The sequence below is a fragment of the Bidens hawaiensis genome, unplaced genomic scaffold (genome assembly GCF_021521415.1).
Source record: "Bidens hawaiensis isolate Kalapana, Puna unplaced genomic scaffold, B.hawaiensis_p1.1 tig00022871_1, whole genome shotgun sequence".
Lineage (NCBI taxonomy): Eukaryota > Viridiplantae > Streptophyta > Magnoliopsida > Asterales > Asteraceae > Bidens > Bidens hawaiensis.
The window spans coordinates 253,460-321,848 of record NW_027493566.1 but is presented as its reverse complement, the minus strand read 5'-3'; the positions used below and the strand labels follow the sequence as shown (position 1 = coordinate 321,848).

Sequence of the window (68,389 nt, the reverse complement as noted above, 5' to 3'; positions counted from 1 at the left end):
TTTAATGTTATGATCATTTGTTAGTTTTTGTTGTTATGTTGGTTAAATGTGATATGATATGTATAGTATAGCTATAATAAGCTGGTAAAGTTTGAATCTTGATACACTTTATTGGTTTCTTGAAGTACAATCCACCTTTATGTCACATGAATTGACACAATTACATTGTGAAATAAGATGTTAAACAGAAAACAATAAGGTTATAAGGCTAAACGTAGTGGGCGAAGTTTTTGGGCGGCAACCCCCCCCCCCCCCCCGGCGATTTGTGGGGCGATAAAGGGGGGGGGTGTTTCTCGCTTGCGTAGTGTGTTTCTTTTATTATTATTATTATTATATATGTATGTGTGTGATATATATATATATATATGTATGTATGTATGTATGTATGTATATATAGGGCTACAACACCATTACACCCCAAAAACAAAAACCTCTCATTTGCTGACTGGGCGCCAGATGGCGCAAAACGCCCCATTTTGTAGCCCCTCCACTACACATAGCCTAAACAAACAAACAAACAATACATGTAATAATTGCTACGTATTAATATAGACTATTAATATTGCTATCGGATTATTTATGGTATTTTTTTGTCTGAAAATAGGTGAAATCTTTGTTTAACAATGTTAAAGCGGGCATTCCATTAAATGTATCTGGATCGGTTTCCAGCCCAAAAGCTTCTTGCGGGAGTCCAATACCTTCTATGTTTCCAGCTGGCAGTGCGCCTCCACTTTCGCCAAGAAGTTCATCATCCGGTTCTCCACGTATCACAAAACAGAGGACGGGCCCGTCTGTACTAGGTTCTCCGTTAAAAGTAATAAGTGAACCAGTCAAAGAGTTGATACCTCAGGTCAGTTCTTAAATTAGTAACTTTGTTTTACTATGCCAATAATTGAATTTTTTTTTACTGTGAGTATTAGGTGTGTAAACGAGCTCCGAGCCAAGCCAAGCCTGAGCTCAACTAGGCTCGAGCTCAGCTCGTTTGACTTATGAGAGCTTGAGCTTGAGCTCGGCTCATTTCGAGCTTTATTTCAAAATCTTAAGCTATGTTTCTATTTCTTAAGCTTGAGCGAGTTTATTATTTATCAATTAAATTGTATACATTTTTTATAGAAATTTCAATTATAAAGTTTATATATCTACCTATATACTAATAAAAGAAAATAATTCTGGACACATGTCATTCTAAGATTAATTATCACTATCAAATTCCCTCCAAAATCAATAATCTTCTATTGATGGAAAAGGAAAAAAAATATCTTTCAATATATAGTATTGATTATAAATTCAACATACCGTATTAATTGGTTAATCTCCATTGATTGAATTATTAATGTCATAAATTATATTGTAAACATACTTAATATATAAAAATATTAATATAATAATTACATGTCATAAAAGATATTTTCTTTAAAATTAAAATGTATATAAAAGAGTTTATGTTTAAATAATACACTAACATTCAATTTTTGAGACATCTAAGAAAACTATAATAAATTATTTTATTTTATTTTATTTTATTTTATAAATGCTCTATGTTTAATAAGTCTTAAAAATTAAATAATATAAAGACACTTAATTATTATTTTTATTTGTATTAAGTTATTTATTGTAATTTATACATTATCTTATCCCGTGTAATACACGGGTTTCTAAAGCTAGTAACATAATATATATATACACTATTTAGTTATTTTTATCGAAGCATGTTTATTTATTGCAGTTTTACTTTCAAAATGGTCGTCCGCCTCCTAATGAATTAAAAGAACGATGCTTGTTTAGAACTAACCAGTTTTTCTACGGTCACACGGATGGACTACAATTGCACGGTGAGATATGCATTTCATCATTTTTTGTGGAATACAAATGGTTAACGTGTAGTTTGACTTTGAACGGGCTAATTTTGACCTAATTTGTAGAATTCAAACTGCTTACAAAGGAAATTTGCAAACTGCCATCTTTCTTTTCCCCTGCCCTTTTTAAAAAGATTGACGTTGCTGACACCGGTGTTGTGACCAGGTATTTTTATATAGCTGTATGTTTTTATTAATAAAAAGCTTTTCTTTTTTACAAGTGAGGTTTTTTATTTGCAGGGATACATTTGTTGATTATTGGGTCAATGGTAACATGTTGATAAAAGATGTTGCAACTCAGATATTTACAATATTGAAGCAGCCTGATTTGAAATATTTAACTCAGGTATTTGACTATTTTGATTTGTAAGTTTCTATTTCGATCACAGAAGTCAAACATAAGATTTACCATCAAATATGTCATCTGCAATAGGAGGATTTTAAACCCGTACTCCGGGAACTATTGGCAACTCATTCAGGTTTGGAGTTCTTACAGGGGACGCCCGAATTTCAGGAGAGATATGGTATGTTTGGTTTATTATTATTATTATAATTATTATTATTATTATTATTATTATTATTATTATTATTATTATTATTGTTATTATTATTATTAATGGCTTTAGTTTTATTTAATTTACATTTGCTGTGATGGCAGCTGAAACGGTGATATACAGAATATTTTACTACATGAATAGAGCGGGTGATGCTCGTCTTACCCTACGGGAACTAAAACGAGGAAATTTAATTGCTGCAATGCTGCACGCTGATGAAGAAGAGGACATAAACAAAGTTCTAAAGTAATAATTTTTACAATTCATATACACTTGTATGGGTGTAAGCGAGTCGACCCTTGCATTGTTTCTAAAACTCGAGTTCGGATCGTGAATGGTTTTTCAAACACGAGCTCAGCTTTTTTCATAATTATTTATTTATTTAATTTATATACATTTGAAGTATATATTTTAGTTATAATTTTTATATATTGTATACATATATTTATGTAGTTATTTTTATCATAAACTTGTGCATAATAATAATTGTCATATAAATATATATTACTTTGTTAAGTATGATTTATATAAATATACACGTCTTCAGGCTTGTGAGCCAGCTCTAGCGCAATAAGTGAAGCTTGGGCTCGTTTATTTATTTTTATGCTCAAGCTCGTTAATGTTTGGGTCGATTTGAGCTTTTAGTGAGCCGATCTCAAGTAGCAAATGAGCGGCTTTGCTTGTTTACACCCCTATACACTTGCTTATAAAAAAATTCTAATAATTTTATATTATTTTTCCTTTACAGATATTTCTCGTATGAGCATTTTTATGTAATTTATTGCAAGTTTTGGGAACTGGACACGGATCATGATTTCTTGATCGATAAAGAGAACCTTATACGATATGGTAATCATGCATTGACATACAGAATCGTTGACCGAATATTTTCACAGGTTTGTAACTAATATCACTGGCTTTTGATATAAAAAGTGTGTTTTTCACTTTTTTGTCTGTTTAATGTTTGAATTCTTTGATTTTGTTTTATGTGCATCAGGTACCGAGAAAATTCACCAGTAATGTGGATGGGAAAATGGGATATGAAGATTTTGTTTATTTTATTTTGTCGGAAGAAGATAAATCATCAGAGCCTAGTTTGGTGTACTGGTATGTTTGATTTAAAACATAGCTTGATACAAGCTTGACAAAACAATCGGTTTATAATTTTAGCTAACCCAAACGAACCTATAAGCTAATTTTTTTAAAAAAGATTTACAATGTATTTTCAGGTTTAAATGTGTAGATTTGGATGGAAACGGTGTAATTACAAGAAATGAAGTGCAATTCTTTTACGAAGAACAATTACATAGGATGGAATGTATGGCCCAAGAGCCCGTCCTTTTTGAAGACATATTATGTCAGATTGTTGACATGATTGGCCCAAAGGTAATAATTTCATTTTCATTTTTTACTTTTCCGTTTTTTAGATGATTATTAATATATTTTTCACATTTTTGAATGTAGGATGAGGGATATTTTACCCTGCATGACTTGAAAGGAAGCAAACTTGCTGGCAGTGTTTTCAATATTCTTTTTAACCTTAACAAATTCATGGCCTTTGAAACTCGCGATCCGTTTCTCATACGTCAGGTACATGCATGATCACTAATTGTCGGTTTATTTATATAAATATTTGAACTAATTTCTGTTGAGAAATTATATTAATATTTTCTTTATAAAACAGGAGCGTGAGAATCCAACGTTAACAGAGTGGGACCGGTTTGCACATCGGGAGTATATTAGGCTCTCAATGGAGGAAGATGCTGAAGATGCATCTAATGGTAGTGCAGACGTGTGGGATGAATCACTCGAGGCAACGTTTTGAGGTAATTTTTCAAATAATGTATTTCCAAGTATTATAAAGAGATAAACATAAAAACATAAAGAGTGAACTGTGGTTTTCGTCCTTATGGTTTGTCCAAATTTACGTTTTTTTGCGATTTTCATCCCTATGGTTTCATTTCACTTGCAATTAAACACGAATTCATTAACCCCGTTAAGTCTGGTCATTAAACCTATCAGCGTGCCCCTCACGTGAGGGACATTTTTCTCTTTTTTCTCCCCAAATAAACCCCATTCGTAAATTGCAAGCCCCTTTCACGTGAGGGGCTGGGGTGTATTTGGGGGAAATAGGGACAAAATTGCCCATCACGTGAAGGGTACGTTGATGGGTTTAACGACCATACTTAACATGGTTAATGAATTCGGGTTTAATTGCACGTGAAATGAAACCACATGGACGAAAATCGCAAATTTGAAACTATTGGACTAAAACCGCAGTTTACTCAAACATAAACCTGGGCGATTCATTCATGCCTGGTTTCCGATGGCATGTGAAACTGAAGAATTCTTGAATTTAAGTCACGTGAGCCGAAGAATGTGAAGCGTTTTGTGGATTTAGCGACCAAGTATGCTGAACCCGACGGTAAAAGTAGATAGTAAGTTTGGTTTTGGAAACGGGCTACGAAGTTGCAGTTGCATGTCAGGTACTTTAAGCGGAAGCAATAGTGTTTTTGGCAACTTAACTTACTATTAGCATTTTTCATTTGAATAGTTGTTATGTTTCATTCAATATATGTTGTCTTTAAGAAAAAAAAAAATTTATTTTGCAATCTGTGCATCAAACTTTAATGGGAAAATGTGTGGAATTGGTAAGGTTGTAGTTCAACTCTCTTTGAAATAGTTGTTTTCTGGTGCTTATATTTGTCACATATTACTAGTATTTGCAAACCGACATTAAAAATATTGACCGAAAACGCTAGAAATCACCCAAATACTTGCTATGTCGATGATTAAACGCAACTTTTCAAACTCAAATGTCATAACTCATAACATTAAAACCAAAGGTACAATCTTGAATCAAAACTATAAATGGTTCACTTCCCTAAATCAAACATACAGAAAACATTTCTACGATCTCCCTCGACCTCTACTAAACCCACCCCCACGCCCACCACCACCACGAAAACCACCACCTCTGCCACCTCTAGGCGCTCCTCTTCCACGGAAACCACCACCACGCCCACCACCTCTACCGCCTCCTCGTCCACCCCCTCTTCCACCACTCGCTCCCCTATAAAACCAAATCAAAACACCATTAACACATACAAAAATATATACTTTGCATAGGTATATGATCAAGTTCAATTAGGGGTGAGCAGAAAACCGAACCAAAACAAAAACCGACGGTTTGGTTTTATGTTTTTGTAAAAACCGAACTTATGGTTCGGTTTTGGTTTTGCATAAAATACAAACCGAAAAAACCGAACCGATTTTCTAAATTTTATATTTTTATTTATTATTTTAAATATTAATAAGAATCTAATAAATATGTAACTTGAATATTTTTGACACAATGCATAATTATCAAATAGTTAACAACTAACAAAATTATTTATACTTACATTTATTATGTTCCTCAACTTTTGTTTTTGGCCTAAAATTTTCAAACTCAGATGAAAAAAACCGAAACCGAACCAAAACCGAAAAACCCAAAACCAAACGGTTTCAAAAATCCAAAAACCGAAGTTTTGGTTTTTGCTTTGGTTTTAGCCTAAAACCGCCCCACACACACCCCTAGGTTCAATAACCAAATCCATAACATGAACAATCAAAAAGAAACATACTTTGGCTGCGGAAGAAACCGAGACAAAGGCAACAGCTTCGCCGGGTCAATATAAAACTTATCACCCGCAGCATACGATCCCGCTATAATACCTTCCGACATCTTAACCAAAAAGAACTACAACACCACAAAACCCATCAGCAAAAAAAAACCCTAACCCTAATTACCAAAAACCCAACTCACCGATTCATTAATCGGCCCAAATATCTCATCAACTTTACCGATCTGGGTCTTGTTCTGCAGATAAATAGGTGCATTAAAGTAAGGTACTTTGTCATTAATAAGCTTTGTTACTGCATCTCCTTCACACGCATGAACAAATGAAGAAACCTCTGCATAATTAACAGTATAATCAAATTAAAGAAACTTTTAATTGAATATGCGAAGTGGGTTTTTGTGTATGATTACAATTACGTACCTACAACTTCTTCTGGTGGACCTTCGTTGAACCGGTCACCACCGAACCGGCCGCCACCACCGCCTCGTCCGCCACGGCCGCCACCGAACCGGCCTCCGCCGTCTCTGCCTCCTCTGAAACCACCGCCTCCACGGCCTCGATTGCCGAACCGCCGCCTCTTGGTGGTCGCATTTTGGTTGAAGATGAAGAAAGTAAGATTAGGGTTTGGAGGGTTTTGTGGGGGTTTAGAGTTTAGATTTGAGTCCCATTTGGGCCTTGTACATTTACCCTCTTTTAATACTTTTTTTTTGCCTAGGTGGATTTTTTGTAAAATAATCATTTAAATAAAAAAAATATGTTTTTTTATATTTATATCTCCGTTATTCAATGGACATTAAAGTGTTTTGGAAATTTCGATACATCTCAAGCACTACATGGAAAAGAAAAAAAAGATACATGTTTTCTTAAACAAGGTCGATCAAACATGACTCTTTAAAAAAAGTCAATTCAAACATGACCCGTTAAAAATGGGTCGACCTGTTAACCCATTTAAGGTAATAAGAATGTAAATATTTTGATTTGGATACGAGAAGTGCCCGATTTTAAAGTTATAATTTTGATTTTTAATCTTTTAATATAACTATTAACTTTTAAAAGTAAAATTATGTGTCTTTTTAAACTTCTTTATTTTTTATCAACTCTTTATTTGCTAATAATTTTATTTTATTAGTTCTAATTGTCCATTTTTGATTATTAACGATTAAAAGTATCACAATTTACGAAAATGTTTTATTTGAAACGAAGTAATTAATTGTTTTAATTATTATTAAGTAATTAGGTATTACTAATATTCGTAAATGAACGTATAATGGGTTGACCGGAAGTACAGCCTGAACACGACACAAATTTAAATGAGTCAAGACAACACGGATAAGTATATGGGTCGTGTTAGGGTTAAGGAATCTCAACACGCCAACCCAAAACATATCAACCCGCCAATTCAACACGATTGACACCCTTAAATTATAAAGTGGTCGACCGCTTTATCAATCCATGGTTTTTGTTTTCTAAAGAGTGTGGTTAATTAACCAAATTTGTGTAATTAAAAAAATATGTAAAAAATGGGTGTTTTCAAATAGAATAAATTATAAGAAAGGTCATTGTGGTATCTACATCTTACCCTCCTCAGACCCTACTATAGCTTTGCTATTGGTAGGATATACTGAGTACGATGATGATGATGATGATGATGGTATCTACATAGTACATACCATGGATTAGTCACCAGGTATTAGATATTATTTTTTGTATCCAATAAGTTCGATAAGTTATTCCTTTACCGTGCTCAAGTTGAATTTCACTAGCAAAACATAACAGGTAAAATAATGTACATTAAGCTTTTAAAAAGATGCGCGCTTGTTTGTCTTTGTAAATGTGAATCGCAAACTTATAAATCAACACATTTGTTTACCATGAAACTTAAAGACTCAACCTCATTGGGATGGACATATTTCTTACACATCTTGATACCATTAGACCTTAAACGCATTGATGCATTTAGTTTAGTATCTAAAACATAATAAGCTAACTTGGCAGCTCAGCCAACTGGTTCTTATCAAGAGTGGAAAAAAGTTCCATTAACACAAATCAATTCAACATCTCACCATCAAACTCTTCCTTTTTACAATCTGATTGCATATTTTTAACTTCAAAATCTGCAGCCTCAGCTTCTTGCAACAAAATATCAGCTTCTTCAACATCACATATTTTCATAGTACCTGGTTCACCTTTCGCAGGACTTGCAGCCAGAATCAAACGTTGGTATCTAACCGTTTCTAACTCCTTTTCCATTAACAACACATTTTCTTCTTTCTCTTGTAACTTCTGCATGTTTTCGTTGATTTCATTTTCAATCTTTTTAAGGGTATTCATATCTTCCTCTATTTTTACCTGTAAAGTTTCTTTTTCAGCATATAATGTCTTAGCCTCGTTGGCGATTCGGGCTGCTTCCTTAAAGTTTCTTGCGGTTGCAAAGACACGTTTTTCGGATTCTATCTCTGGGACCCGTTTTTCTATAAAAAGAAGCCTTTGTTTTGAAGATTCGATAGATTGTTGGGTTCCTGATTTTATTGAAGATAGATCCTAAACAATAAACATCGTTAAAACAAAAGTTTATAAAAATGTATTGTTTCAAAATTGTGGATTTTGAACGGGGTTTCCTTTTACGTGTTCGATTGTTAAGAAAATAAACTGGTTTGTGTATGTTCGTTTGTTAACTACATAAACGAATGATTCACGAACAACGAGCGAAGATAATTGAACATAGATGAACGAGCACAACTGAGCTAAAACTAGTTAAAAAGTAATTTAAAGCACGTGTTGGGACTAAAAAGTTACTAAACTATACTAAGCTGCAACGGGCCAAAGAATTTTATATTAATATATTAAAGAACATAAAAAAACAAACTTAAACAAGCGAGATATATGATTATGTTCGTTTATATAACTAAATAAAAAAAATGGTTATGCTGTCTATTTATCAAATAAACAAACTTCCCGCCGGACGGTTCATTTACAAGCCTACATTCCCTAATTTCATGTTATCAAACATTACCTAAGTAACGCCATTCTAGTTCACTTTCAGTTAAACCTTTCAAATCACAAGTCCATGATTAATTAGATAACTAACCTGAAGAGAAGCTCTAACAGCAGAGATATCTTGTTTGAGCATTTGCACATCATTAAACAACTTCTGCTCGGTTGTAGCTAATCTTATTTTATCTTCCCGTGATTTCAAGATAAATTTTATTACACTCTTACGCATGTTTATAACTTCTTGGTGCCCACTCGCTTCATCTGCAGAAACCCTTGCAAGTTCCCTAATTTTTAACCATTTCGCTTCTTCCCGAAGGGCAAAATCATCAATTTCCTTCTCTTTACTACACAGATCATCGTTCTCCAATTCAAATTCAGAGAGGCTAGACTGAATGTTTCTAGACTTTAAATCAAGGTCTGATAGTGCATCTTCGAAGCTAGAAACCGCACCCGCCATCTTCTTTTCAATTTCTTTGATTTGTGAAATGTTTGTTGATACCTCTGCTTCTTTTTGTTTCGCTAAAGCGAGTAATTCTCGTAGTTCGTCTACTAAAATCTTTTGTTGCTCGTGAAGTAGTTGACTTTTGTGTTTATCTTCTTTGACTATTTGGTCAACGGAATCCTCTAACCCTTTTCGTGCTCCTGATATAACATCTAATTCAATTTCAGCTTCCATTTTCTTCACCTCTAAAGCATCAGATAACGAATCCCATTTCTCCAATTCTTCTGAAGTTTTATTCTTGGCATTTGTGATGACAGAATCTGCATTTTGATCAGCATCCTGAGTAGAAAACAAAAGTCCAGATTTTTTGAGTTACTAAATACAAATAAACCCTGACATTAAAATATTGATATCTATAAATAAGATGACAAAGGCAAGAAAATTAGATACATGAGATAGCATCACCATCTGAGTTGTACATCAATTAAATTTATTGGCTTTGTTATCCGTAATTCATCTTTCTTTATACACAGTTAAGTCCCAGTTATAAAATGGGGCGATTTGCGCCATGTGGCGCCCAGTCAGCAAAGGGTAGGTTTTTGTTTTTGGGGTGTAATGGTTTTGTAGCCCTATATATATATATATATATAGGATTAGGTTCATTTCAGAAGTGATTTTATAGAGAGAAGTGCGAGAAGTGATCTCAACCATTAGATTATTAATCAATGGTTGAAAATTTATTGCATTTATTATAATTAATAAAACTTGAAAGACTTTGAAATTAATAATAATAGGGTAGTTTAGGTATAATAAAATTAATCATCATTTAATTAATCTCATCTATCCCTAAATAAAAGCTCAAGAATTTATAATTTTTAAGTTACAATTTATTTATTTTATTATATGTTAGTGTAAGATTTGATTTTGCTCTTTTTTCACCAATAAAAAGTTTTTAATTTATAGCATTAAAGAAAAATAGTATCTTCATCATTGATTGCTATTTTGAAAAAACATTAATAATCTGAAGACGTGTAAGACAGAAAAAAATGTGTACGAATAAACTGGAAATGTGTAGGAAAAGAAATAAGATGCGTATGAGAAAATAAAGATGTCTAGGAAAAAAAATTAAGTTGTGTATGGGAAAATTAGAAATGTGTAGAGAAAAAAATGATGTGTATGAGAAAATTAAAAATGTATAGGAAAAGTTTGAATATGCGTGGGAATAAATTAAATACGCGTAGAAAACTGAAGATGTGTATGACGAAAGAAAAACGTGTTCGACGAAATTGTAGATGTGTATGAAAAAAATATGATGCGTGTAAGAAAATTAAAGATGTGTAGGATAAAAAGTAAGATATGTATGAGAAAATTAAAGACGTGTAGGAAGAAATTAAATATGCGTAGGAAACATTTGAAGATGTGTAGGACGAAAAACATGCGTACGAAGAAATTGAAAATGTGTAGGAAACGTATTTAGATGTGTACGAACAATTAAAGATATGTAGGAAAAAAATTGTAGAGGTGCAGGAAAATATTATAGTTGTGTAGGGTGAATTCAAAAGATAGGGTAAAAAATTATAAAGATTAATTTATTAGTTAGAAATGTAACTTGTATTGGTTTAATTATATGTATTAATTGGAGAGAGAATATAGTTATATTACTTTAATAACCTTTTTATATATTTTAATTATTCAAGATTAAAAATTAAATGAGTGGTCCAGATTAACTTCTCGCACTTCTCGCTATAACTTTACTTCTCGCATGAACCATCCCCTATATATATGTATATATATATATATATATGTATATATATATATCACACTCACAAACATATATGATATTAATATATAAAAACACAAGCCAAGCGATGAATATTCGTCACCCCCCCCACCCTTCTCGCCCCAAAAATCGCCTGAGGGGCGGTGTTCGCGCCCCAATTCGCCCCTAATCCTAGCCCACTACACTTGGCCTAATAAACTAAGAACTACTTTCCAACATGTGATTTATCTCCAAGTTTTCATATTAAACTATTAACACCATGCAGCCAATGGATAACATACTATATTTAAAATTATCACTGAGCACAGGTTTACAGATCATAAGGTTAATGATAAACCAATAAAGATAGCAAACTTACCACCGCAAAGCTTTTCAGCAGCTCTGTACATTCCTCTGCAGCTACAATCTGCAAATCTAAAGCCTCCTGCATCTTGGAATCAATGACATCAAACTCCGTTTCCGCTTCTCTCAACGCAATCAAAAGAACCTCCTTGTTTTTCTCAGCTGATACAAGACCGTCACTGACCCGTTCAGCAGTCTCGAAATCTTCCGACTCAACCGCTTCCTGCAGCTCCTTCTCCATTTCCTTGTACTTCACAGACGCAAGATTCAACTCCCCCGCAGCCTTCCTTCTGTTTCTAAATATCTCCTTCCATTTAGCAGATACAGCAGCTACCGCTTGCTGTGCAGAATCAAGTTTACCAGCAACATGTTTCTTCACATCTTCATATCTCAACTCAATCGAATCCTCCCTGCTTTGAACTTGTGTAACCTCGTGTTCTATCGTTAAATCTGAAGAAACAGTCTCGGTTAGCTTAATCTGTTCTTCAGTTTCAGGTTCAACTTTCTCTTCAGCCTGTGAATTATCGTAATCAACAGCGGAATCATATCTGCCGTTAATCTTCTTGTGGTTCAACTTTCTCTTCTTCTTTCTGGTCGATGAAATACGCGACGTGAGCGATCTATTAGACGGAAAAACATTTCTATTATCGAAAAGAAACAGGTTGAGTGGCAAAAGCTTCGCGGGGTCAATGTAAAACTTATCGCCAGCCGCATACGAACTCGCCATAATACCTACCGACATTTTAACCGAAAAGTACTACAAAAAAACACAACACGTATCAGTAAAAACCCTCATTAACAAAACCCTAACCCTAATTAAGAAAATCAAACTCACAGATTGATTGATTGGACCAAAGATTTCATCAACTTTGCCGATCTGTGTTTTGTTCTGGAGGTAAATTGGAGCATTAAAGTAAGGTACTTTCTTATTAATAAGCTTTGTAACTGCATCTCCTTCACACGCATGAACAAATGACGAAACCTCTGCGTAATTAACAGTTAAATCAAATTAAAGAAACTTGTAATTGAATATGCGAACTGGGTATTTGTGTATGATTACAATTACATTACCTACAACTTCCTCCGGTGGACCTTGGTCAACATCCTTGGCGCCTCGACTAGCGCCTCTTGTAGGTGGCATTTTGGTTTGAAGAAAATAAGATAAGAAGATTAGGGTTTTGTGAGGGTTTAGAGATTAATAATATTAATAATAATACTTTTTTCTGGCCGGAGAGGATCATCGGGAAGTAAAATGTGTGCATGCATCGGGAGTGACGCAATCCAAAATGTTCAATTTTCCCGCCAAATGTTATTCGGACGGTCCATGATTAGCGTGTCCGTTGTGGCTAGTGAACGGATGAATTGAGGGATGAATTCAGGCGCATGGCTTGCGGTCGTCGCGAACGACAAGGGGTCCAGTTAGTGTCATGTGACATAATATGATAGGCTGAATTCATCTCCATTGAATGTCCACAGCACACGGCCTTATAAAAATATACTCAATTGCTACCCGATTCAAGATTATATACGTGAATGGCCCACTAATGCTCGTCTTTTGATGACGATGTGGGGGAGTATTGTATGAGTTTAAGAGAGTTAGCACTCTAATTGATTGAGGTCATTTAGCGATCAATAAAGACTACATCTCAATGGGTAAGTAATGTATCATGAATAGATGAGTAGGAGGAGAGATTAAAATATTAGAAAAAAAAAAGCTAGGCTATAATTGAACATGAGCTTGCCGCCTAAACCTTGATATTTTACTTTTATTAAAAGAGTTACAGATTAAATAAATTGGATCATACATCAAGTTGGTTAAGCATTAATATTGTGTTTTACGCCATAACTTAATAGACATTAGATATTTTATATCAAAATTTATAAGTTAAAATGAAAGTCAGGTTGTTTTAAGACGTTATATTTTATACACATTTGATTATTTGTTTAATAAAGCATTAATAAATTAATATGTATGAAATTAAAAATAAAATTCAATGTCAAATTAAACGAGTCATGTTTTTGTTAAAACTCGTGCCACGCATCAGACACAATGTTTGGATGTGTCATATACGAGTTTTTTTCCATGTCAACCAACAAACCCGTTTAACACCCCTAACTTACTATTTCTTCAATGTCACAAACTCACAATCAGCTTCACTACCACCCCCAGTGCTTCCCTTTCACAAAACTCCGCAATCAGATTCACAACACAACCAGAAAACTTATGACATGCTATCAAAATCAATAAAACACACTTAAATGTAAAGTTTTGATTTGTTCTGATTATTGAATTAGTGATAGTATGATCACACCCTGTCAATCTTTTCTCTATTATTGTACTACCAGCCAACATGTGCACTGGTTCTAATCTTTTACAGCAAAAAAGAACACCAATACAATGCGTATCGTGCAATAAATCATCGGAACAATAAACAAAACCTCATCAACAAAATTAATACTTTAGGCAAAACGTATATATACTTTACTGTTGCATATCATTTCACCTTAAAGATTAGGCTTTTATCCTTGAAGATTCACCAACAGCATTCTCCATTCGTGTGTACCACTCGCAAATTCTGGTGTGCTCAACCATATCTTTACCCGACCTCAGATAACGAATCGGCCTCAACACTCCAAACACAGCTAGGTCAGCAAGATTGGGTTTCGACCCACCTGATGTACTTGTAATAAATACTAAAAGTAAGAAACTTTTATAACTCTATAATGTATATACAAGGCAGCCTAAATAAAAAATCTACATAAGTTAAACCCCAAATACCCAATGAACTCTATTCCCTTAAATAACTATCTGTAACAAAGGCATTTAGCATCATCAGAGTCTAACTGGTGCAACGGATCAAGTCATCAAACTTATATTTGATTTTAAAAAATTAGTCAAATCATCAGTGTAATGGGTATAAGTTGTGGTACTCGGGGTCTGATGGAGCTAGGAATGGAGTGGGGTTTCTAGTGGCTAAGGAAATACACACTAGTGTGGTGGAGGTGATAAGACATAATGACAGGATTATGGTGTTGAAATTAGTACTAGGACAGGAAGTAGTGGCAGTAGTCTCCGCCTACGCGCCTCATGTAGGCCTAGGGGATCAGGAAAAGAGAGAATTTTGGGATTGCCTAGACGCAGTGGTAGGGGGCATACCTAGGGGGGAGAGGATTTGCATAGGAGGTGATTTTAATGGACACATTGGTAAGGCTAACGATGGTTTTCAAGCCGTACATGGGGGTTTCGGTTTTGGTGATAGGAATGAGACCGGAACAGATCTTCTAGAGTTTGCGGTGGCACATGACCTAGGTATTATAAATTCTTATTTTAGGAAACAAGATTCTCATTTAATCACTTTTAGCAGTGGCGGACGCGACACGCAAATTGACTACCTTTTGATGAGGCAAGGAGACCGACGTTGGTGGAAGGACTGCAAAGTCATACCTGGGGAGGTAGTTGTGACTCAACATCGACTACTAGTGACAGATATAGCCTTCAGAAATAAACAGACTGTTCGAGAGAAGAAAGGTACACCGAGAATTCGATGGGGAAATTTGAAGGACGAAAATCTCCTACTGTTTAAGGATAAACTCATACTGCATACGCGGGCTCGACTAAATGGGGACTCAACTCATATATGGGAAGCTATGGAGACAAAGATCATCCAAGTAGCAAAGGAGACTCTCGGGGTCACAACAGGAAAGACAAGTGGGCATAAGGAGTCTTGGTGGTGGAATGACGAAGTGCAAGACAAGATAAGGGACAAACAAGGATGTTTTAGGGAGCTAATGAGGTGCACGAATGAGGAGGAGCGAGTGAAATTGAGGGACAACTACAAAACGGCCAAGATAGAGGCGAAGAAGGCAGTGGCGGAAGCAAAGAAGGCGGCCTTTAAACGGATGTATGAAAGTCTACAAACAAAAGAGGGGGAACAAGCTATGCTTAAGATTGCCAAAGCCAGGGAGCGTAGAAGGCAAGATCTAGGACCGGTGAAGTTCATAAAGGATACAGATGGGCATGTACTGGTCAAGGAGCAGGACATCAAGCTAAGATGGCAAACCTACTTCCACAATCTTTTTAACAATGGGAGAGCTTACCAAGAAGAACATGACAACACAAACTTTCAACGACAACAATCGAATAACTGCTACTGCCGACGGATCACACGAGAAGAGGTGAAGGATGCACTGAGGAGGATGGGAAGGTCTAAGGCGGTTGGCCCAGACAACATACCCATCGAGGTGTGGAAGTGTCTGGGGGAGGAAGGAGTCATGTGGTTAACTACTCTGTTCAATAGTATTCTCAAATCAGGTAAGATGCCAGACCAGTGGAGGAGCAGCGTTGTAGTTCCTATCTATAAGAACAAAGGAGACGCCCAATGTTGTGGTAACTACCGAGGAATCAAACTACTAAGTCATACTATGAAGCTATGGGAAAGAGTGATTGAGGTTAGACTTAGACGAGAAACTCAGGTTACGGTCAACCAATTTGGCTTCATGCCGGGGCGTTCCACCACAGAGGCAATACACCTTATAAGAAGATTAATGGAAAAGTATAGGGAGAAGAAGCGTGATCTACATATGGTGTTTATTGACCTAGAAAAGGCCTACGACAGTATGCCACGACAGGTGCTCTGGGAGTGCTTGGAGGGTAGAAGAGTGCACAGGAAATACATAGAGATAATTATGGATATGTATACCAGGAGTGAAACAAGTGTCCGTGCGCCAGTGGGGGATACTGATTTCTTTCCTGTAGAGGTAGGTCTTCACCAGGGGTCAGCGTTGAGCCCGTTTCTCTTTGCAGTAGTCTTGGATGAGCTGTCAAAGTCGATTCAGGGGACTCTCCCGTGGTGCATGATGTTCGCAGACGATATTGTGTTACTTGCTGAGAAAAAACAAGATCTAAACATGAGGCTTGAGGAGTGGCGAACAACCTTAGAGACAAAAGGTTTAAAGATTAGCAGATCTAAGACGGAGTACCTCCACTGTGATTTTGGTGGGATAAACGACAATGAAGACGCACAGATCACAATTGAAGGTCAGGTGGTCCCGCAGGTAACGAAGTTCAAGTATTTAGGATCTTTTGTACAGAGCGATGGGGAATTAGACAGTGATGTGACCCACCGAGTTCAGGTAGGATGGTGTAGATGGAAAGCAGCCACAGGTATATTGTGCGACAAGAGTTTCCCGACTAAACTAAAGGGAAAATTCTATAGGGTGGCAGTTAGACCTGCAATGCTATATGGAACAGATTGTTGGGCCATCAAGAAGGCACAAGTGCGGAAGATGGAGGTAGCAGAAATGAGAATGCTACGTTGGATGTGTGGGCACACAAGGCTAGACCGAATAAGAAACGTTGTGTTTCGCGAGAGATTAGGGGTGGCGAACATAGCAGACAAGATAAGAGAGTGGAGATTGAGATGGTTTGGACATGTAAAGAGAAGACTGACGACGAATCCTGTTAGATCCGTAGACAACATTACTATAGAGGGGAGGAGGGGTAGAGGACGACCGAAATTGACTTGGGATGAGAGGATTAGGCATGATTTGATAGACCTAAACCTCTCCGAGGACATGGTTGAGGATAGGAATTCGTGGAGAAGTAGAATTAAAGTTAAGGATTTTTAGAGAGAATTGAATACCTTAGGGCTTAGACTTAACTTATTTAGGTCACATACCATAATGGTATTTCCCTTACATATATTATTATTATTATTATAATTATTATTAGCTTTTATATAGCTGTTAAACTGTGATCTTATTATTAATATTATTATAATTAGCAGTAGTTTTTATATAGCTGTTAAACTTTGATTTCCTTTATTTTGCTTCATACACATGTACTTAGAGCCGAGGGTCTCTCTGGAAGCCACCTCTTTATTCCTTTGGATAGAGGTACGGTGTGCCTACATCCCACCCTTCCCAGACCCTACTTATAGCTTTGCTGTCGGTGGGATTTTACTGGGTATGATTGATTGATTGATATATATATATAGTCAAATCATCCAAAATGCATAAAACCTCCTAAATTGTTTTTATCTCAAAAACTAGCATATATTTGTAAGAGTATAGTTTTTTTTTTCTGAAAGTTGTTTTTATTGTTCAATAACTCAAAACGATTACAATAGATTGACAGGCAAACAGGCAACAAGCTGTGCCGCAACTCCCTTTTGAATAGTTTTTTTCTAATCATATTTAGCGCAAATAATGTTTGTGCCTCGATCAACCTGACCCGCTCCTGTTTAACTCAAACCCATATGTTATCCAACTCGCCCATCTTGCCACCTCAATTGGGTGGCCAATTTAACCCATTCTACAATTAATGAGTCGATCCATGTTATGTTATACCTCTAGCGAGTTAAATGAGTAAATGCAAAACATTTAGCTAGAAAGAAAAACATGTCACTAGTCCTACAGTGCATAAATCAGATAACTACTGTAATAGTATAGTGTACAAATGTGATCGAAAAACCTGACCTAAAAAGTTCCTGCCATCAAGTGCATCAACCCAGGTTTCAGCAGCTTCATACAAGGCTTTCCTTTCATCAGTGATATTATATTTTTTCTTCAATTTCTTAGACACAAAGTACATAGCAGCAGCCCCCACGTATTTTACTGTATACTTTTCTGTATAGCTGAAATTACCTGAATTGCAACAGGAATATAAAGTTTAGGATTGTTCTCGATTCTTCACAAATTAAGAAAAAAATATATGTATATTAATTAACTTTAGTATACCATATTTGTGACTTACCGTTGCTAGTAATATAGTCAAAAGATTCCAAAGCCTCAGAAGTGTTTCGGTAAATATTCGGTGATAAAACATGCACCAAATGATCATCAACCCACTTACGCCACTTCTTTTCTTCATCGTTATTGTCAGCCAGTGAATTTGATTTAGTGGAACTGAGTTTGGTTCTCAGCTGGTCAATAATAGCTGCACAAAAATACGCTATATGATTGTTGTACATTTGATTTGAGCTTAAAACTGATTACTGAATTTAATAAAAAGAAAACCTGATGAATCTTGAAGTGGTTCACCATCCACAACTAGTATAGGCACTTTCTTGTAATCAGACCATTTGATTTCCTTCTTACTAAGTGGATTCACCTCCACAACTTTGTATGGCACATCATAGTAATCCAGAAATGCTGAAAAACAACAAAACAAACAAGAAAAGTATCATGTATCCATTTCCTTGCTTCACACTACAATGCACCTAAAACAAACGTGACATTTGCTATCATGAACCTTAGAACAAATACAAACAAACATACCCAATAATATCCCACTTATAGAAAACTATTGGTATAGTTAGGGAAGGGTAGGATGGGTACAACCTTCCTCTATCTCAAAAGATAGAAAGGTTGCTACCGTTGAGACCCCCAGCTCCAGAAAACCCCATTTCTTGGCATGTAAAGTATCGTATCCAGGTAACAAAAAGTGTGGTATAGGGAATCAAAACAAAAGGTACTACTAATAATAATAATAGCAGTAAGCTACCAATAACACAAAATGGTCAGAAAAATAAAGTAGTAGCCAATAAAAGAGCAGATAGACATGAATAAAGTAACCAAATCCCCTCAAAACTACCTATAAACTCCCTTAACAAATCTATACACTAAGACTGCGCTAAGAAAAAACTATAGCTAAGGCAACCAAAACTAGTGTAAGAAGAGCTAAGGCCCCTAGTCCCTACCTTCACGACTTCACAGCTACAGAAAAACAAAATTCTTGACTTATATACGGTCTTAGTTTGCAGAAACTAGGAGATATCAACCATTTAAAATCATCGTCAGACTTCTTATACCCTGATCACTATCTTCACAGCTACAAAAAAAATAAGCCTTTCATTTAACATGACATTCTGTATAACACAAATGTGCATCAAATAATGTGCCATTGATCTAATGCTTGTAGTTGAAAATGCCTAGATGCATTTTATTTGTACAACTATCCTTTACAAATGATAAATCAACAAAATGTTTTTGTGAATTCAACAAACAAGATATAGTCCACTGAAATATGATTTGGTGGTCTGAGAAATGGTAACTAGTAAGTAGTAACATAATTTCAAGCTAAAAGAAATTAGTCACAACTATAAACAATTAACCAGATCGTGTTCCCTTTATCATCATTCAGTTTCCAATTATTTATTTACTACTGAGAGGTGTTTGGGATTTCCAATTACAACTGCCTATATGTTTATCGTGTTTTAATACCAAAATACCGTGTCATGAGTGCGTATCGCTAATCTTAAGTGCTTTATAATGTGTTTTGAATAAGAAACAGGTAAGTACTTGCTGCATTCTAATAAGCAATCCCAAAGTAATATCATAGGCATACCAAAACATACAAAACAACCAACTGTCACATCGATCGCGTATCCAAATAAATTGCAACTAATCACCAACAATAAAGCCCTTTGTCATGCTTTCAAGTACAACCATCCCAAAACAGTGATATTAAACTCACACATCAAGTTCAACAACTTAACAAAATATTAATTCATATATTGTTATCAAACAATCTAATCCATATTAAAATATTCAAATAAAATTGATTTACTATAGCTATTGTGACATGTTAACACCAATCCCAACTTTACTATTATAGAGAAAAGACATAATACAATAATTGTTTAACGTACATTAGGTACAAGAATACTTATATTTCATGAAATCGATCCATGATATCACATCACAAAAGATCTCGAAATCATCAATACATATCCAATTAATCACTGATTCACCAAAATAAACAGTTTTGGATCGTCAATCGATCAATTTTTTACTTTTCTTCACGAAAACCGTTTTTGAGCGTTTTTGTTTTTGCCTTGGAGCATTTCGACCTATCGTAAGTTAAGCAATTATTGTACAGTAACCTCACCCTACTATTATAAGCCCTAAATCCATATGTAATATAAAACTTGCTGAACAAGTAAACTAAATAATACCTTTAACCTTATTACAAAACGGACACGATTCATACTGATACAGCACAAACTCCTTCGGAATCAGATCTAGATTCACCGGCTCCTTCGCATACGCCTCTTTCTCCTTCAACAACGACGCACCAGCCACCGCAACGCATCCCAACGACATCATAACAGCTTTAGCCGCACCGGAAGAAAACCAACCGGATGACGTGGATCCGATTGAAGAAGAAAACCAACGGCGAGAAGATCCGGCATTGGTGGCGAAAGAAGGAGCGGTTTGGAAGAGGATGTGGTGTTCGGAGGAGGCGAAGAAGGTTCGGGTTAGAGAAGTGGAAGCGGCGGCGGTGAGAGTGGAAGCTCGTCTCATGGTGGTGGATTAGGGTTTGGGTTGGACGGTTGCCGGTGGTTTAAAGGGTTTTAGAGGTGTGTGGAAATGAGATGGTGTTTGGTGTGTGTGGGTGATACATGGTGTACTTGTGACCGTGTGTATAATAATTCGTTATATTAGACCCACCTTTTTTTTACCTTTTTCGTTTTTCTGTTTATATGTTTTAATTTAATTTTGAAAATATATTATCTTAATCAAAGATACAATTAATTTTATTATTTGCCATGTGAATTTGATCTAGTGGTCACTTGTCATGTCATCCTCATTCTTGCATGTTCGATTTTCACTTGAGTAATTTTCATAGATGAAATGACGAATCATGGCTTTAATCTCGGGTTTGAACCCGACAGGGACGAGAGTTTACGGGTTCTACTCGGTTCCCACGCGTCAGGGGGTACAGTCATGGCATCGAGGAGTCGACCTTGGACATAGCCCCGAAAAGAGTGTGTTTATGCGTGAGATTCTCTGTAGTTCAAAGAAAATTGTATTGTTCTCTTTGAACTTAATTAAAATAAATAATTGTAAAGAGAAGCGATTCAGCCCTTGCATGAATCCTTTAGTTAAAACTTAAAAGTATATTCCATGAATGTTTGTGCTTCTTGGTGCCTCTAGAAGTAATGGTCATTCTCTAACTAACGCGTAATGAAACCAATGTTCCATGATCATACTTAGGTTTTGGAGGACATGTCAGGAGATCATAGGCAAGTTCGTGACATTGTGTAATCCTCGCTATGAACATATGCAAATGTGCATCTATACATGTTTATATTGAATGATTAAATCACCGTGAGTTAGGCGTCACTTAGTTAACAAAATTTGGAACAATATCTCCAGGGCGAGTATTTATGTTACAACTATGGATAATCATTTGTGTAGCTTTGAAGGGATGGCTTAGGGTGTGTTTTGTAGGTCACTATAGGCCATATAAACAAAAAGTACTTTTAACCTCGTGGAAATGATTTTTTGTACTCGACTTCAATGTAAAAGTAAATACGTGTTGACAGAGAGCAAGTAACTGCAAATGGTAAACGCGGTGTATTAATGACTAACCTAGTTAATAGTTGTATAATACAACGATATAGTCTTGTAAATAAAGTTTATATTAACAAAATCCAAATAACAAATTAATTAGTTAGTTATTCTTTTAAGGAAAATTGGTTTTTATTGGTCCCAACTATCGTCTTTTGGTTACTGCCGGTCCCAACTAACGAATTGGCTGCTGACGGTCCCAACTTTTAACGTATTTGTTCCTAACGGTCTGCGACTAACAGAATTCTAACGTGGTTAGTTTCAGGTCGCCTTTAAAACGTTTTTTTTGCCGGAAAACACACATTTTTTCCCGAAAACTCAACAATTTTGTCCCAAACATCATGCTAACTTTGTATTGTACATTTATGAACCTTTTTCTAGTAAAAGCCCCAATTATTGAGATCGCCGGAACCCCAGTTGATAGTGCTTAAGTGATGATGGTTGGCTGGCGGTGAGTCAATTGTTGGTGGTGGCGGTTCAGTTGGTGTTTTCCGGCAAAAAAAAGTTGACTTTCTCGGGCAAAAACGTTTTTCCGGCGACCTGAAACTAACGACGTTAGGATTCTGTTAGCCGCGTACCGTTAGAAACAAATACATTAAGAGTTGAGATCATTAGTGACCAATTTGTTAGTTAGGACCGACAATGACCAAAAAACAATAGTTACACCAATAAAAACCAATTTCCAATTTTCCTTTTCTTAATGATTAAATGTTACACGCTACATGCCAAGATTAAAGCCTTAACCTCAACCCATCAAAATAGGAATGGTTTGAAACACTTGACTAATAGTTTTTTAAAGTCACACTTTTGAGGTATGACTGGTACGATCAGAAGAGTGTGATGGTAGGTTTGGTATAATCAATACTTGACCAAACTTAAAAGCCAGATTTTTAGTGTGTAAACTTAAGGAGCTAGATTCTCGGAGTGTAGGGCAACCCGGCTCTCATGAAGCCGGACAGCTTATCAAAGTGTAGGCTGTGAAGGAGTCGCCTTGCCAGTTCGATGTCCACACATGTATTTCAGTATCTTATAACAAAACATCGAATCTATTCAAGTTATAAAAAACTAAACCGAAACAAGTAGAACAACGTGACACTGACATTTAAACTAGCTTGCCAACACTCTCCTTCTCATTCAAATTAGCAGCAGCCGAAATGGAAGCCGATACTCCAGCAGCGTGAGCCGTCATATCACCAGTGTTCCGCCTCTCTGCGCTCAACACACCCTCAGCATCTTCTCTCGTAACCGCCTTATCCGCAGGAAGTTTCACCGTTGCATCCTATTAACATTTTCACACACACATAAATAATTAAGTACACAAATATAAATCAAAATGCAATGAGTATATAAGTGTATTAATCAAAAAATAACTGACCGTCAGAATTTCACTAAGTTTAACTTTATCTTCTTCACATGTAGATGTGTTCAAAGTGGCAGCTGACTGAGCTTGAGCGGCGAGTCCACTGGGGATTTGTATATTACTACCGGTAGCCCTGACTTCCGCAGCTTGAATTGCCGCAGCATCACTCTGCTCGACCGTTTTGTTCCCCGCGGTCCTTGCTGTAGCTTCGAGTGCTTCTCCAATCGTTATTGCACCCTGTTGGTGAAGGTCTCCCACGCCACCGCCTTGCTGGAGTACCGGTGTAGCCTCCACGTACTGCCCCACCACCTGCCGGAAATGAACTTATGCATGGTTAAATTAACCTCTCATTTCCGAATAATTGTATGATAATATCGTTTAGGCTCGAGCCTTAACAAGTCTTGTGAGTTGTGTCTCTTTTAAGTTTTTAACTATTTTGGACTTCTATGTATTAATTTTAAACTACACAGGGCGATCTCTAACCGAGCTTTGGCTCGTTCAAGTGCACATGAGCTCCCTAGTTAAGGTATTTCTCAACATATATAAAAATAAAATAAGAATGCATATAAATTAATTAATAAATAACAAACGAGCCAACCTCTAGGTTGAAAAACGACTTAGGTGAGCTTTAAAAAGAGCTCGAAACAAGCTGAGATCGAGCTCAGGCTTAGCCCGGCTCATTTACAACCCTATCGATGACACACGCCCTTTTACTTCTTTTAATTTCCGTTCTCATTTTGATTTATTTTTTGTTTTTCTATGCAATATCTAATTTAACTTCTATGTAAAATATATGTAAAATATATTACTGTCCTTTCCAATTTGGTGCATTGATAGGATTTCCAATGTATTGATAGGATTTCCAATGTGGTGTAGCGACAGAAAGTATGAGTTCTTAAATGGAGATCCAAGTTCGATCCCCACAAAAAACACCATGGGAAGGACATGGGTGGCTCACTGATGAAGACCGAGATCTTTGTAATCTCGGTTTAGGGCGTCCGAGCTTTACCACCATTGGCCTTCAAACGGGTGGGTTTTCTTCGAAACTGGAGATTAAGGGCTCCGTACCTGACGGTGGTCTTTTGCCATTGAGTCATCTCATCCAAAATAACTAGACAATTCTTTATTTGTTGAATAATAAAAAATGTAATATCTATTACTTTTTATAATAAAAAATCTATCTATTTATTTTAATCATCAAACTTTTCACCATAAAATCTCACACGCCATTTTTTTGAACAACCAATTCTATTTCCACCTTTCAAAGATATATGAGGTAAACTAGAACCACAACTATTTAGTTGTAAGGAAAGTCACGCATTTACCATTAGACCAAGCTAGCAGTTGTCAACATTAAATCAATAGATGACGGGTTTAAAAAATCTATTAAATAATAGAGTTATTACTAAAAAAAAGCTTAATTAAAAATTATTAAATGTTAGAACTAAACCGAATACGACAAAAAAAATAGTTAGATAATGATAATCGGGTGCTAGTCCGTCGGTGATTTAAATGACCGTTAAATAAAATAATAATAGTGTGCTCAACAAGGAAGGCACCCCCAATTTTAATATTTCATGGCAAAAATTAAATATATTAATTTCCTAATTAAATTATAATATTTCATAGCAAAAATTGAAGAACCTGGCCAGCAATGGTTTCAGTAACAAGACGTGCACCGGTAAGCTCAGTAGCAGTAACAGTAACCCCTTGATCACCAGTAACACTCAAATCCTGATGACCAACTAACCCAGCTCGTTCATTAGTTGCAGCAGCTGCCTGCATGGCTGCAGCAGTGCCACCCTTCTGTGTTCGTCCAAACACCGTACTCTCCGCCGCCTGCATCATGGCAGCGTCTTGTGGGGCCACCGGTTTGTCCGCTAACTCGCCGGAAACGTCAAACACGTCTCCGAATTTGACCGGATGTTTTTGCAGTTGGTTCTGACTCATCTTTGGATTGTTGTTGTTGATTGATTTTTGTTTGGTGTTTGAGATGGTTAAATATGTTGGTTGATGTACACGTGGAGTACGATGAAGAAGGTCGGTTGTGAGTTACGTGTACGTGTGTTGTGGTCTGGACATTGGAATAGGAAGTAGGTTTGGTTTTTTAGACTTTTAGTGCAGGTGGCATGTTTTTGTGGATTTTGAATATTATGAAGTGTAAAGTTCAAGGAAGTTTGGATATTTGTTTTAGGATAAACTAAAAATTGAAAATGAAAAAAGAATATTAATTAAAAGTACAATACGTGTATGTATTTTGGATTTTGTATTTGTATAATGTCAATGTTTTTAGAATAAAGTATATTTACTAGATGCTTACTTGGACGGTGAAAGATTAAGAGAGTCTGCTGATCCTGTTGTCATAAGAATTTGTTAATACAGTTATAGGCAATGACTCAACTCAAAATAAACAATCGAGCTAAAAAACTAAGACGACATAACGTAGCTTAACTCGATTTAATCTTTCTCGACCGGTTTAAATGCGGACTTTACTTTTTTACCCACTTTGTATCGAGCTCAAGTAGTGTTCAAATGAGCTACTTGAGTTATCTGTTTAAAGCATTTTCAACAACCTATATGTTAAAAGTTTTAGTTCAATAATTGATATTAATGTAGATTAAGGGAATTTTGGGACTGAGTTTGAAAACAACTTAATAGCTTATTTGTTTTTTTTTTTGAAAATCCAATAAGTTAAAGTGTTTGACATGATAAAAGTTATTTATATTTTAGGTTTTTGGAAAGATTTAAAAGTTATTTTATGAAAGACACAAATCCTAGTTTTTTTTAAAATGACTTTTAGCTTATTGGAAAAAATACCAATCTACCCACCCATTACTCTAATAAGCTAAGGCAAACACTTTTTAAAAAAACAACTTATTAGTTAGTTGACTTTTCCCACCACAAGGTAATCCAAACATTTACAAATATTAATAAAAAAAAACCTTTATAGAAAAGTTATAAGTCAATAAACACTTTTGGAAAGCAATCCTAGTTTTAGAGGTTAAGCGAGTTAGATTTCTTAAAAACAGGATTTATAGGATATACAAATAAAACGCTTTTAACTATACAAATTATTTGACCCAAGAAACGAGGTAACATTTACTCAAGTTCGGCTTGTTCGAGTCCCCGAGTGTGGCACAAAAATTGCTTGCGACATGATGCGACAAGGCGGTACCTCCCACATGGTCGGGACTGACACACGAGTTTCCATTCAGAAGGTGATAAACAAAAGTATTAGATGAACCAATGACGCTACTGCTGATATGAATTTATTATTTTATGTTAAGAAAAGGTATCGAAAAACATGACATTTCAGGTCGTTTAGAAGGTGGGGCCTGAGCCTGACCTGATAGTCAGCAAAGTTACAAGGCAGCCTCGGTCGTATCTACGTCGCAATCATAAGCTTTCAATTCAATTTGTGGATGATGATGACTGACTATTCCAATTCCAATTGACCTAGTTCTTATTTTATTATTATTATTATTATTTTCTAACCAATTCATATTCATCTTTGTACGACTTTTGGTTTCCAATTATTCAGCATTGATATTTCCTCTCCGTACAACTTTTTTATTATTATTCACAAGATCAATCGTTAATCGGAAATCGTATATGATCGATGGTGAAGGAGACGGAGTATTACGATATCCTCGGGGTTAAGCCTTCCGCCACAGAGTCCGAGATTAAGAAAGCTTATTACGTCAAGGTTATTATTATTATTATTATATACAAACACATCTTTAATTGATGCAGTATTTATGTGAATTTTGGTTGTTTAATTTGGTCATTTATTATGTGTTATTTTGCCCTAATTGGATGAAATATAACATTACATTTAAGGAAATTGAAATTAAGGTGTAGTAATATCTATATTATTTAGGCAACCTTTTGTTTTCTCTACAATCAATGATCGGCAGTTTGATTAGGAATCAAGCTAGAACAAGTGAACCTGTAGCACATTTTGTTTATAAGAGAATATATATGAAAAATGAGAGGCTAAACTGATGAAGCTATATAACTATTTCTAATAAGCGAACCTAATAGTAATTCAAGCTTCAGTATTCATATATGATTCTTGAAAAACTGTGTGTTCATTAACTGATAGAATCAATCAAACCTTTGTTTATGGTTCGGTTTTGGCAGTTTAACTGTTATTGTCAGGGGCGGGGGTGTCCCCGGTCACCTCCGTTTTTTCGCGTCATAGTGTAAATTTTCGCGATTTTGTCCAAAATGTTTTATATGTATTGAGCCCGGTCACCCCTATGACTTAGACCAAGCTTCGCCACTGGTTATTGTAATCAGCCGTGTGAATCGGGCCAGTGATTTAATCCTTTGAACTTTGTTGGAATATGTAGTTATGAATATGCATTATATTCACAAACTATCTTTACTGTTTTAAGATCTTTGATACTAACGTTTATGAAGAAAAAAAGTTATGTGCATCAAACAAGATTTGATATAGCTATCTATGCATAGACTGCTAGACCTATAATAGACATTACATAAATTCATGAAATCAGGCAGGCTAACATGTCTGTATTGGCATCTAGTCTAGATATTTATGCATGTATAAATAAATCATCATCATCGTACTAAGTATATCCCACCAATAGCAAAGCTATGGTAGGGTCTGAGGAGGGTAAGATGTAGACAGCCTTACCTCTACCCTTTAGGAATAGAGAGGCTGCTTCCGGTGAGACCCCCGGCTCGATATGCATGTATAAATAAATGATTTATGATAATTGAGTGTGTATAGTTTAATACTTTAATTCTTGTTATCTTTAACTTGCTATGTTTGGATGATTGCAGGCACGGCAAGTCCATCCAGACAAAAATCCAAATGATCCTCTTGCAGCACACAATTTTCAGGCAACATTTTCATCTGACCCGTATTGAATTTTTTACTTATATTTTTTCTTTAATATATTCTTTTAGTTAAAGATTTTATATTTTACAACAGGTTTTAGGTGAAGCTTACCAAGTATTGAGTAATCCGGATCAACGACAAGCTTATGATGCTCACGGGAAATCAGGAATCTCAACGTTAGTTTTGTGGTCTTTAATTATAGATTATGGTATCTTGTACTGTATACATGCACGCGTTCATATGTTTATTTTCTTCTTGATATTTATTTAGTTATTTTGTCTGTTAATTATAGTGAAGCAATCATTGATCCGGCTGCAATCTTTGCAATGCTTTTTGGGAGTGAGTTATTCGAAGACTACATTGGGCAGCTTGCAATGGCATCCATGGCTTCTTTGGATCTTTTCACAGAAGGGGAGCAGGTTGATGCTAAAAAGTTGCAAGAAAAGATGAGGGTAACTACATAACCGTCTCTCTTTGTCTTTCCCACTACAATAAAACATACAAGCATTAAAACGCCGTTTTTACTTAAAATTTATACGGTGTTGATCGCGCTCTTATAATATACTGTAACATATTTTTTGTTATCTGGCAGTATACTAGAAGTAATATATTATAAAATTTATAACGTGTCTACGTAAATTTGAATCAGTTAAGTGTGTGCATCACAGACTGTGCAAACGGAAAGAGAAGAAAAATTAATTGAATTACTTAAAAATCGTCTCCATGAATACGTTCAAGGAAACAAAGATGATTTTATTCGCCATGCTGAAGCTGAAGTATCAAGGCTTTCCAATGCAGGTATTGTTAATTTAAGCAACATATCTTTCTATTATAAATCAATTTACTATAATATATTAATACCCTTTTGTAGCTTATGGCGTGGACATGTTGAACACAATTGGTTATATATATACTCACCAAGCTGCCAAGGAGCTTGGTAAAAAGGCTATTTATCTTGGTTTACCGTTTATTGCTGAGTGGTTTAGGCACAAAGGTCACTTTATTAAATCACAAGTTACAGCCGCCACAGGTACATCTGCCTTTTAATATGGAAATTACATATAAACCCTTGAAAACCGTACTATTTCTGTATTTTATGTTTACCCATTTAAAACAATACAATTTATAATATGACCATTATAATGCAAGATTTAAGGGAAAGGGCGAAAGACATAGATGTAAAATTTGAAAATGTGTGTTTGATACTATGATTTTTTGTTGAGGAAATATGCTATTTTACTAAGTTCTAAAAGGGATATATGAAATTATCCCTTTCTAGCCATGTAAACGAATTGAACGTTTAGTGAACCGTTCGCGGGATGTTCGTTTTAATATATAAATGAACGAACACGAACCAAAGTGTTTGTTCATTCAGTTACCCAAACAAACATAAATTTCTTTATGCTCGTTCGTTTGTGTTCATTTATGTTCGTTACTTTACGTTTGTTTAACTTCGTTCATTTATGTTCGTTAATATTTAATATACTCATTTTTAATTTTTTGACCCATTACAATTTAGTCTAGTTTTAATTACTTTTCACTTTCAGGCCTGATACATTGTTCACATTAACTGTTATTGGTTTTCACTCAGTTATGTTCATTCATCTACGTTCTGTTACGTTCATGAACCTTTTGTTTGTACTGTTAACAAACAACATGAACACGTTCATTTTCTTAATGAATGAACACGAAGTCATGAACAAGAAAACCCCGTTCGTTTTTGATCATTTGTTAGGTTAAAGTTCAACAATCGAACACGAACATGTTTCGTTTACAAGTCTATCCTTTTTAATCTTTTGCAACACTATCTTTTTTGTCATTGTTGTGTTATCTTTTACCTTTTTAGGGGCGATTGCTTTAATTCAGCTTCAAGAGGACATGAAACGACAATTGAGTGCAGAAGGGAAGTACACAGAAGAGCAACTTGAAGAGTACATGGAGTCACACAAGAAATTAATGATTGATTCACTTTGGAAGCTTAATGTGGCAGATATTGAAGCCACGGTTTCTCGTGTCTGTCAAATGGTTGTACTATTATTTCCTTATTTTTAGCTTATATAATATGTAGATCGGTACTTAGATTTATATTTGTTTGTTTCAGGTTCTTCATGATCATACTGTGAAAAAAGAGGAGCTTCGTAAGCGAGCCAAGGGATTGAAGACTCTTGGTCGGATCTTTCAGGTGTTGTACTTAATAATTTTATGTATAGGGGTGTGCATAGATCAATTTGGGTTCAAACTGAACAAAAAAATCATTTTTTAAAACTGTTCGGTTTTGGTTTTTGCTTTTCACAATGAGTTCGGCTTCGTTTTTTTGGTTTTGCCATTTGGGATTGAAAATTTTGGGCCGAAAAGTTTTTGGCAAAAATTAATGAATTTGGGCATGAAACTTAGGATGTAAATTTTTTTGTTAGTTAATGGTTAATTTATTATTGTACATTTGGATCTAAAGTTTTTGGGCTACCATTTATTATTTTTATATTAATTACTTAACATTCGACATTTAAAATTATAATTTATTAATTCAATAACAAAAGCTGGTTTTTTCGGTGTCAAGTGTCAACTGGTTTGATTTGGTTATAAAAGTCGGTTTGTTTGTTATTCCAGTTTTCGGTACTTGAAAAACTGAAACTGAACCAAAAATTTGGTTTTTAGAAAAAACATAAAACCAAACCGTCGGTTTTGGCTTTTTGGGGTGTGTTCAGTTATTCTGGTTTTAACTGGTTTTGGTTTGGTTATAACTTATAAAAGCCAGTTCTGTTTTTACGCCTTAAGTTCGTTTTTGTCCTTCAGTTTGCAAATATAAAGCCGGTAATGCTTTTTATTTCGGTTTTATGCACACCCCTAGTATCCGGTATGGCAAAGCAAGTTAACTAGATGGGCCAGGTGTAACAAGTTAACTAGATCCTATAAAATTGATCCACTTGACCCATTGAAGAGATATAATATCTCACCCAAATCGAACCCATTTTCAAGTAGATCAGTCGAAACCGATACATGACTGATGTATAAACAATTATATTGGTTTCAGAAAGCAAAACCAGCCAATGGGCATGAGAGTGACCCCATGTTAAACTCTGGCATGCATGATCCAAATGGTATTGATACAGATCATAAGTCAAAAGCTCCAGAATCTGGTCAAACTTCTCAAAACACCAATGCACCTCAGGTTTATTAATAATTATTATTCATTTTATTCACTGTTAAAAAACATATACTATTTTTTTTCCATTTTATATAAAAAATTCTATTTGTAGAGTCCATATGTGGAAGCTCCCCAAGGTGCAGAAAATTACAATTATCCTATGCCAACTGTACCCCCTGGGGCCCAGAGATTAAAGTGAAGTTGCATGATTGAATGGTATGTATGTATGTGTTTGTATGTATGTATGTATCATTGTGGTAATGGTGAATTTGTATTTATTTGAATGAATACTTAAGTTTTTAATTTGATTTATTATACAAATAATGTATTGTTTTTCCCTAACTATGTTACATAGTCATGTACAGTGCAAGTCAGATAAATGAATACTTCAGTTTTTTAATGTGAAATATAATACATTTTGAGTGATATTTTAAACTGTCATATTTGTTTAATCTACTGTGTTTCTAATACAAAAGCAACATTGATATATATATGCTCCAATTTAGGATTTTAAGGGGTGATACACTAGATTTAAGGTGTCAATCGTGTTATGTTGACGAACTTTGGATTAACGGGTTGAATTGCACCTAAACATGACTTATATGTTATTGTGTGTAAAACATTAATCTTAACCTGCATGCATTTTAAATCGTGTAATTGATATGTGACTCGTTTAAATTATTTTTCTTGGGTTGTAAAAAAATTGCTAAACAAGTCAGTGGGTCAATATTTTTAGTTGTAGAAGTTGGTGAGTCGATTTGTTTAACTAAATTGGTTAAACACGTCAACTTGGACATGACCTGTTTATAAACAAACTAGATATGACAACTCAAAATTTAATTATTTTGTGTTGTGTCGGAAATTGTCACTTGTGTATAAGATATTATAACCGTTTCTTTTCCTCAGTTTTACGTATTTATTATAAGTTGTTTCTTTTACATATTTACTACAAATGATTGTCTTTCATTCACTATATACAGTTCTTTTTGCTATTACCTAGTTATCTAGTTAAAATTGACAGTGTACCATACATATGCAAGCAAATAACAGTTGACATTAAAAGAAAGTTACAACATGGTCTATCATAGTTTATATATGCCATGTCGGTAGGTAAGCATGTGGCCTTGTTTGGTTTCATCCACATGAAACCGCATATTGGGCATCGAATGCGACTTTGCATCAACCATAAATTCTATCCATTTAACTATTAACAAGATATTTATTATGCGGACACGTTATATTTACTTATTAACCATATACGGTCATTTAACATGTTTAATAAGCAAGACATGTACATTTTAAAATGTTTGATTAAACGAATCATGTTAGGTTGACATGTATACCTTGTTAAGTTGAACATGTCGACATGTAACTCATTGAACCCATTATATACAACTTACAAACCAGATTTATATATTTATAATTTGATTGTCATATGTTAACCCGTTTGACACGTTTGAATAAATGAGCCTGTCACAAAAGGAAATTCACGTTGCTTGAGAATGAATAGGGATAGAAGGATGCTGGGAGACCCCAAACTAGATGCTTTGAATAGCAATCTTTCTTTCATACCCCTTTAAATAAACTTGTTGGGAAAACTTAATAGAGTGACCAAACGTCGACCTTAAACGAAAAGAGTGTCCAACCAATCACGCCAAACTGCCCCGCACTAAGCAAGTCGTAGTCCCATATTTTTTTTTCTCCTTCGATTGAGTTGGATTGGAATAGTCAACATGTCTTTTCACGTGCGCACATTATTTAAGATCATTCTTTCTTTTCCGGAGTAAGAAATCCAATCTGAGCGTCGCGTTGCTTACTTACCTTTGGTTAGCTTTAAAGCTCCACTTACTCATATGATGTGCGGGAAGAAAGAGACTGGTTCGCATTTGGCAACACATTTAAATAAACGAGTCAAAGATTCATGTTCATATCACACAACTTCAAATGTGTACAGATTACACTAATAAAAATACCCACCGTATTTACGTTGAACAACCACTCCCACCAATACAAAATCCGTCAACTTGACACAACTAACACACCTAAATCAATTAAACTTTCTTTTTAAACAGCTAAACTGCTTCTAAACCTACACATTTGATCCGTATTATACATAAAACTCTCAACCTCCATAATAGAAGAGACACACTTACCACATTCACTTTATAGTTTACACAACCATACAAATAAAACTTATCCATAAAATGTTAAAGCTCATCCTCTTCACCACCTAAAAAAAGCTAGCTAGGTAAAAGTAACAGTTGTCTTTACCTCTTTATTTAGTAAAAGTGATAAAAATAGAAGAACCACCACCATCAATATCAAAATCAAATCAAAACTTTAATAAATAAAAATTTCAAAACTTTCAATTATTTTCCCAAAATAAAACAGATCTTGTCTCCATATAATATATTATCATTCTACCCCTAGATCACCGTTCATATTCGTATCATATTATTATCACACATTTATTAATATTATTATTCTTATTAAAAGAATCTTGATTTCTTCTTGCTGTCAATCATCTTCTTCTTGTTCTTCTTCGTCTTCTTCTTCTTCTTCTTCTTATTATTATTATTATTATTATTATTATTTCAACTTCTTGAATTGGCCGTCAAATACCCAATTCAATTCCGATTAATTATGGCTACCGACAAGAAACCATCGCCGGTGTCCGACGTCGGAGCATGGGCCATGAACGTCGTAAGCTCCGTCGGAATCATCATGGCCAACAAGCAACTCATGTCAGCTAACGGCTACTCGTTCACTTTCGGTTAGTGGGTCTTTCAGATCTGTCAAATTAGGGTTTAATTGAGGTTCAGTTTCATCAATTTAGGGTTTAATTTCATTGATCTAGCTTCAATTTCACCTCTACTTTATTGGGTTTTGATCGTATTGCCCTAATTATGCATAAAGTTGTTAACTTTGACTTCATTCGTAGATCAAGAAAAGTTTTTTTTTTTGGGTTTTGATCATATTGCCCTAATTATGCATAAAGTTGTTAACTTTGACTTCATTTCATAGATCAAGAAAAGTTTTTTTTTTTTTTTTTTTTTTTTTTTTTTTTTGTGAGGGGGGGTTGATCATATTGCCCTAATTATGCATAAAGTTGTTAACTTTGACTTTCATTTCATAGAGCAAGAAATTTTTATTTATTTATTTTTTTTCTTTTTTTTTTGAATTTAAGTTGTTATATTTTCTTGATTTTGAATTGGGATTTTGGTGAGTTTGCTAACAATGGTGTTTGTTTACAGCTACAACGTTAACCGGATTCCACTTTGCGGTAACCGCGTTGGTTGGATTCGTGTCGAATTCTTCGGGGTACACTACGGCCAAACATGTTCCGTTATGGGAGCTTTTATGGTTTTCGATCGTTGCGAATATGTCCATCACCGGGATGAACCTTAGTCTCATGTTGAATTCAGTTGGATTTTACCAAGTATGTAGTTAATATAATTTATTTGCATATATGTTTTACAAATAAAATTCTAGTTTTATGGTATAAGTTGTGCATTTTTGAAACGTTCAACGGGTGGTACGGTGGTAAGCGTCTGATTCCTTTAATTAGAGGTCTCAGATTTAGGGATGAGTAAATTCGGTACCGGTACCGATTTGGTACAAAAGTTTTGAGTTTCCGTATCGGTACGGTACCTGTATTTCTCGAATTTTACCTTAAATACCGGTACTGAACCGATACCTTGCGATTTTCGAGATCAGGATTTTCGGTACCGATCTCATCCCTACTCAGATTTGAATCTAGCTTTCACTGGTTTCTGCCTTAGGGCACCCGTAGTGGGAGCAAACCTTGGGCGAAATCGGGCGAGAATTACCTCCCCCCCCCGGGCGATTTTAGGGGTAATTGGGGGGGGGGGGTTATTGTCGCCGGCATTGTGTGTGTGTGTATATATTATTATTATTATGTGTGATATATATATATGTATGTATGTATATGTATATGTATATGTATATGTATATGTATATGTATATGTATATATATATTTTAGGCTACAACACCATTACACCCCAAAAACAAAAACCTACCATATGCTGACTGGGCGCCACATGGCGCAAAACGCCTCATTTTGTAGCCCCTCCACTACACATAGCCTTAACTTCTTGAAGACCACCTGTCTGTCAGTTAGTGTACTGGTGGGCCCGTGAGTTTTTCTTTAACGGAGTCTCATGGCTACAAAAAAAGTTGTATTCTTGAGTATGTTACTTATGTTTTTTTTTCCTATGTAGATTTCCAAACTAAGCATGATTCCGGTGGTTTGTCTGATGGAGTGGATTCTTCATAGCAAGCGATATTCAAAGGAAGTTAAAGCTTCTGTCGTAGTTGTGGTTATAGGCGTTGGTGTTTGCACTGTGACTGACGTTAAAGTTAACGCCAAAGGTTTTATATGCGCGTGTGTAGCAGTGCTAGCAACATCATTGCAACAAATTGTGAGTACACGTTTCACGTGCGTTTAAAAATCTTTAATGCGCGAAAATACTTAATAACTGTAAAAGTAAATAATATAAGAATCTATATATATATATATATAGGGTAACGATCCTAAGAGAACCAAGAAAATTGAGAACTTTGAGAACCATTTTGGACCACTAAAAAAATATTTAAAAAAATTATAAAACAAAAAATTTAAAAAAGTAAAAAAACCAAAATTCTTATATTTCATTCCGGTTTCATAAAAAAAAAATCGTATTATACACATGTGTATAATTTCATTTAATCTCTAGTTACGTACTATAGCTAACAATAATGATTTTGATTCTATCACGCAGTCTATCGGATCGTTGCAGAAGAAATACTCGATTGGAGCTTTTGAATTGTTGAGTAAAACCGCACCGATTCAAGCTCTTTCGCTTCTTATACTTGGTCCTTTTATTGATTATTTTTTAAGTGGAAGACTAATTTCCGATTACATGAAAACCATATCTTCTGGCGCAATCGTAAGCAATATTCGTTCATTTTATTTCATGTCACATTTCAATTATTTCGGTGAATCATATTTTTTAACTTCATTCCGCAAATTACAGATTTTCATATTGATATCATGCTCATTGGCGGTTTTCTGCAACATTAGTCAATACCTTTGCATAGGGCGGTTTTCAGCTGTTTCGTTTCAAGTTTTGGGTCACATGAAAACAGTAGCCGTGTTGACTTTAGGGTGGCTGCTGTTTGACTCAGAGTTGACTTTCAAGAACATTGCGGGAATGCTTGTTGCGGTTGCGGGCATGGTGATTTATAGTTGGGCAGTGGAGGTCGAGAAGGCGGCTAACAAAAGCTTACCGCTTTCGAAACATAGTTTGACTGAAGAAGAGTTGACTTTGTTGAAAGAAGGGTTGGAGAAAGGTCCAATTAAGGAACCTGAGTCAAAATAGAAAGAATGATTGAATGATTCCAAATATGTCATGTTTTGCATGTTTTTTGATGTGGTTTTGTTCATTGTTGTTCCAAATTGGAATTTATAGTTTTTATTATGTAGCTTTTAAGCAAGCTCATTTGTTTATGCAGTTATAGAAAGTATTGTGTCAAATTAATAGATTCATTAATATCAGTTGGTTGATTGTGTTTTTCTCTCATTATAGTTTGAGGATGCCTTTAATTTTTTGTGTTTTATGTCATAGTTTATACTGATTAAATATTTTATTTAAAATCTTCAAAGAGAATTATATATAAAGATAAAAAATCAATGGATTGGTGTCGCAAGAACATCATTGGCTCACGTGGTAGCATCAGCTCGTGCCACGTCATCCAGTTTTTTCTTTTTTCTCTTTTTAAAGTTTGTAAAGTTTTTGTTTTTTATTGTTTTATTTCGGCACGTGACGAACGTAACCGAAACCATCCTAATTTGTGTCGACTCGCCGCAGCCGCAACAACGGTCAGGTTTGACATACCGGCTTTACCAACCAAATAAACGTTGTTTTAAGTGTGTTCTTTTTTTTCATAAGCTAGATGAGTATTATGGGTGTTTAATAATATATATTTTTGGATTTAGTGCTACTATTGTAGTGTACCAACCGAATTCGTGTAGCTTTCATCATAAGTTGTATTTGTTTTTTTAACATGTGTGATGTGTTGCTACTGTCTTCTTCGTTGATGGATTAATTTTTTAGATTCAGTTTTAGAATCGTAATGAACTTAACTCATACCAACCGAATGCACGTTAATGCACTGCCTCATTGCGACAGGTGCAAACCTAGTTTTATATAAATTTGTATTTTTGATTCCTCGGTCGTAAATTTATAATTTTAAAGTATTAATATGCAAAAATATAAAATAAAATGTCAAATTAGATGGATCGTGTTCTTATTAACCTATGAAAAATCGTTGTGTGTCTAGGTTCATATATCTGATAGACTAACACAGTTTTATAGTTTTAGATTATTAAGTTATTAACATGTAAAATTATAAAAATAAAACTTCAAGTTAAATGGGCCGTGTTTGTATTAACTACGAAAAATTGTATTGTGGCCTAGACGTGCACAAATCGGGTTCACCTTGAAAACCTGAACTGGTTCGGAACCGGTTTTTTTCACACAGGGTAGAAAATGACTCCGGTTCCAGTTAGGAACCGGTTCGGTTCCCGACCCGAACCGATGCCCAGAAATGCAAACTTTTAGGAACCGGGTAGGGTTGGAACCGAGACTGGTTATTACGTAAAAACCGGTTTCACCGGTTATTTTTGAAATTCAAACATTATAGCCGTTAGAAACCGGTTCCAACGGCTATATAGCCGTTTTTGACCGTTGGAACCGGTTTTATTACTATGTTTAGCTAATTTTCATTCTATAAATATCAATGTATGAGTGTGTACTTGTTAAACCACTTCCAAAACTATAAAACACACTCCAAAACACAATTAAGCTTAAACCGACAACTAATGACGACGTTGTTATAGTGATCGAAACAACAAGATGCCCCGATGTTTGGGTTCATTACGATTTGTGTCTGATGACCGACTCACATGAGATGGCACGTTGCAAATATTGCTCGAATCCCAATTCTTCCATATGTCTTCGTTGCGGTTATGGTTGACTACCGTAACAACCCTTGGGTCCTCCGTAGCAGGAACGGGGGCAACAAAAACACTCTTCTTAGCCTTCTTGTTAGTTTTTTTGATGGGTGCCATAATAATATTTAGTTGGATGGTCGGGTAACGGAACAGGTTTGCTAAAGGAGTAGTATTTTAGTTTGTTTTTGAGTTTGGTGGTGAAACAAGTAATGAAAAACAACTTATATATAGTTTTTGGGCTACAAGAACCGGTTCCAACGGCTATATTACCGTTGGAACCGGTTCCAACGGCTATTATTTGTCTCAAAAACCGGTTCCAACGGCTATATTACCGTTGGAACCGGTTACAACGGCTATTTTGTGTCTCAAAAACCGGTTCCACCGGCTATATTACCGTTGGAACCGGTTCCAACGGCTAGTTTGACATGTGTTTGACTTTTCAAAAAAATCCCACCGGAACCGGTTTTTTCGGGCAGGAACCGAACCGGTTACAATTAGGAACCGGGTTGGAACCGATGGGGACATACAAATATGAGAACCGGGTACGATTTTCGGGTACAAAAATACCCAAACTGGGTATTGGGCCAACCGGGTAGGAACTGGAACCGGTTCCGGTTCGGTTCCACCAGTTAGGTTCCGGAACCGGTTTATTTGTGCACGACTATTGTGGCCAGGTTCATGTGTCTGACATGATTTTCTAATTCGTGATAACTTATTGGATTCGACCTACCAACCAATGTTGTAAAATCCAGATTAATCGATAGGTCTCTACCACACCGACTTGTCACCAAGTCCTAATTAGTACAAAATCGGTCAAAATTAAAATATTAAACATTAATTTTGAAATATATAATTTGAACATTTACATATAAATTCCAATCGATTAACCCCAAGCCCAACTAGCGCCTGACGATTTCTACAACACTGCTATAGACAACACCCAATGCTACATCAAGAACACCATTGTAGATCAACCAAATCAAAATACTTAAAGCACATTAGTTGTACTCACAACTCAATATATTTTGACTTGAATGTTACTAAACCAAATGAAAGATCTTAGCTCTTTTAACAAATCCTCAAGTTCAATTGTTTATACAACATTGTATAGAAATCACAAACAAACAAAAACAGTTTCAACAAATCAAAATCCCAAAACAAAATATGGGTGTATGAAAAACAGATGAAAAAAGAATACCTCTATTCACCATTGATGTTGCTTGCCAGCTCAGCCAACTGGTTCTTATCAAGAGTGGAAATAAGTTCCATTGAAACAAATGAATTCAACATCTCACCATCAATTTCTTCATTTTTACAATCTGATTGAATCTTTTTGGCTTCAAAATCTGCAGCCTCGGCTTCTTGTAACAAAATATCGGCTTCTTCAACGTCACCTAATTTTAGAGCGGCCGATCGTTCGGCCTTGGCAGCACTCGCAACCAGAACCAAACGTTTGTATCTAACCGCTTCTAACTCCTTTTCCATTATTAAAACATTTTCTTCCTTTTCTTGTAATTTCTGCACATTTCCATTGATTTCGTCTTCAATCTTCTTAAGGGTACTTGTATCTTCATCTATTTTAAGTTGTAGAGTTTCTTTTTCAGCATATAATGTCTTTGCCTCGTTGGCAATTCGGGCAGCTTCCTTGAAGTTTCTTGCGGTTGCAAAGACTCGCTTTTCGGATTCGATCTCCGGGACCCGTTTTTCTATAAAAAGAAGCCTTTGTTTGGATGATTCTATTGACTGTTGGGTTCCTGATTTTGTTGAAGATAGATCCTAAAACATAAATAAAGAAAAGTTTATAAGATTTATATTGTTTCAAAATGACGGGTTTTTAACTAATTAAACATGAAGAATTAAACGAATAGGGTTTTCTTGTTTGTTTATGTTTGCTCATTAATAGTATAAACGAACGCTTCACGGACATAACTAAACATAGAACCAACATAACCGAGAGGCAAAACTAGTTAAAAGTAACGTAAAGAACAATATATGGGGCCTAAAAAATTAAAACTATACTATGTTGTAATGGGCCCACAATTTTAAAGGAACATAATAACTAACTAAAACTAACGAGCATAATTGAACGTAAATGAACAAACATAAACGAACTTAAATAAACGAACGTTCACGAACATAAATGAACGAACGAGGCATGTGTTCATGTTCGTTCTTTAACACTTTAACTAAATGAACAATATTTTTTCTTCATTTTCGAACTTCGCGCTGAACATTTGGCTCGTCTACTTGCCTACATTCCCCCTAATTTCATGTCACCATACGTTACCTAAGTAATGACATTCTAGTAACTTTACATTTATACACTTCAAATCACGAGTCCATGATTAATCAGATAACTAACCTGAAGAGAAGCTCTTACAGCAGAGATTTCTTGTCTGAGCATTTGCACATCATCAAACAACTTCTGTTCGGTTGTAGCTAACCTTATTTTATCTTCTCTTGATTTTGATATAAACTTTATTAAACTCTTACGCAAGTTTATAACTTCTTGATGTACACTTGCTTCATCTGAAGAAACCCGTGCAAGTTCCCTGATTTTCAACCCTCTGGCTTCTTCCTGAAGGGCAAAATCGTCAATTTCCTTCTTTTTTCTACACAAATCTTCATTCTCCAGTTCCAGTTTAGATAGGCCCGATTGAATATTTTTAGACTTCAAATCAAAGTCTGATAGTGCATCTTGGAAGTTAGACACAGCACCTGCCATCTTTTTTTCAATTTCTTCGATTTGTAAATTGTTTTCTGACATTTCTGCTTCTTTTTGTTTCACTAAAGCGAGTAATTCTTGTAGTTCGTCTGCTAAAACCTTCTGTTTCTTGTAAAGGAGTTCACTTTTTTGTTTGTCTTCTTTGACTATTTGGTCAATGGAGTCATCTAACCCTTTACGTGCTCCTGATATAACATCTGATTCAATTTCAGCTTCCATTTTCTTGGCCTCTAAAGCTTCAGATAATGAATCCCATTTCTCCGTTTCTACTGAAGTTTTAGTTTTGGCATTTGAGATGACAGAATCTGCATTTTGATCAGCATCCTGAGAAGAAAACATAAATCAGAATTACTTGAGTTATCTGAATAAAGATGCCAACTGTATAAGGACTACATATTTAACCGAATTATAGTATAACAAACGGGTCATGGAGTCTTTGTATTGTTAACTTTTCGATCATGTTGACAAAAAAGGAGTCGATCATAGTTTTGATCAAAGTCTGTTTTTCTTTTTCATCTTTTCTTTCTTGTTCTGGTCAATCAAAGTTGCTGCTGTAATATGATATTATTATAATATTAATCTAATCCAAGGCCCTCAATCTTGTAAGCTAAATATAAATAAACCCTAATATTAAACTATTAATATATATAATTAGCACTAATAAAAGCAAGAAATTTAGATACAAAAGATAGCATCATCTCCATCTGAGGTGTAAAACACTAAAATTTATCAGTTTATTCTCAGTAATTTGACTTGCTTTTAACACATTTAAGTCCACTAGTGTTACACTTAGAACGACTACTTTCCTACATGTGACCCGTTTGCTTTAGCTCCATGACTATATATATCCCAATCAAAGTGTAAATAACTTAAAACTATTGGTTTATTTGTAGTAATTTGTCTTTCTTAATATTATACTCATTAAGGTCCCAGTTGAAATCAACTTAGAACTACTTTCCTACATGTGATCAGTTTGATTTGGCTCCAAGATTTCATATGTACGTATAATCTGATAAGTGATATCTATGAAACTATTAACACTACACAACCAATGAAAATCACACTATGTTTAAAATCACTGAACACATGATTTACATATCATAAGATAGCAAACTCACCACTGCAAAGCTTTTTAGAAGTTCTGCACACTCCTCTTCCGCTACAATCTGCAGCTCCAAAGCCTCCTGCATCTTGGAATCAATTTCATCACACTCTGCTTCTGCTTCCCTCAACGCAATCAAAAGAACCTCCTTGTTTTTCTCAGCCGATGCAAGACTGTCACTGACCCGTTCAGCCGTCTCGAAATCTTCCGACTCAACCGCTTCCTCCAGCTCCTTCTCCATTTCCTTGTACTTCACAGACGCAAGATTCAACTCCTCCGCCGCCCTCCTTCTCTTTCTAATAATCTCCTTCCGTTTAACAGATACAGCAGCCACCGCTCGCTGCGCAGAATCGAGCTTATCAGTAACCTGTTTCTTAACCTGCTCATATCTCAACTCAATCGAATCCTCCCTGCTTGCAACTTGTGTAACCTCCTGTCCTAACGTTGATTCCGAATCCCGAACCGCTTCTGTTATCGAGACCTGTTCTTCGATTGCTACAGGTGCTTCTGACCGAACTTCAGCCCTAATTTCAGACTTAATTTCAGGATCATGTACAATTTGAGCAACCTGCTGTTTATCTACCTGTGCTTCTGGTTCAACTTTAACTTCAGATTCAGTCACAGGCACTGACACTTGAGACGGTGACGGTGACCGAATATGCGAATGAGCCGGTGAATGATCAAAATCACCAGCAGAATCCTGCAATTGAGCAGCAGCAGCTGGTCTACCGTATCCGATCCGTAATCCAGCTCTCTTCTTCTTCCGAGTGGACGAAACCTGCGACGTGAGCGATCGAGTAGACGGAGCAACACTTCTATTATTATTATTAGTAACAACAGTTGAAGTAATTGAAGCAAAATCAGTAGTACTACGAGACGATGTTGATGAAGAAGACGGAGACAGCGGAGGATCGAGTGACGAAACGTCGTCGTCTTGAGATTGAGACTGAGGTTGAATTAGGGTTAGATCGGAGAACAGGTTCTCATCCAGAGGCTCGAACGAAGCTCCGGCGGTGGATTGAACCGATTGCTGATCAATTTCACGGTGATTAGAGAGATTAACAGGATCATCGTGCTTATTATTGTCAGTTATTGCTGGTAATTGAGAAGATTCAGAAGAGGTAGGGTTGAAGAGGACCATGCCTTCGAATAGTGAGCCATCCATGTCGTCCATTGCAATGCTGGTGCCACTGTTGGTGTGGATTCAGTTGATTGATTGAATCAAGGCGCATAAATCTGTATGATCAAATGAATACTGCAACTGAGACAGACTGTAATAATAGTGCTAATGTGGTTTTGGATTTGGATTTGAACATGTTTTTTTAAATGAAACTTAGCGTAGTTAAGATTTTTTCATATTTTTTAAACTGAGGTGTTTAGGCTTTTGATCAAAACGAGGGTACAAGTCGATTGATGTAAAATTTGCCTTAAATCGGTGCTCCAAATAAAACTAAAGTTTGGACTCTAGACAAATGGTTAAGAGGATAACAAAAACGATGATGTAAATGAGAGAAAGCCAGTGGCGGATGTAGCTAGTAATCTGGTGTAGCATCCTCTCAACTTTTTGTCGGTAGTGCCATTTTTTTTTTGATGGTTTTCGTATTCGCTAACCCAGAAAAAATATAACGTTACCCCTCTTAGATTAAATCCCAACCAAATTAAAAGTTAAAATCAATTAAAGCCCAAAACTAAAGTTTAAAGGCTAACCAAATTTTTGTCCAAATCAAATAAAACCATTGTTCGTTGTTTCTTTATGTGTGGACGTTTGATTTAGGCCGGACATCAATATTCAATAAAACAAAGTTTCATTCATCAACCGTCCACCCCGTGATGACCCGACCCCCTGCTGCCCTCCTCCGGTCACCGGACCTCCACACTGCAGCCTAGTAGTCGACGACCCCTCAGTCCCTCATCCACAGTTCGTCTTTTACTTGTTCTTAGGTATTCTTTTACTTTTATCTAAAATTGTAATTGTTTGATTTTATTAGATAATTGTTAATTTGGAATTAATTATGGGCATGAATATTGAATGATTGATTATGATTTACTGGATATTTGAATAATGTATATCGGAATTAAATAGGGATTTAGGGTTTATTTGTAAATTATAACTGATTATGGATTTGTGGTTTAAATTTTGTTTCTGCGAAAATTAGGGAGCTTGAATGATGAAACAACAAAGTCTTACTATCAATCTTTTTAAACGAAAATTCCAATAAAATGATGATATTAATCCAACACCAAATTCAAAAAGATATATATACTATATGAAATACGGTAAAAAAAAATTTGTTTATTGTTTCGTTTACATTGTATTAAATACGGTAAAAAATATTTTTTGAATCGGTTGGTTTGTGGTCACGGGTTGTCGAGTAATGTAAGGGAGGGGAGAGGAGATGTCGGGGGTACTAGAAGATTCATATATGACATTGTAAGACAAGATTTGCCAAAATTATTTCGTTAAACACTTGTAAATTGTAATTAATTACATTAACACTTTTAAGGCAGGCTCAAGATTGAGCTCTAGGGTAATTGTATCTTGATTTGAGAGATTATGTAGCTCCAATATGATGATTAGAACTATGTTTGAAATAAAGTCTGATTTGAGAATCCTATGTTACTTTTAATCTTTTATAGTAATCAACAACGAAAGGTTGATTGAATGAGGGATGTGTTATTTATACACCATTTATAGGGTGTATATAAAGATAATATGTGTATTAAGAGGGTGTGTGAATAACCATTGCCTTGAATGATTGAGAATCCAAACATTAGATAACAAACCTAGATTGAGAATCCAAACATTAGATAACAAACCTAGGTACCAAATTAGCAATCTAGACAGTGCATAACAGTCTACATTACCATGTGTGAGCATGTGAGGCTATTTACACTTGTAAGAGCATGTGAAACTATTTAACATGTGCATTGAACTAGCAACACCTGCCTAATTTCATTTTATTAAAATATAAATATAATCGGATCAACTTGGGCCAAGGGCCGGTGATAAGTGGTGGTTTTATACTTTTCTACTACAAACACATATTTTTTTCTAAATGAATATCGGATAAAGCACGATTACTTGGGGTAACCTAATGACAAAAGACAACCTCATACGTTTGTGATTGCGGACAACGTTGGGTAGCTTATGGCCGTCATTTTATGTTTCGGAGAAAATCCACCACCCGAAAGCTCACAAAACCCGGTTGGGATAAGAGGAAATATATGATTATATAAACAAATGTTTGTTTTAAATTCTTTTATTAATATTAGAGTGTAGAAATATAGCTTTAAGCAAAAAAAAAACATAAAGAAATAAAATATGTAGTTGATAAATGATGAGAGCCTTGCCTAAAATTGTGTAAACGTATGTTCTTTTTATGGGTTTTACACTTTTACTTTTGCACATGTAGTACATGTGTAAATGTCACCTTTAAGCAATCTTTTACTTTTTTCAAACAATAATTCTAAAACTCACAATTTTAATGGTAAAAACTAAGAAATTCACGATCGGATGGCATGCTATCAAACATAACGTAAGTCGAATTAATCATATCAACCAAGCACATATTATGTGTCACTTAAATTCACAAGCTAGTGTTGATAATTAATTTTCATATAGACATATCTTACAACTAAATCATCAAGCTTTTATCCAAATTTGGGTATTGGGTGATTAGTCGTGCATGATATTCCTAATTGAATTCACAAGTCTTCATCTAGCAAACATTATTAACGATGAACAAACATATCTTATAAAAATCTTGAGTTTCTACATATTTTCTTTTGCACAATGTGCTAAAGAATCCCAAAAATCATGTGTCTCCAAACATCGTTGATGAACCTTTTTAAACTACTGTAAACCCGCGTTTAATGAATGGGCATCGCCCGAAGTTGACACACAATTCACCCAACTCATCATGCAGCCCAATAGATTAATAAAAGATTTGATAATAACACGTCAAATGATAGTACACCATTCAAGTATTCAACACATCATACAACACTCTAGAACAATTATGAATCGGATGATCAACTTGTGTCTCTTAACATAAATGGATATCAAGTATATACACATAGTATGTGTTAACATAGGATCAGTGTTGTAAAGATCGCTAGTCGCTAGTTGGGCGGTTGGGTGAGGACTAGCGATTAATCGGATCGGACTTTAATGTATAAATTTCAATTTTATATATACATGCACACATTTTTATATGTAATTTTCAGTTTTATACATACACAAACACATTTTGGCCGGAAATTGACTTGAATCTCGCCGGAAACCGTTGGTTTTTGATGTAATCTCGCCGGAAACCACTAATTTTAGTCAGAATCTCACCGGAACCCACAAATTTTGGTCGGAATCTTACCGGAAGCGTTGATTTTGGCCGGATTTGACCATTGACCGATTAGCCCAAAATTATTAGTAAAGAGGGGACTATCGATTAATCGACGCCCAGTAAGGATTTTTGCAACACCGCGTAGGATAAAATACATAATTAACTTAGTTTCATAAATAGAAATAAATTAGCATGAAATTTACACAAGTAGAATATATCAAAAAGAAGGTATAAGTTGAGAAATTGCTTTAAAATACCTAGGGATGCGCTATAAATTGAGGTGAAAAAGGAATCGATTTATTGCTTTGAGAGTGACTTTTGTCTAAGGGTTGAAGGGAGTAAGGGGCCATCGATGGAGACCGACAAATTAAAGTTGGTTTAAAACATTTTTAGGTGGTTTTGTAATTGAAACTTCAAATTCTTTTAACCAATTGTACAAAATAGTTTTATAAGAGCGTGTATAGCAGAGTAATGCCCGAGTCTACCTCATCTTGAGATGGCGTTAAACACTAAAATATGTAGGGGCAAGCCGTCAATAGAATAGTGGAAAATAGTTGTCCTCGTCTCATCTTTCCCAGGCCTTTAACTTTTGCTATGAGTGAGATTTTACTGATTATTCTTGTTTGTTTGTTTTCCGGTCAAAGTGTAGATCCAAAATATTGGAAATACAATATAAATAACAAGTTTTGTTCATAAGGTAATCTTGATGCAAGTGAGGAATGATGAATGTACTATTAGTTTTAAAACAGATAACTAAGAAATTAATTTGTTTTTTTGTTATCGATATTGTTAGAACTATTACTGATATTCATTTATAAGGTTTTCAATCAATGTGAGACACATGTCGATAATCTTTTAGTCATAGTAAACCTTAAATTTTCGGGTTTTTTCTTTCAGTTATTATACAGAGGATTAGTATCCTACCAGCACCTTCCGAATTCCCGCGCATGCGCATCTAACTCTGCTAATTAATATAAGAACGAAAAAAACTAGGTGTATTGTTTTTATAACTATTATCGTTTGGTCGCTGCCGATATAACTAATGAATTGGCTGATAACGATCATACCTTTAATCATATTTGTTCCAATGCTATGCAACCAACATAATTCTAATGCCGTAAGTTGTAGGTTGTCGGAAAAACGTTTTTAGTCAGAAAACTCGCATTTTTTTTTCTGGAAAACTTAATAATTTCGTCCAAAACATCTTTGTAACCTTATATTGAACATTTAGGAACATTTTTCTAGTAAAAACCCCTCAATAATTATTGAGGTATAAACACTGGAACCATTGTTGGAATCGGTTGGTGGTGTTGAGTTTTCTGGCAAAAAACGTGATTTTTTCGGTCAAAATCGTTTTCTGGCAAGTAACGGCGTAAGGACTATGTCAGTTGCGGACCATTGTAAACAAATACGTTAAAAGATAAACTCATCAACAACCAACTCGTTAGTTAAAAAAGACAACAACCAAACAATAATTGTCGAGATTAATAAAACTCAATCCAACAAAAAAACTAAAGATTATTAATTTACATAACCAACCCTAGAACTAATAACCATTTACCAAACACACCCTCTGTTCCCACCAAAAAACTAAAGATAAAGGATATAACTGGTCACGCGCGAACACTGTTATTGTCTTGATCTAATCTCCTTTTGAGGCAAATAAAAACAAAAGCACCTGTTTATTTATTTATTTATTTCTTTATCATCTTTCTTTCTCTTTTCTTTTTCTCTGCACAACAATGGCGTCCCATCTTTCTTTGATCACTCCTATTTTCTCTTAACCCTTCACTCCCTGGGTCCCAAAAAGTTTATAAAAGTATTCAAAACCATCTTTCATTCCCATTTCTTTATTTACACACCAAATGTATCTTTATTCTGTCACCTTCTTTAATATGTATATTCATTAATTAGTTAATTATTTCATATTGGCTGATAATGGCTACCGAGCAGCATAGATTGTTACTTCAACACCATCAACCACCTTCTTCCCGGGTAATATTTTGTTCAGATCTTGTGTTGTGTGTATATGTGTATGTATGTATGTATATGTGTGTGTGTTAGTTATAAACTTATAATTTATAAACTTATAGTAAGTTAAATTAAGTATTATCTGTTGATCACTTTCAGATCTACATTATTATATTTGGGTCTTCATTTAATTTATAAAATATTATAGTATTATAGATCTGTTCTTAGATCAACGTTGTAAAAGTTGCTAGACGGACCTTTGGCGGTCCACTGGGTAGTTGGGTGTACTCGGAGTAAGTACTCGGTCATTGTAAATATGAAGAAAATTAATTTTTGAATATTATATATATATAGGGTTTAGATCAAATACAAACGAAATTAACGTGTTAAACGTGAGAATCAAATAGAGTAATTATATATACAGATAGAATAATTATGTAATTATCCTATAAAGTAGTTATGTAATTATTCTATAATGTAATTACATAATTACTCTACTTGTATATATAATTATTCTACTTAATTTTCACGTTTAGCACGTTAATTTCATTTGTACGTTAACCTTCCCCTATATATATGTCAAATATCATAAGTTTACTAATATTTATAATAAAATAGGTAATATCAATATAAATAAGAGAAATGCATTTTTAAACAGTAAATTATTCTCTAAAAATTGCTAATCATTATTTAAGAAAATTATTTATGTTCTGTAATATTATAGAAATACGAATAACGCTTTATTTTTTTATGTCAAAATCGGCTTAAGTTCACCGACTAGATGTGATTCTAGCTGAGGTTGACTGACTTTGATCGATTCTTAGTAACTAGGCGGAGTTACATAAACTCGCCTCAGCGACACACCTTGTAGCAAGTACTAGGCCTTATAAACCTACTTTTACAAACCTATTTTTACAACATTGTCTTAGATTAGTATTAAAATCAAAACTAAAACATTTTATGTTTAATTATGTTATGCAGAGGAAAAGATATTGGGGTTGTTGTTTAACTAGCTTATCATGTTTCCGGTCACAAAAAGGCAGAAAACGGGTCGTACCCACAACCCGCTTACCCGAAACCCACCCGACACCAAACCAACAAACCGGGCCTCAACCCAACCCAACAACTTCGGTCCACCCGTCGTTACTAGCCCCGCCATCCTCACCCGCATCCTTTTCGTCCTTTTCCAACTCCGCCATTCAGTCCACGGCCCAATCCCCAAACTGTTTCATATCCGCAAACTCACCCAGCGGCCCGTCAATGTTTGCCACCGGGCCGTACGCCCACGAGACGCAGCTTGTCTCACCGCCCGTGTTCTCAACGTTTACTACCGAGCCGTCCACGGCTCCATTCACACCACCGCCCGAGCTAGCCCATTTGACTACACCTAGCTCACCTGAAGTCCCGTACGCGCAGTTCCTTTCGCCGGGTTTGAAAGTTACAAATGGGCGTAAAAAGAACGAGATGTCACCGTCTTATTCTTTGTACCCGGGCAGCCCGGCTAGTGCACTTCCGTCACCAGTTTCACTTGCTTCGAACGATGATTCAAAAGCGCCTCAAGATTCTAATTTCTTTTGTCCCGAGACGTTTGCGCAGTATTATTATGACCAGTCTTCGTTTCCTCAATCGGGTGGGCGGTTAAGTGTGTCTAAAGAGTCGGATAACGGGGTACCAAGTAGGCAGAGTAAGGTTTGTAAACAAGATATTGAGGAGTTGGAGGCTTATCGAGCGTCATTCGGGTTTAGTGCTGATGAGATTGTTTCAACTCCTCATTATGTTGAGATATCTGATGTAGCGGATGAATCGTTTTCCATTATGCCATCAGGGATTAACAAGCTGCCCGAGATCAAAACCGGGCTGACCCTTGTCACGAATGAAAAGTCAAGCCCGAAAACGCAGTCTAGTAAGAGCGGGTCAAGTTCATGTCACGCAATGAAAGGTAAATAATATCTTATGATTATTTTTATGTTCATGAACGTTTAAATTCGTTTATGTTCATTTGTTTATGGTCATTTATGTTCGTTAGTTTACGTTTGTAAAAGTACATTCATTTACGATCGTTATTATATTCATTTAAAATTTCCAGCCCGTTACAGCTTAGTATTTTTTCGAAAACTTTTAGGCCCAACACGTTTTTTTTCACATCACTTTTAACTAGTTTTTGGCTCGGCCATGTCCCTTCATGTTCATTGTTCGGTTCGTTACCCGACCCCCCCCCCCAAGAATCTTCCTTTGAGTTTGAAGAATCTTTGTCTGATGATATGTTTTCATGTTGGTGTGATTTCAGATGTGAGACAGCCTGTTGACCATTGTTTGACCGATGACGAGGACATATTCTCGAAGATGGGGGGTTCGAGAATAAATGTGAAGTATCATCAATCAAATTCGGATGCAGAAATTGATTATAGAAGAGGGAGAAGCTTGAGAGAAAGCAGAGCGAACTCGAAAAGGGCATGAAGTTAGAGAGGAGAATTGAATTGCATAGTTGTTGTTTCTTGTATGTATTAATGTATTAATGTGCTATATTTATTTCCTCCAGTAATTGATGCTTGTGTTGTTCATCATGTTGTTTTTTTGTTTTCTGTTTTTTTTTTCTGGTGTAACTATTATCTATGTGGTGAATGTCCATTTGGTAATACAAATGAGATGGGAGTGTGACCTTTTTGTGTAAAAAATAGTTATTTTGTGTGGCTAAATGATATGACTTGGTAAAATTATGTAAAATGAGGCATGTTAACATGACTTATCATTGATTTAACCATGTCTAGCTGAATTTAATTTCCCCTTTTGGATACCCCGTTATGTTGTGGCGTACCAAGTCGACCAAAACTAGTCCACCGTTCTTCGAAGCGGTGTTACTAGATATTCGTCATCTAGATCCGACTGAATGACTCTTATCTATGAGACATTGACTATATCCACGTTATCCAACCGAATGTGTTTAATGCGTCTAATCTCATTTAAACACATTGATTATTGATAGTTATTGTTGCTCATTATGTAACCTTGTTAGGATCAAATCTCATTTGCAACATCATTAATCCTTTAGGTTGACCGATTACCCATCATCATTACTCACTTTAGTTTTCAAGCCGAGTAGGGATGGCTTTCAAGCCAATGTAGGCTCGACGAATAATAATATAAGCCCACGGTAAAGTGAAAAATGATGATGGCCAATAGGTCAAGAAAAATAGGACGTTTTAATTTTGCAACTATATAAGGCATACGCTGATTCCAAACAAGCTTTTCCCTAATACTTTTAATTGAGCTTCGTGACTAGAAGCAATCTTTCGATTCCCCACGTGGCATTTGAGTTGCTCCACAACTATCCAATCCATCCTATTTATGATCATCCTATTTATGATCAACCTTTGAGGTTTTTGTAACAATAGCTCACAACCAGTGTGACACCCTTGTTGTGCAAGCACAACTAAACATCTTCACCTTCTTATCTCGCTAAGGCCATTCTCAATAAAGTTCACGGCTCCCTAATAAACCCAAATGTTCAAACACAAACAAGCAAACTAGAGGTGGGCAAACAAACCGGTTAACTTAATCGACCCGAAAATTGAACCGAAACCGAACCGGTTTGAAACTAGTTATGTAGAAACCGGTTTGGAACCGACTGAAACCGTAGGTTCGAAACCGGTTTTTAATTTTGTCCATCAAAACCGGTTAACTGAACCGAAACCAGTCAAAAACCAAACTGAAACCGATCAACACCCGAACCGAAACCGATCGTAACCTATTCAAGAAACCGGTTTGAACCCGAATTGGTGTTAAGCCGGTTTTGACTTTTGTTAACCAAACCGAACCGTTTTCAACCCAAACCGGTTTTGAATTTCAAACCTTTTTGTGCCCTTCTAAGCAAAACGATCCTCAAACTTTGAGTCCATAACATTCAAAGTCTCAATAATTAGTTACGGAGAAAGACGATCATTTAATTTCCGGGTGGTTTGACTTTTCCAACACGACAGCCCACCCGGCAACCAATCAAAACACCACCATCGTCAAACCATCAACCGCGTTGAATTTTCAAGTCATCCATCACCCTTAATATATCCAACCCCAAATTCACTCCAATCATTTTCCCACTTCATAAAATAATAATATGAAGCTCCGTTGGCTGCCGGCAGCAATATTATTATTATTATTATTATTCACCACCCACGGCTCCTTCGCCCAACAAACCTACGTCGACAACCGCCAACTCGCCTGCAACGAAGACAACATCACCACCTTCGGCTACACCTGCAACGGCCCACCCACCTGCCAGTCCTACCTAACCTTCCGATCACAATCACCACCCTACAACACCCCAACCGCCATCGCCACACTCCTCAACTCCAACGCCTCATCCATCACCGCCATCAACAACTTCTCATCCAACTCCGCCACCATTCCCGCCAACACCATCGTCGTCGTACCCATCACCAACTGCTCGTGTACGGCCGCCGGGTATTACCAGCATAACGCTAGATATGTGCTTCAGTCGACTAATGAGACTTACTTTTCTGTGGCTAATAATACCTATGGGGGCTTACCACGTGTCAGGCGATGATTAATCAAAATCCGTATAATTTCCGCCAGTTGGCTGTCGGAATGAGCTTAACGGTCCCGTTGAGATGCGCGTGTCCAACCGCGAACCAAACCGCGTCTGGAGTCAGGTATTTTTATTTATTATTTTTCTAAAAGTAAATGTTAGTGATGTGGGTCGGGTTGGGTCAGTTTTGAGCTATAGCCGAATCAAAAGACAACAATGTTGGATTTTGGGTTTTTAGAAACTTTGATTTTTCTGTTTTTGTTTCTGGATTGGTTTTGATGTTTTTTTGGTTTTGACATTGGGGCTTGAAATTTTGGGTTGACTTTTTCTCCAACAATAATTAATGAAAGCGTGAATTGTTTTGTTAGTTAACAATTAATTGATTATACAACCACTAGTTTGATCTAGTAATAAATTTGTATGACTGTTAATCAAAAGGTTACGTTATATAGTTGAGTTTGGTCTAAATTTATCTTTAAAAAAAAATTAATTATTATACATTTAGGTAATTGGGTTAATTATATATAAATTATTATATTAAACTTTAAAATAAAATTATATAGGTTTGGTAGGGTTTTAGTTACTCGTAAAATTAAAGTCGAACTCAAAGTTCGGTTTTTCGAAAGAATTGAACAAACCGTCGGATTTGTTTTGATTATGCTCTTTCAATGAAACTTTTTTTATTTTTTCGATTTCATACCCAAAGGAAAAGGCTACTTCTATCTATTTTAATTATTATAGCTTTCAACTAAAATAATTGAGTTAAACTATAAATTATAAATTAAATATTATAAATTACTTAAATTTAAATAAAACACAAATATATAAGTTCGATTTGGTTTTAGTCACTTGCAAAACTGGAACCGAACCAAAAGTTCGTTTTTTCAAAAACATAAAAACAAATCGTCAGTTTTATTTAAGTTACGTTTTTCGGTTTCACACTGTAAGAAACATTACTTCAATCAATTTCGCACCAATAAATCTAAACTGCTCATTTACTCAGGTCTTTGCTTACTTTCCTTATAACATGGGGCAACACAATACAATACGTCGCCGGACTTTTCACCGGCGTTACCGCACAAAGCATCTTTGACGCCAACGAGCTCTCACCGACCAGATTAATCTTCCCATTCACCCCATTATTAGTCCCTCTCACCACCACACCCACCCGAATCGACAATTCAGCCACCCCATCACCCCCGCCAGCTCCGCCAGTCATTCCGGTCACACCACCCAACTCCGGCGGGTCCTCCGGCAAGTGGGTCGCCGCCGGCGTCGGAATCGGCGTCGGTTTATTATTACTTGTTTTAACTTTAATGGTTCTCGTTTATTGCTTACGAAAACGTAAAATTCAACGTCGCCGGAAAACTCAAATTCCGGTAATAAACTCGCCGGCCGGTGGTTATATCCCGCCGGAGAGTAATTCATGGTCGGTTTCGTCCGAAGGAGTTCGAATTGCAGTTGGGTCTTTAACCGTTTACAAATACGAGGATTTACAGCTCGCTACCGGAGACTTTAGCGACGAGAATAAGATAAAAGGGTTGGTTTATAGAGGGGTTTTTAACGGCGACTCGGCCGCCGTTAAAATTATGAAAGGTGACGTGTCAGGGGAGATTAATATTCTTAAACAGATTAATCACTCTAATATTATTAGATTATCTGGCTTTTGTTTACACCAAGGAAACACTTATTTGGTTTATGAGTTTGCTGACAATGGTTCACTGAGTGACTGGCTGCACGTGAGTAATGATAAACCGCACGTGACTGCTAAATATAGTAAGTTTGATTTGGTTTTGGAGTGGAAACAAAGGGTACAAATTGCACATGATATGGCTGATGCTTTGAACTATATGCATAACTATATTACTCCACCTTATATACATAAGAATTTGAAGAGTAGTAATGTGTTGTTGGATGGTAATATGCGCGCGAAAATAACTAACTTCGGGCTGGCTCGAAGCGTGGAAGGTATCGAGAATGGTGACATTCAGTTGACCCGACATGTCGTAGGGACGTTCGGGTACATGCCACCCGAGTATATCGAGAACGGGTTGATTACGCCGAAAATGGATGTGTTTGCTTTAGGGGTTTTGATATCCGAATTGTTATCGGGGAAAGAGGCTGCTAATCGAGTGGTGGATGACGATGGGAAGGATGTGGTTGGGGTGGCGGAGGGGCTATTGTCGGAGATGGTGAAGGATGTGGTTCGGGGCGAGGATAATGTGAGGGAGAAGTTGGCGGGGTTTATGGACGGGAGGTTGCGTGGTGAGTATCCGGTGGAATTGGCGTATTCGATGGTGGAGATTGCTAGTAAATGTGTGGCGGCGGATTTGAACGAACGGCCGTCGGTGGCGGAGGTGTTTGGGGTGTTGGATAAGATATTGTCTTCTTCTTTGGATTGGGATCCTTCTGATGAACTTGAACACTCAAGGTCTCTTAGTCATGGTAGATAATGTAGATTAATGATAGATATATTTTTAAGTTATTGTAATAATGATGTTTTTTGATGATGTTAATGTGTTTTGAGTGTTAAGATAATAATATAATGTAATGGTGAACAAGTTGCATAATTATTTAGAGGTGGCAAATGGGTTAGGTTGGGTCGAACGAATCATGGGTTGAAACGAGTCATGCGTCAAAACAAGTTTGCGTTAGAATAAGTTTGGGTCAGAACGGGTCAATTAAAAATAAAGTTGTTTTGGTTTGGGTCGGAATAAGTTAGGGTCGAACTGGGTTTTGAGGTTTTTTTTTTGAACGAGAGTAACGGCGGAAACATTCTAGTTTTTTTAGATTTTTTGTTTATTATTTATATTTTAAATTATGATTTTTTTTAATTTTTTTTAATTTTTTAATTTTTTTAGGGGTTTTCTATAAAGATAAAAAAACCCTCAAAAAAAATATTCAAAAATAATTAAAAAAAATCATAACTCAAAATATAAATTATAAACAAAAAAAAAGTAAAAACACTAAAATGTTTCGTACGTTGTCCTCGTTTCGTTAAAAAAAACAATCCACCAAGAATCGAATCGAAACTGAAAAAATCGACGAAAATGAAACAAAAAAGCCAAGTTACATAATTATAAATTATTCAATTTATGTCAAGCTGGAAAAGAAAGAAATTAAGTTAATTAAATCTTAATCCACTATTCAAATAACTTTAAACAAACTATATACACTTTAAAACTTACTAAAAACATGTAACAAAATTATTCAAGATTCACAAATGCACAAAAAAAAGAATTAAAAATCAACTGATGGTCTGCCTTCAACTGTGTCTCGATGAATCGAGTACCGAAATATACAACTTTGGGACAACCAGTACACGCATTTTTCGGGTTTACCTTTGATACTAGTTTTCATTAACTTCTGTTGACTTTCTGGTAAACACGCGTTGACTAATTCCAAAAGGCTTGCCATACTCATTGCCATATCTTTTGCAAAAAAGTATAATATTTTGGGTAGGTATATTCTTGAATCTTTGTTTACGTAAACCGTCGATCGTATAAACTCATCTTTAGTAAGCCTTAGATCCTGAAAAATGGTCTTCGCGTTGTAGACCCGAACCTATGTGACAAAATAACAACTTATTGATTCAAATTCAATAAATTTTGAGTGTAGTAAAAAATATAAATATTTGCGTACCGCAGGGTCTGAAAACGATCCTAAAGAAAGGGCGAAATGGACAAGTGGCTCCGGGTATTCAATGGCATAAATATGTTTACTAGGCTCCGTCTTCAACTTTCTTCCCGGAGATAACAATGACTGCAGCCACTGCATCTATGCTATGTTAGTTAAAATACCATAGAAGTTTTATTTTTTAATATCTTGTGTGGGACCCACACAAGAATAACGGTCAAAAACGAGCAAATAAATGATATTTTAGATGGATAAATAAATATAAGAGACTAACCGGTGCTCTAAAGTGTGATTTGATTCCTAATATAGATATCTGTATAATATATGCATTGATGGATTGTCCGCCGATGTTATAAGTCGCCTGAAAAACATATAATCCCAATAAAAAAGTTAACACGCGCTAACGAATGATTACTATGAACATATATTATTTAAAAAACTTGTGTGTTGTACCTTTAAAATGGAATTACTTTTTGTGGTGTTATGTGTTCCATATGCTAAATAAGCCTGCAAGAAACAAGCACATAACACTATAACAGTACTTCAATAAGTGCAAAATAATAATAACTTTTTTCCTTTTTAAGATGTCCTAAAAACATTGCAACCTTTCTTTTTTTAGAAAGTTTCATGTTAAAGTTAATACATGGAGTGGTACAATAGAATGCGTCCAATCGGGATTTCGTGGGTTCCGTGAGTTTTCCCTAACAGGTTCTCACGATTATAAAAATAACACCTTTCTGGAAGGGTATTTTTTAGGCGTTTTAACACAAATGTGTATAAAATGAGAAGAATATAATTATTATAAACAAACAATAGACTTACATGCATGATCAAAGCATTATGAATGTTGATCCAAAACGCAAGCTTTTGTTCCCGCTTCATTTTCCCCGGGTCAACACTCTCGAGTTTCTTTACCAATGCTCTACATCAATTAAAATTTAAAAATGTTAAAAAAGAATAAAGAAAGATTAATTCATTATAGCAATTTAATAAACTACCTATATTCTTTTAACATCCTTGAAGCATAATTAAAACCATCATCATCCACATTTATTTTCAAAACTTCAATCAATTCAACATCAGCACGTCTTTCATCTTTTAAATTCTCATGTTTAGGTTCCTCGTTACAATAAGGACTCCATGTATCAGAAAGATTTCTACAGTTTGTACCCGTTGAAGAAATTAACGGTCTTGATTGAGTTTGACTTTGGTCTCCAAGTTTGCAGTAGATCAAAGAGATACATTTTATTATGTCTTCAGAAAGTCTATCGGGCCCGTCAAGAACTGCATTTTCAGTACAAGTTCCAAAATGTTCCCCGAGACTAAAACGACCCGTTTTTCTCTCCTGAAATAATCCATTATGAAAAAAAATGGACAGGCCGGGTCAGAGTCAAATATGATTATAAAAAATGTACTATTGTGGTTTTATGCATAAACAATGCACTTTGATGAATATTCAATATGTTCCTTTTTAGCTAATTTTTTTTATATAAAAATACAATTTTCTACATAAAAACCAAATCTTTTTTATAAAAAATAAATTCCTTTTTATTAAAAATTCAAACTTTTTAATTAAAAATTAAATCTTTTTAACAAAAAATAACCTTTATAAGCAAATTAAGAATCAAGAACGGCATTTTCAGCACAAGTTGCAAAGTGTTCCCCGAGAATGCAACGGCCCATTTTTCTGTCCTAAAATTAACCGTTATAAAAAATGGTTCGGTCAGAAACGTTAGCTATGGGGCGGCTCAGCCGGCCAGGTCGTTTCTTGTAATGGTTTGACCGTTTGAGTCAAATATGATTACAAACATTGTACTATTGTCGTTTCTTGTAGTTTACATTTTATTATGTCTTCAGAAAATCTTTTTTATATAAAAAATATCTTTTTTATAAAAAACTCAAACTTTGTATAAAAAAATCAAACCTTTCAATTAAAAAATAAATCTTTTTAACAAAAAATCAACCTTTTATAAGCAAATTGATCAAAATTGTGACTTCTAATGATTAATGAATACTCACTTTTCTGGATGATGACTTTGGGACCGCAGAATTAATTTGATGATTTGAACCCGTAACTCCCTCACTACGTGTGGAAAGTTGACCATGGTAACCACTTAACCAAGCATCAGAGTTGACTTTAAAGATTGACTGATCAGCAACAGTTTTTAGTTGTGATTCTATCTTATATTCTGAAGATGACTTTTTTATTTGTGCTTGATTAACTTGCTCTTGAAAAGCCGTGCGGTAGAGCGAAAGTAGATACCGTTCCAAATGAAATATTTCCTTTTCAAGAGATGTAATTTCTTTCACTAATTCCATTGATGACTGTACCCAAAATCACCAAAAAAAATAATGATTGTTAAAAACTTAAAATGAACATATTAGTTAACAAATGTGGAAAATAAATTAAACCTTTGAATTTGGTGTCCCGTTTGAAGCATTTGAAGAAAATGAACTTGAACATGGTGTTGGTGTCATCTCTGACTCTGACCAGACCGAGGATTGATCAAGAAATATTTTCCCCAATTTTACATCCTGTGTCCAACATATGAAGTCAAACTTATATGAACAAAAGTGACTTCTAATATGCAGAAAGCAAAACATATATGAACAACAAAATGGTCATATATTGGCATAAAAAAACTACAAAATGGTCAAATGATAACATTTGCATCAATTTCTATGTGGGATTTTGATTTCAAGTTACATCTTATTTGTTCCCATTTTACAAATATTCTCTCACTTTGTCATTGTTGAATGGTCCTTTATCATATGGGAAACAAACAAACCATGTCCTAAATGGACAATTTTACATCATGGGTCAAAGATATGAAGTCAAACTTCAAATTTTCAATGTTTCTTGAACTCATTGTAAATTCAAGAAACTAAAGCTACTAATTAATAATCATGAATCATAGCATAAAGTAACAAACTTTATGAACAATACAAAATTATAGTAATTTGTAACAACAAAATGATCAAATAAAGATTGTATCAGATATTCAAATTCTATTTGCGATTTTGGGCATCTCAAGAACATTATAACATCTTCATATTGGAAAGATTTCAAGTTACATCTTATTTGCTCCAATTGTCAATATCATACCAGACACAAAGATTCTCATACTCTGTATTAATATTGAACGCCGTGCTTGCGGTGCGCACATATAATGTATATATGTGTGAACCCTCGGGTGGGCAAAAGTAAAATTGCACTAATTTTGACGTTATTTTACTAATCTCGTGAAAATAACGTTAAAAGTGGCGGAAGGTTAATCAGGCATCATGTGGTGGCGTTGATAGCCGAAAGACAAGGGCACATGCACCGATCAGCCGGTGTCCCGATGATTGAGTGCTATGTGCCTTATGTCCAAGGCTTGATGCAAAACTACTATCGAGCCGGGGGTCTCACCGGAAGCAGCCTCTCTATCCCTATGGGATAGAGGTAAGGCTGTCTACATCTTACCCTCCTCAGACCCTACCATAGCATTGCTATTGGTGGGATATACTGAGTACGATGATGATGATGATGTATTAATATTGAATGTTCCTTTATCATTTTGGTAACAAACAAAAAACCTTTCCTAAAAAGACAATTTTTTAAAACAAACCCATATATGTTGTCTTAATCTTGTTAAACAAAGGTCAAAATACCATCAATCTTGACCATAATATGAAGAAAAAAAACACTCACAGGGTTTAAGTTATATGAAGAAGCTCTAGGTGCCATATGGCCCATATCTAACACACCATCATTATCATCATCTTTACTAATCTTCCCATTATTACTAATGTTATTCTTATTATTATTATTCCAAGAACACCTGCAAGAATCACCATATAACCAAATTAACAAACAATTTCAAGAAACCAAGATAAACCCATATGCAAACTGCAATAAAAAACAAAACTTTACTCAATATTATTATTCAAGAATCACCATACAACCAAATTAACAAGCAATTTCAAGAAACCAAGATAAACCCATATGCAAACTGCAATAAAAAACAAAACTTTACTCAATATTATTATTCAAGAATCACCATACAACCAAATTAACAAGCAATTTCAAGAAACTAAGATGAACCCATATGCAAACTACAATAAAAATCAAAACTTTACTCCATATTATTATTCCAAGAATCACCATACAGCTAAATTAACAAACAATTACAAGAAACCAAGATGAACCCAAATGCAAACTGCAATAAAAATCAAAACTTTACCCTTGGAAGCTTGAGTGGCGTGATGAAAGAGGTGAAATAGGTGGAGTGGAATCACAGGTAGCAGCTTTAAGCATGTTATAATGAGTCACCGACAGTTTAAGTTGATTAATATTAATAAGTGCATTTGAGAGTGTAATAACAGAAGCCCAGAAGTTGCGTAATGAGAAATGAAAAGAATGATGTTGGAAATTGGAGAAGAGGTGGCATTTATGAGAAGAAGGGTGTCCTGTAAATTAGGGTAAAGGGTGGTTTGAAAAGAAGACAAATATTATTTAAGGGGGTACCCACAAAGGTGTCTTGATCATATTATAAATACAGAGTAGGTGTGTAATATCATGAGATTTTGGGGGGTAAAATTTAACGGTGTTAATTGTTGAAGATCAATTAAAAAAACTTGACAGCGTTGTTTACGGGTAGGCACTGGTATAGTTTTTTGAGTGAACGTCTGAGTTAAATTTTGAAGCTAGTATAGGTTCAGTTCAAACAATATAATCTGTCAAAATGAGACAGCAAGACTCTCAAATTTATGAAATAAGGTGGTCTAAGAAGTACAAACACAAGACATTGTAGCAGTGAATTTTATAACTTTATCCGTCTCATTAAAAGTGTTTGTATTTTCTTTTTTATTTGTCTCATTATAAATTTCTATTTTCAAAATTTATTAACCAATTTCTAAGTTTACTCTTAAAAACACACAGCTAACATTAATAATCAATATTGATAGACCTAATTTCCAAAGTTATTATTGTCATTTGATAAACAAAAAAATATTCATCTAATATAACTTAAATTTTATCTTTTTTAAACAATGATATTTTTAATTGGACTTTTTCTGACGGCCAACTAAGTAACGTCGGGTACTCCGTATACGGCCCCCATTGGCTAAAGGTAGCCCGATCCGGCCACTAGTCCGGACGGACGGAGCCCCTAGCGGTCCACCTATTGAGGGATTCACCGGATAAAAACCGACCCCCACGCCTGCCAAACGGCACGACAGCGAGGAGCCGGTAAAACCGGGTGAGATGAGGACTCGAACCCTGGCAAATCCCTGGCAAATCAGGGTCATCCCTCATATCTCTCATATAAATTGATGGGTAGTGAGATTTGAACCTTCTACCTCTCACTGGTAAAGTGAGTACTCTATCATTAAACCACAACCAATTTATCATATTTTTAATTGGACTGACCGAGTATTTTTTGTTTTTATTATTATTATTATTATTATTATTATTTGTTGAGGATGAAAATGTGAGCCGGAGAGAGAATGTGAATGAATTGAATAATGTGGGCATTGGGGGGGGGGGGGGGGGGGGGGGGTAAACTGATGAGTACGCATTGCTGTCTTGTATCCAATTATTAATCAAGTGTGTATTTATGGAACGAATAATATTGGGATTGTCACTTTTTATCTTTCTAGTTTTGTAATGCTGTTTACGAGACGAGCTGAGTCAAGGTTAGCTCGGGTTCAAGCTCGAACTTACATGATTTTTCACAGTTTGGTTGTTATTTTTACCCTAAATCAAACTTGAGAATACGCAAACTCAAACTCGAATCAAAGTAATTCGTATTAGTTTTTGGGTTTTATCTCTAGGCTTCAGGTCAATCCAAAAAACCCGAATAAACTATTTATTTGAAACACGATATTATTATTAGGTATATACATCATATGCGGAACAGTCTACACATTCCACTTTTTCATATTCCACCTATTATGGTCGATCAACTATGTAATGTTTTATATATATTTTCTTAGGGGACCCGGGGCACCGCGTGATGGAGCTCCCATCACGCGTGATGGGTTTTTGAACACCACTGCCACTCCCTTATCAAGCTTGATGGAGGTGCTTTGCTTGATGACCATCACACGTTAAATGAGTTTGAGTGATGGAACTCTCTCTCTATATATACATATATATACACCCCAAATACACTCCTCTCACTCACACAAAAACCTATATGTATATATATATATATGTATGTATATATACCAAAACCTATCACACCACACCACCCCTACCAACTTCCATCAAAATGTGATGGATTTGGGGTTGGTGACGTGACATAATTTGATTGGGTGGGGTGTATTTTCCAAGCATCCCAACGGCTACATCCCCCCCCCCCTAACGGCTCTTTTCTTGGAAATGGAACCCTCATCCCGCGTGACACCCATCACGCAACTAAGCCAATTTCCGCATGACAAGGGGGCGACGGCGGTGTTGAAAGGGCCATCACGCGTGATGGATCACCCATCACGCACCGCCCCGTCAACCCTTAGCTCGGGTTCAAGCTCGAACTTACATGATTTTTCACAGTTTGGTTGTTATTTTTACCCTAAATCAAAGTCAAGAATACGCCAACTCAAACTCGAATCAAAGTAATTCGTATTAGTTTTTGGGTTTTATCTCTAGGCTTCGGGTCAATCCAAAAACCCGAATAAACTATTTATTTGAAACACGATATTATTATTAGGTATATACATCATATACGGAACAATCTACACATTCCACTTTTTCATATTCCACCTATTATGGTCGATCAACTATGTAATGTTTTATATATCTTTTCTTATAACAATTGTAATAGAAGAAAATATTGCTTTACCGGGTTATGTTTATATATAATTTGAATATTTACGTAACGAGTAAAGAAGAATATGTTGCTTTGGTTTTCACGTTATAACTTTTCTTTGCTTTTTATATTTTATTTTTGTTTTTGTTTTCTTAGATACCCAAAACCCGATTAACCCAATCCGAAACCATATAGCCCGAACCCGAAAAAACCGTAAGAGATTTGGGTTGAATTTAGGGTCTAAAATTAAAACTTTGAAATCCGAATAACCTGACCCGAGAAACCCGAACCCCGAAAAACAAACCCGAAGAACACCCTTACTTCACTGAAGTTGAAAAACAAGCTTTTGTAAAAGCTCAAGCTAGCTCTTTTATTTCTAGTTTTCTTACAAATATTGTTATGTAAAAGACAAAAATATAGCATTCAACATACTGTATGTCTAGTACGTAATTTACAACAAGAGAATTTAGAATATGTATTATTTCTAACTTTTTATTGTTTTCTTAAGATGGTTTGGCATATTATATGTATTTTTTTTATTTTACCATATATTTTTATGTTATTACACACACATATATATAAATTGGGGTTAAATCTAAACAAGCTTAGCCAAGGTCTCGGCTTGTTTGAGGTACTGAGCCGAGTCAAGCTTACTCGTTTAGATACGAGTTTATTTCAAACAAGACATGAACTTTTTGAACAACTCGATCATAATTTTTTAAAAACAAAATTACAACATTCCTAATACTCCTATATAATACACCTTTGAGCGCTACTATACATGTCACTTTTATTTAGTTTAAATTTAGACAGAATTACAAATTTTGTCCTTTAAAAAAAGCCAAATTACGGTTCGTGTCCTTTTCTAAGTTTCCTTGCAGGCGGTGTACTTTAAACTTTTTTTTCCTACAAGTTTTGTCCTTTACGCTAACTGGGTTAGAAAAACTCAGTTAAGTATGACATGTGCCAGACATGTGATGGGCATAATTGTAATTTTATTATAAACTTATTATGTATTTACCATAATGCCCTCCTATATCTAACTATAAATCCCGTCCCCCAAGGCCCCCCACCCCCACCTCGTCTCCTTCTTCCTCCTTCACTCTCTGCACCGCCGCCGGCCCTTCCATTTCCGGCCACTTGACAACGGTGGGCAGGAACTAGGTGGAACCCATCTCTCAATTCCCCCAAATCCCCAATTTCTAGGGTTTTTCAAATCTAAATCCTCAAATCTCCAATTCATCCTCCAATTCGATCCAATTCCTCAAATTCAATTAGCCTCGTCAGAGAGGAGGTGGTTTCCGGCGGTGGTGGCGATGGCCGTGAAATGGTGGTGGCGATGGCCGTCAAATTCAAATCTAAATCCTCAAATTCAATATAAGTGTATGTATGTACAGTAAGTTGGTTCATACAAACAAAGCCCAAGTGGCCACTGGTTCGAACCAAGTAGCACAGATGAGTACGGAACCCGGACCCATCAACTGGTTCATTGCACCCGTAAGATCCGAACCCAACTGGAAAGGCCGAACAGCTCCGAACCAGCTGTCAATCGACTTGTTTTGAAACCCGTATGCGACCCAACCCGTCCTACGTGAATATACACCGCGACGGCTCGAAATACAATCTGGGGTAGAAACAGATCCGGGAACCCTCGTGCGAGTGGAAACTATGCGACTGGGATCCAAACTATTCGCATGCCTATGCGACTCCAATCCCCAAACTATTCGCACGGAATGCGATTCAGAATCGTGCGACCTAATTCCAATCGCATCCCATGCGAATACTCTCCAAGCGAATCGTTTGGGTACGAGTCGTTGGTGTGTGAATCGACTGGTGTGCGACTCGTTTGGAGAATCTTCCATGCGACATGATTAGACGCGAATCGATTTGGAGTTTCATGTGGTTCCACCTAGTTCCTGCCCACCGTTGTCAAGTGGCCGGAAATGGAAGGGCCGGCGGCGGTGCAGAGAGTGAAGGAGGAAGAAGGAGACGAGGTGGGGGTGGGGGGCCTTGGGGGACGGGATTTATAGTTAGATATAGGAGGGCATTATGGTAAATACATAATAAGTTTATAATAAAATTACAATTATGCCCATCACATGTCTGGCACATGTCATACTTAACTGAGTTTTTCTAACCCAGTTAGCGTAAAGGACAAAACTTGTAGGAAAAAAAAGTTTAAAGTACACCGCCTGCAAGGAAACTTAGAATAAGACACGAACCGTAATTTGGCTTTTTTTAAAGGACAAAATTTATAATTCTGTCTTAAATTTATAATACGTTAGAATTTAATGCATTATACCAATTTCAACTCTTTCATAAAGTTGACTTGATTTTCCTGTACCAAATTTCATATAACAAATTTTTATGGTGTACGAACTAATAAGTGATAACCTCCACCACACGAAACACTACACATCCATAACGAACACCTTTTATATAATATATAATAAAAAAACATTGCATAAAGTAAGAGAAAAAAAAAGTTAAATAATAAGTGTTGGGGAACATGGTTGAAGGAGATATAATTAAGAATTGGGTAAACAAGTGAAATTGGAAAGTAGAATGATTGAGAATGATGAAAGGATTGGAGGAGCCAACTAACTAACTCTCTTTTAGTGGCTTCAATTTCTAATACTAACTAATCACGATATGAAAACAAACATAATTTAAGTTGTATAGCGTTTTGTCACGGCAGGCTGGTAAAACTCGGGCAATGGTAAACTCAAGCGTTATCGGTCACAAGGGTTGAGGCGCTAAGTCGACGCGAAATCAATCGGTTTCAGTCACGTGTTTTATTGTACCTGAACTAAAGCCAAAAATAAAAACAAAAAATAATAAAATTTGAGGTGGACCATACTGTTGTCAATCTCGACGTTGAGACGGTGAGTCTATGCAAATTCGGTTAGTTTCTGTCACGTTCGTTACGGTATCAAAACTTAAACAAAAAAAATCGACATTCAGTCGGTTTTAGCTACGTTTGTTACGAACTGTAACTAAAACAAAATAAAATTGACTTCGGTCGGTTTTCGTTACGTTTGTTACGGACCAAAACTAAAACAAACCAAAAAGGACCAATAAGTGTTCGGCCGGTTTTCGTTACGTTGTTACAGATCACCGAAACTAAAACAAACTAAAAAAGACCAATAGGGTGCCGCAAAGTTGCCCAGTTGGGACTTCGCGGCACGTTTGTTATGGACAGGAACTAAAACAAACCAAAAAGGACTAATAAGTGTTCGGCCGATTTTCATTATGTTTGTTATGAACCAAAACTAAAGCTTATGGTAGCTTCAACACTAGTTTTGAATATAACTTTATCATAAAACTTACTTTTGAATATAACTATGATAATGATTTTGTATAATTGGTAGCTTCAACACTAGTTATATTTGTTATTTTTGAACAAACCTTATAAGTAATATCATTATGTTTATATAAAACTCATGACGTGTTTTAAGGAGTAAAATAAATAGTGAATCCATGCATGCGGATGCTAAATATAAGACAAAATACTAACGGATTAGATGATCTAATTTTGTATCAAAATTAAAATTAATGTTTGGTAAACAAGTGATGTAAGGGGTGGGGTTGGAATAATAGAAAAAAAGTTGTTAACAACAAACGTTTCAAAAAAAAAAAAAAAAACTTGTTATTAAGCAGGAAGTATGATTATATACAATTGATCAAGCTACTTCAACGATTAAAATTAAAAGGACATAAGAGGAAATCTGGCTATAACTCTTGATCAAGATTGAAGATATTGTTGGAGATATAAAGCCGTTAGGATATTTGTGGTTCAAAAATAGGTCGAAACATAATTCGGTTTCAAGAAAAAAATGGTGTAATTTTACTTTTCTGTAAGTGTTTGGCTGTGTTGCGTGTCCTCTGGTTTGGGGTGGTGGCTTTCGGTGGTTGGTTGTGTTTATAAAATTTACAGTTTCGAAAAAAAACTCTTGATATTTTCTTATTATATATTTAAAACGATATTTTTGTTTTATGTCTAAACTAATCACAACGATACATCTTATCGTTATACTAGCACAAATAGTACTATCACCCTAAAACACAAGTGGTATATCACAAATTCTTCGTACACTTTACACGTTGAAAATTCATTTACGGTGACCCCCAATACTAATTAAAGCCGCATCATACATTGTCGTATTTATTACATATTACATTCTCCTCCTTCGCCTTAACCTTGGTCAGTAATAACCATTTCGACTTGGCTATGTAACTGGAACGGGCACAACGAGTCAACAGCCATCTCGATCTTCACCTTAACACCCTCCCTCGCTACAACCGATTAATTGGAGTAGCTTCACAAGAAATAAAAGGTTAATATCTTTCATATTATATTAACAACTTGTATTTTAATTTTTTAAACCCATCTAGGTGTTTTCCTGATTAATAAAAACCAGTAAATAAACAATGAACATACAAGATATAAAAAACTGACACAAAAAGGATTAGATGACCGGATTCTTATAGTAATAGTTTAGGTCAACCAACATACTAAAAATCAGTCTACTTTAGCGGATAAACTACATCTGTTCTAACCTTCAAAAATTAATAAAAAATAATACAAATTTCATAATAGATTAGAGTTAGATACGTAAGAGGGATTATGGTTGTATACCTAAATTCGAGAGTAGGTCGTCTCCAAAAATTTAAATAACTCGACCGAGTTGAAGTAAAAAAGATTGTATACCCTAGTGAGTAACGAAATATATAAGTTAATTTTTTTAAACGACGATTAACGTTATTTTTTATTTAATTTTCAAATTTAGTTTGAGTCCAATAGCTTTATTGCATTATGGATAAAATAAAGTTTTGGGCGCAATATATTTAAGATGATTAAGATACCTATTTATTTTTAAATTGTTTTTTTTTATAAATATATGAAAAAAAAACTTTGGCCCCCAAAATTTACGTGCCGGCCT

The 68,389-nt window shown here is 35.4% G+C and overlaps 10 protein-coding genes and 2 pseudogenes across 15 annotated transcripts in view; 5 read left to right on the top strand and 7 right to left on the bottom strand.

The window, feature by feature from the left end:
• Window positions 1-4,235, top strand: part of LOC143566315 (serine/threonine protein phosphatase 2A regulatory subunit B''beta-like) — a 4,890-nt gene extending 655 nt beyond the window's left edge. The window contains exons 2-12 of the mRNA XM_077053055.1: window positions 605-850; window positions 1,727-1,832; window positions 1,923-2,022; window positions 2,097-2,202; window positions 2,290-2,380; window positions 2,515-2,656; window positions 3,159-3,306; window positions 3,408-3,517; window positions 3,640-3,796; window positions 3,875-4,000; window positions 4,095-4,235. Of these exons, the coding sequence (XP_076909170.1) occupies window positions 605-850; window positions 1,727-1,832; window positions 1,923-2,022; window positions 2,097-2,202; window positions 2,290-2,380; window positions 2,515-2,656; window positions 3,159-3,306; window positions 3,408-3,517; window positions 3,640-3,796; window positions 3,875-4,000; window positions 4,095-4,235 (1,473 nt within the window). The remainder of the gene's footprint in view (window positions 1-604; window positions 851-1,726; window positions 1,833-1,922; window positions 2,023-2,096; window positions 2,203-2,289; window positions 2,381-2,514; window positions 2,657-3,158; window positions 3,307-3,407; window positions 3,518-3,639; window positions 3,797-3,874; window positions 4,001-4,094) is intronic.
• Window positions 4,236-5,145: 910 nt separating this feature from the next.
• LOC143566295 (H/ACA ribonucleoprotein complex subunit 1-like protein 2) lies at window positions 5,146-6,661 on the bottom strand (annotated as a pseudogene). Its single transcript, XR_013141213.1, has 4 exons — window positions 6,454-6,661; window positions 6,219-6,367; window positions 6,037-6,152; window positions 5,146-5,483 (listed from the first exon to the last, which is right to left on the bottom strand). The product of XR_013141213.1 is annotated as an H/ACA ribonucleoprotein complex subunit 1-like protein 2 (transcript).
• Window positions 6,662-8,051: 1,390 nt separating this feature from the next.
• LOC143566294 (uncharacterized) lies at window positions 8,052-10,073 on the bottom strand. Its single transcript, XM_077053037.1, has 2 exons — window positions 9,122-10,073; window positions 8,052-8,574 (listed from the first exon to the last, which is right to left on the bottom strand). The coding sequence occupies exons 1-2, from the start codon at window positions 9,701-9,703 to the stop codon at window positions 8,080-8,082; spliced, it is 1,077 nt and encodes a 358-aa protein (XP_076909152.1). The 5' UTR covers window positions 9,704-10,073; the 3' UTR covers window positions 8,052-8,079.
• A 1,501-nt stretch (window positions 10,074-11,574) lies between these two features.
• On the bottom strand, window positions 11,575-12,732 carry LOC143566305 (uncharacterized). Its single transcript, XM_077053043.1, has 3 exons — window positions 12,663-12,732; window positions 12,427-12,575; window positions 11,575-12,348 (listed from the first exon to the last, which is right to left on the bottom strand). The coding sequence occupies exons 1-3, from the start codon at window positions 12,730-12,732 to the stop codon at window positions 11,575-11,577; spliced, it is 993 nt and encodes a 330-aa protein (XP_076909158.1).
• Window positions 12,733-13,855: 1,123 nt separating this feature from the next.
• Window positions 13,856-20,965, bottom strand: LOC143566293 (uncharacterized). Its single transcript, XM_077053036.1, has 5 exons — window positions 20,549-20,965; window positions 18,609-18,743; window positions 18,346-18,528; window positions 18,069-18,236; window positions 13,856-14,264 (listed from the first exon to the last, which is right to left on the bottom strand). The coding sequence occupies exons 1-5, from the start codon at window positions 20,895-20,897 to the stop codon at window positions 14,104-14,106; spliced, it is 996 nt and encodes a 331-aa protein (XP_076909151.1). The 5' UTR covers window positions 20,898-20,965; the 3' UTR covers window positions 13,856-14,103.
• Window positions 20,966-23,043: 2,078 nt separating this feature from the next.
• Window positions 23,044-25,264, bottom strand: LOC143566292 (late embryogenesis abundant protein D-34-like). Its single transcript, XM_077053035.1, has 3 exons — window positions 24,952-25,264; window positions 23,323-23,616; window positions 23,044-23,226 (listed from the first exon to the last, which is right to left on the bottom strand). The coding sequence occupies exons 1-3, from the start codon at window positions 25,255-25,257 to the stop codon at window positions 23,050-23,052; spliced, it is 777 nt and encodes a 258-aa protein (XP_076909150.1). The 5' UTR covers window positions 25,258-25,264; the 3' UTR covers window positions 23,044-23,049.
• Window positions 25,265-26,839: 1,575 nt separating this feature from the next.
• On the top strand, window positions 26,840-31,705 carry LOC143566313 (chaperone protein dnaJ 10-like). Of its 2 annotated transcripts, XM_077053051.1 has the most exons (10): window positions 26,840-27,013; window positions 28,117-28,176; window positions 28,268-28,350; window positions 28,467-28,626; window positions 28,843-28,972; window positions 29,046-29,204; window positions 30,021-30,199; window positions 30,276-30,356; window positions 31,206-31,343; window positions 31,432-31,705. In XM_077053051.1, the coding sequence occupies exons 1-10, from the start codon at window positions 26,927-26,929 to the stop codon at window positions 31,516-31,518; spliced, it is 1,164 nt and encodes a 387-aa protein (XP_076909166.1). In that variant the 5' UTR covers window positions 26,840-26,926; the 3' UTR covers window positions 31,519-31,705. The 2 variants fall into 2 exon arrangements, with proteins under 2 accessions (XP_076909166.1, XP_076909167.1); XM_077053052.1 differs by lacking the exons at window positions 26,840-27,013; window positions 28,117-28,176 and having other exon boundaries at window positions 28,268-28,382; window positions 31,432-31,704.
• Window positions 31,706-33,808: 2,103 nt separating this feature from the next.
• Window positions 33,809-36,896, top strand: LOC143566314 (UDP-rhamnose/UDP-galactose transporter 2-like). The gene is made up of 5 exons (XM_077053054.1): window positions 33,809-34,092; window positions 34,574-34,758; window positions 35,562-35,762; window positions 36,102-36,269; window positions 36,357-36,896. Exons 1-5 carry the CDS (start codon window positions 33,963-33,965, stop codon window positions 36,699-36,701), a joined length of 1,029 nt encoding a protein of 342 aa, XP_076909169.1. The 5' UTR covers window positions 33,809-33,962; the 3' UTR covers window positions 36,702-36,896.
• A 2,428-nt stretch (window positions 36,897-39,324) lies between these two features.
• LOC143566312 (uncharacterized) lies at window positions 39,325-43,367 on the bottom strand. Its single transcript, XM_077053050.1, has 3 exons — window positions 42,179-43,367; window positions 40,698-41,384; window positions 39,325-40,111 (listed from the first exon to the last, which is right to left on the bottom strand). The coding sequence occupies exons 1-3, from the start codon at window positions 43,334-43,336 to the stop codon at window positions 39,536-39,538; spliced, it is 2,421 nt and encodes an 806-aa protein (XP_076909165.1). The 5' UTR covers window positions 43,337-43,367; the 3' UTR covers window positions 39,325-39,535.
• Window positions 43,368-48,189: 4,822 nt separating this feature from the next.
• LOC143566291 (uncharacterized protein At1g76660-like) lies at window positions 48,190-51,221 on the top strand. 2 transcript variants are annotated; one of them, XM_077053033.1, is made up of 3 exons: window positions 48,190-48,497; window positions 49,455-50,412; window positions 50,761-51,220. In XM_077053033.1, the coding sequence occupies exons 1-3, from the start codon at window positions 48,441-48,443 to the stop codon at window positions 50,928-50,930; spliced, it is 1,185 nt and encodes a 394-aa protein (XP_076909148.1). In that variant the 5' UTR covers window positions 48,190-48,440; the 3' UTR covers window positions 50,931-51,220. The 2 variants fall into 2 exon arrangements, with proteins under 2 accessions (XP_076909148.1, XP_076909149.1); XM_077053034.1 differs by lacking the exon at window positions 48,190-48,497 and adding an exon at window positions 49,231-49,347 and having other exon boundaries at window positions 49,403-50,412; window positions 50,761-51,221.
• Window positions 51,222-52,569: 1,348 nt separating this feature from the next.
• On the top strand, window positions 52,570-55,569 carry LOC143566310 (protein LYK5-like; annotated as a pseudogene). Its single transcript, XR_013141215.1, has 2 exons — window positions 52,570-53,140; window positions 54,020-55,569. The product of XR_013141215.1 is annotated as a protein LYK5-like (transcript).
• Window positions 55,570-56,080: 511 nt separating this feature from the next.
• On the bottom strand, window positions 56,081-61,073 carry LOC143566309 (uncharacterized). 2 transcript variants are annotated; one of them, XM_077053048.1, is made up of 10 exons: window positions 60,879-61,073; window positions 60,347-60,476; window positions 59,065-59,187; window positions 58,672-58,977; window positions 57,651-57,997; window positions 57,475-57,574; window positions 57,106-57,159; window positions 56,927-57,013; window positions 56,659-56,793; window positions 56,081-56,580 (listed from the first exon to the last, which is right to left on the bottom strand). In XM_077053048.1, exons 1-10 carry the CDS (start codon window positions 60,950-60,952, stop codon window positions 56,257-56,259), a joined length of 1,680 nt encoding a protein of 559 aa, XP_076909163.1. In that variant the 5' UTR covers window positions 60,953-61,073; the 3' UTR covers window positions 56,081-56,256. The 2 variants fall into 2 exon arrangements, with proteins under 2 accessions (XP_076909163.1, XP_076909164.1); XM_077053049.1 differs by having other exon boundaries at window positions 56,083-56,580; window positions 56,659-56,787; window positions 60,879-61,071.
• Between the last annotated feature and the right edge of the window lie 7,316 nt (window positions 61,074-68,389).

Bases quoted from the DNA above. Each gene is read 5' to 3' on its own strand.
- LOC143566294 (XM_077053037.1), bottom strand. From the start codon at position 9,703: ATGGAAGCTGAAATTGAATTAGATGTTATATCAGGAGCACGAAAAGGG. The intron at 8,575-9,121 runs GTTAGTTATCTA...TTTATTGTTTAG, and splicing joins CTGTTAGAGCTTCTCTTCAG to GATCTATCTTCAATAAAATC.
- LOC143566305 (XM_077053043.1), bottom strand. From the start codon at position 12,732: ATGCCACCTACAAGAGGCGCTAGTCGAGGCGCCAAGGATGTTGACCAA. The intron at 12,576-12,662 runs GTAATGTAATTG...TTAATTACGCAG, and splicing joins TCCACCGGAGGAAGTTGTAG to AGGTTTCGTCATTTGTTCAT. The intron at 12,349-12,426 runs GTGAGTTTGATT...GTTTTTTTGTAG, and splicing joins TTGGTCCAATCAATCAATCT to TACTTTTCGGTTAAAATGTC.
- LOC143566293 (XM_077053036.1), bottom strand. From the start codon at position 20,897: ATGAGACGAGCTTCCACTCTCACCGCCGCCGCTTCCACTTCTCTAACC. The intron at 18,744-20,548 runs GTATTATTTAGT...GTTGTTTTTCAG, and splicing joins GTTTTGTAATAAGGTTAAAG to CATTTCTGGATTACTATGAT. The intron at 18,529-18,608 runs GTTTTCTTTTTA...ATTTTTGTGCAG, and splicing joins ACCACTTCAAGATTCATCAG to CTATTATTGACCAGCTGAGA.
- LOC143566292 (XM_077053035.1), bottom strand. From the start codon at position 25,257: ATGAGTCAGAACCAACTGCAAAAACATCCGGTCAAATTCGGAGACGTG. The intron at 23,617-24,951 runs GTTCTTCAATTT...CATTTCCGGCAG, and splicing joins CTGAAACCATTGCTGGCCAG to GTGGTGGGGCAGTACGTGGA. The intron at 23,227-23,322 runs GTCAGTTATTTT...AAATGTTAATAG, and splicing joins AACTTAGTGAAATTCTGACG to GATGCAACGGTGAAACTTCC.
- LOC143566313 (XM_077053051.1), top strand. From the start codon at position 26,927: ATGGTGAAGGAGACGGAGTATTACGATATCCTCGGGGTTAAGCCTTCC. The intron at 28,973-29,045 runs GTATTGTTAATT...ACCCTTTTGTAG, and splicing joins ATCAAGGCTTTCCAATGCAG to CTTATGGCGTGGACATGTTG. The intron at 29,205-30,020 runs GTACATCTGCCT...TTACCTTTTTAG, and splicing joins ACAAGTTACAGCCGCCACAG to GGGCGATTGCTTTAATTCAG.
- LOC143566314 (XM_077053054.1), top strand. From the start codon at position 33,963: ATGGCTACCGACAAGAAACCATCGCCGGTGTCCGACGTCGGAGCATGG. The intron at 34,093-34,573 runs GTTAGTGGGTCT...GTTTGTTTACAG, and splicing joins CGGCTACTCGTTCACTTTCG to CTACAACGTTAACCGGATTC. The intron at 34,759-35,561 runs GTATGTAGTTAA...TTTCCTATGTAG, and splicing joins ATTCAGTTGGATTTTACCAA to ATTTCCAAACTAAGCATGAT.
- LOC143566312 (XM_077053050.1), bottom strand. From the start codon at position 43,336: ATGGACGACATGGATGGCTCACTATTCGAAGGCATGGTCCTCTTCAAC. The intron at 41,385-42,178 runs GTGAGTTTGCTA...TTTTCTTCTCAG, and splicing joins TTCTAAAAAGCTTTGCAGTG to GATGCTGATCAAAATGCAGA. The intron at 40,112-40,697 runs GTTAGTTATCTG...TTTATGTTTTAG, and splicing joins CTGTAAGAGCTTCTCTTCAG to GATCTATCTTCAACAAAATC.
- LOC143566291 (XM_077053033.1), top strand. From the start codon at position 48,441: ATGGCTACCGAGCAGCATAGATTGTTACTTCAACACCATCAACCACCT. The intron at 48,498-49,454 runs GTAATATTTTGT...TATGTTATGCAG, and splicing joins ATCAACCACCTTCTTCCCGG to AGGAAAAGATATTGGGGTTG. The intron at 50,413-50,760 runs GTAAATAATATC...GTGTGATTTCAG, and splicing joins TTCATGTCACGCAATGAAAG to ATGTGAGACAGCCTGTTGAC.
- LOC143566309 (XM_077053048.1), bottom strand. From the start codon at position 60,952: ATGCTTAAAGCTGCTACCTGTGATTCCACTCCACCTATTTCACCTCTT. The intron at 57,998-58,671 runs GTGAGTATTCAT...GGATTATTTCAG, and splicing joins CAAAGTCATCATCCAGAAAA to GAGAGAAAAACGGGTCGTTT. The intron at 57,160-57,474 runs GTAAGTCTATTG...TGTTTCTTGCAG, and splicing joins ATAATGCTTTGATCATGCAT to GCTTATTTAGCATATGGAAC.